Source organism: Monodelphis domestica, chromosome 4 (assembly GCF_027887165.1).
Source record: "Monodelphis domestica isolate mMonDom1 chromosome 4, mMonDom1.pri, whole genome shotgun sequence".
NCBI classification, from domain to species: Eukaryota; Metazoa; Chordata; class Mammalia; order Didelphimorphia; family Didelphidae; genus Monodelphis; species Monodelphis domestica.
In genome coordinates this window covers 438,000,505-438,063,981 of record NC_077230.1, presented here as the reverse complement: position 1 = coordinate 438,063,981, position 63,477 = coordinate 438,000,505, and the positions used below count along the sequence as shown (strand labels likewise).

The 63,477-nt window shown below is 61.3% G+C and overlaps 7 protein-coding genes across 12 annotated transcripts in view; 2 read left to right on the top strand and 5 right to left on the bottom strand.

Annotated features, from left to right (window-relative positions):
• The first annotated feature begins 3,078 nt into the window (after positions 1-3,078).
• On the top strand, positions 3,079-13,304 carry RDH13 (retinol dehydrogenase 13). Its single transcript, XM_056796619.1, has 8 exons — positions 3,079-3,208; positions 3,740-4,016; positions 9,805-9,922; positions 10,735-10,890; positions 11,428-11,532; positions 11,632-11,844; positions 11,938-12,039; positions 12,146-13,304. Exons 2-8 carry the CDS (start codon positions 3,816-3,818, stop codon positions 12,370-12,372), a joined length of 1,122 nt encoding a protein of 373 aa, XP_056652597.1. The 5' UTR covers positions 3,079-3,208; positions 3,740-3,815; the 3' UTR covers positions 12,373-13,304.
• A 3,121-nt stretch (positions 13,305-16,425) lies between these two features.
• EPS8L1 (EPS8 like 1) lies at positions 16,426-25,290 on the top strand. 2 transcript variants are annotated; one of them, XM_056796617.1, is made up of 21 exons: positions 16,426-17,161; positions 17,306-17,358; positions 17,443-17,483; positions 17,568-17,626; positions 17,703-17,864; positions 17,965-18,114; positions 18,336-18,418; positions 18,503-18,660; positions 18,897-18,949; positions 19,039-19,165; positions 20,748-20,836; positions 20,914-20,988; positions 21,067-21,215; positions 21,423-21,564; positions 21,722-21,750; positions 23,224-23,362; positions 23,777-23,905; positions 23,979-24,072; positions 24,460-24,649; positions 24,772-24,904; positions 25,029-25,290. In XM_056796617.1, exons 2-21 carry the CDS (start codon positions 17,342-17,344, stop codon positions 25,113-25,115), a joined length of 2,106 nt encoding a protein of 701 aa, XP_056652595.1. In that variant the 5' UTR covers positions 16,426-17,161; positions 17,306-17,341; the 3' UTR covers positions 25,116-25,290. The 2 variants fall into 2 exon arrangements, with proteins under 2 accessions (XP_056652595.1, XP_056652596.1); XM_056796618.1 differs by having other exon boundaries at positions 17,035-17,149.
• Positions 25,291-26,278: 988 nt separating this feature from the next.
• PPP1R12C (protein phosphatase 1 regulatory subunit 12C) lies at positions 26,279-32,728 on the bottom strand. 2 transcript variants are annotated; one of them, XM_056796610.1, is made up of 21 exons: positions 32,372-32,728; positions 30,703-30,833; positions 30,316-30,434; positions 30,062-30,221; positions 29,771-29,915; positions 29,562-29,636; positions 29,405-29,487; positions 29,191-29,318; positions 29,050-29,108; positions 28,900-28,967; positions 28,691-28,780; positions 28,503-28,593; positions 28,327-28,416; positions 28,177-28,237; positions 28,004-28,089; positions 27,788-27,843; positions 27,636-27,714; positions 27,450-27,554; positions 27,318-27,368; positions 27,142-27,192; positions 26,279-27,059 (listed from the first exon to the last, which is right to left on the bottom strand). In XM_056796610.1, the coding sequence occupies exons 1-21, from the start codon at positions 32,651-32,653 to the stop codon at positions 26,973-26,975; spliced, it is 2,097 nt and encodes a 698-aa protein (XP_056652588.1). In that variant the 5' UTR covers positions 32,654-32,728; the 3' UTR covers positions 26,279-26,972. The 2 variants fall into 2 exon arrangements, with proteins under 2 accessions (XP_056652588.1, XP_056652589.1); XM_056796611.1 differs by having other exon boundaries at positions 28,004-28,086; positions 32,372-32,727.
• Positions 32,729-35,697: 2,969 nt separating this feature from the next.
• TNNT1 (troponin T1, slow skeletal type) lies at positions 35,698-44,708 on the bottom strand. Of its 3 annotated transcripts, none has more exons than XM_056796613.1 (14): positions 44,332-44,708; positions 43,229-43,272; positions 43,132-43,145; positions 42,968-42,997; positions 42,609-42,641; positions 42,100-42,118; positions 41,716-41,776; positions 41,328-41,444; positions 40,658-40,735; positions 40,044-40,157; positions 39,846-39,955; positions 38,426-38,516; positions 38,300-38,340; positions 35,698-35,887 (listed from the first exon to the last, which is right to left on the bottom strand). In XM_056796613.1, exons 2-14 carry the CDS (start codon positions 43,258-43,260, stop codon positions 35,842-35,844), a joined length of 786 nt encoding a protein of 261 aa, XP_056652591.1. In that variant the 5' UTR covers positions 43,261-43,272; positions 44,332-44,708; the 3' UTR covers positions 35,698-35,841. The 3 variants fall into 3 exon arrangements, with proteins under 3 accessions (XP_056652591.1, XP_056652590.1, XP_056652592.1); XM_056796612.1 differs by having other exon boundaries at positions 42,100-42,121; positions 44,332-44,707; XM_056796614.1 differs by lacking the exon at positions 42,609-42,641 and having other exon boundaries at positions 42,100-42,121; positions 44,332-44,706.
• A 968-nt stretch (positions 44,709-45,676) lies between these two features.
• TNNI3 (troponin I3, cardiac type) lies at positions 45,677-49,534 on the bottom strand. Of its 2 annotated transcripts, none has more exons than XM_056796615.1 (8): positions 49,424-49,534; positions 49,254-49,266; positions 48,949-49,050; positions 48,552-48,593; positions 48,310-48,441; positions 48,107-48,196; positions 46,039-46,215; positions 45,677-45,815 (listed from the first exon to the last, which is right to left on the bottom strand). In XM_056796615.1, the coding sequence occupies exons 1-8, from the start codon at positions 49,432-49,434 to the stop codon at positions 45,732-45,734; spliced, it is 651 nt and encodes a 216-aa protein (XP_056652593.1). In that variant the 5' UTR covers positions 49,435-49,534; the 3' UTR covers positions 45,677-45,731. The 2 variants fall into 2 exon arrangements, with proteins under 2 accessions (XP_056652593.1, XP_056652594.1); XM_056796616.1 differs by having other exon boundaries at positions 48,552-48,590.
• A 753-nt stretch (positions 49,535-50,287) lies between these two features.
• DNAAF3 (dynein axonemal assembly factor 3) lies at positions 50,288-56,864 on the bottom strand. The gene is made up of 11 exons (XM_016427344.2): positions 56,328-56,864; positions 56,106-56,233; positions 55,765-55,858; positions 55,230-55,387; positions 53,591-53,770; positions 53,217-53,342; positions 52,818-52,940; positions 52,296-52,416; positions 51,811-51,925; positions 51,120-51,194; positions 50,288-51,021 (listed from the first exon to the last, which is right to left on the bottom strand). Exons 1-11 carry the CDS (start codon positions 56,410-56,412, stop codon positions 50,499-50,501), a joined length of 1,728 nt encoding a protein of 575 aa, XP_016282830.2. The 5' UTR covers positions 56,413-56,864; the 3' UTR covers positions 50,288-50,498.
• A 4,356-nt stretch (positions 56,865-61,220) lies between these two features.
• The window catches only part of PTPRH (protein tyrosine phosphatase receptor type H), a 13,063-nt gene continuing 10,806 nt past the window's right edge, over positions 61,221-63,477 (bottom strand). The window contains exons 12-15 of the mRNA XM_056826263.1: positions 63,321-63,443; positions 62,189-62,349; positions 61,948-62,083; positions 61,221-61,584 (exon numbers count right to left, since the gene is read on the bottom strand). Of these exons, the coding sequence (XP_056682241.1) occupies positions 61,459-61,584; positions 61,948-62,083; positions 62,189-62,349; positions 63,321-63,443 (546 nt within the window). The 3' untranslated portion in view covers positions 61,221-61,458. The remainder of the gene's footprint in view (positions 61,585-61,947; positions 62,084-62,188; positions 62,350-63,320; positions 63,444-63,477) is intronic.

Below are 63,477 nucleotides of genomic sequence, written 5' to 3'. Positions count from 1 at the left end.
CCTAATCTCTCCCATACTGTCCCAGTAGTTTTTATCAAATAGTGGGTTTTGGTCCCCAAAACTGAGATCTTTGGGCTTATTATAGACTGTCTTGCTGAGGTCATTTACACCAAGTCTGGTCCACTGATCCTCCTTTCTGTCTCTTAGCCAGTGCCAAAGTGTTTTGATGACTGCTGCTTTGTAATATAGTTTGAGATCTGGGACTGCTAGCCCACCTTCCTTTGCATTTTTTTTTCATGATTTCCCTGGATATCCTTGATCTTTTGTTCTTCTAAATGAACTTTGTTATGGTTTTTTCTAAATCAGTAAAAAAGTTTCTTGGTAGTTTGATGGATTTGGCACTAAATAAATTATTTTGGGTAGGATGGTCATTTTTATTAAGTTAGCTCGTCCCACCCATGCGCAATCAATGTTTTTCCAATTGTTTAGATTTAGTTTTAATTGTGTGGAGAATGTTTTGTAGTTGTGTTCATATAGTTCCTGTGTTTGTCTCAGCATATAGATTCCCGAGTATTTTATATTGTCTAGGGTGACTTTAAATGGAATTTCTCTTTCTAATTCTTGCTGCTGAGATGTGTTGGAGATATATAGGAATGCTGATGACTTATGTGGGTTTATTTTGTATTTCCAGAGGGCAGAGCACCACAAGGACTTTGGATGGACCTCCTGCCTTACCAACCACAGGGTGGATGTACCTCAGTTGAGGAAGAATCTTGAAATGGCTACAGGCTTCCCCGCAGGAAAGGGAGAGAGATGCGAGGGGCAAAGCCATTAGCTCCAGTGTGGGGACCCCCAGGGGCGGGTCAGACCCCTCAGACTGCCACCTGCTCACCTGGAAGAGGAATGATTGGTTATGGGTTTGGCTCCAGAGAGAGGACTTTCCCACAGATGTCCCAGGAGGAAGCTAGAGAGAAGCTCAATGGAGCCCCCAAGTGTTCCACAGTGCCTGCTCTCTGTGGTCTCCCTCCAGTTGGCCCCAATGAGAAAGGAAGGCACCCAATGGTCCCATGGAGAGAACTGCTGGTCTAGAGCCAGGAAGACCGAGGTCAAATCTGACTGAGTTTAATGTGAATTCAGATCTCGTAATCAGTTTGTTCAACTGGAAAATGGGGCTAATCAGAGCACCCGCGTCAGCTGGAGCTGGATGAATGCTCTTGGCAGCCATTACTCTTATTACCATGGATGTGCCTCCTTCCTGAGCTGGATCCATATCCTCTAGTCCCCTTTCTCTCCCAATCTCTGAGAGCCTACGGTGGGGAAAGGCAACGCTTAGCTCTCAAGGGCCCACCTCAGGCCGGGTGGGTACAAGCCCAGGAGCCTCATTTCAGTCGACAGGAATGAAGAGAGATGCTTGCCAAGGTAGGATGGGGCCAGTCACTGTGCACGGAATGTTTGCTCTCCCCCCCTTTCTCTGCCTCCTTCCCGCCTCTCTCTCTCTCCCCTCTCCCCTCTTCTCTTTCTCTCCCTCCCTCCTTTTCTTTCCCCTCTTTCTCTTCCCCCTCTCTCTCTCCTTCCTCCTCCCCCTCCCTCTCTCCCCATCCCTTTTCTCTCCACTCTCTCCCTCTCTTCCCCCTCTCCCCTCCTCTCTTTCTCTCTCTCCCTCCCTCCTCTTCTTTCCCCTCTTTCTCTTCCCCCTCTGACTCTCCTTCCTCATCCCCCCTCCCTCTCTCTCCCCCCTCCTCTCTTCTTTCCTCCTTTCTCTTCCCCCTCTGTCTCTTCTTCCTCATCCCCCTCCCTCTCTCTCCCTCCCTCCTCTCTTCTTTCCTCCTTTGTCTCTCCTTCCTCATCCCCCTCCCTCTCTCCCTCCCTCCCTCCTCTCTTCTTTCCCCTCTTTCTCTTCCCCTTCTGTCTCTCCTTCCTCATCCCCCCTCTCCCTCCCTCCTCTCTTCTTTCCTCCTCTTTCTCTTCCCTGTCTCTCCTTCCTCATCCCCCTCCCTCTCTCCCCATCCCCTCTTTCTCTCCGCTCTCTCCCTCTCTTCCCTCTTCTCTTTCTCTCTCTCTCTCCCTCCCTCCTCTCTTCTTTCCCTTCTTTCTCTTCCCCCTCTGTCTGTCCTTCCTCATCCCCCCTCCCTCTCTCTCTCCCTCCCATCTCTCTTCTTTCCTCCTCTTTCTCTTCCCCCTCTGTCTCTCCTTCCTCATCCCCCCTCCCTCCCTCCCTCCTCTCTTCTTTCCCCTCTTTCTCTTCCCTGTCTCTCCTTCCTCATCCCCCTCCCTCTCTCCCCATCCCCTCTTTCTCTCCGCTCTCTCCCTCTCTTCCCCCTCTCCCCTCTTCTCTTTCTCTCTCTCTCTCTCCCTCCCTCCTCTCTTCTTTCCCCTCTTTCTCTTCCCTGTCTCTCCTTCCTCATCCCCCTCCCTCTCTCCCCATCCCCTCTTTCTCTCCGCTCTCTCCCTCTCTTCCCCCTCTCCCCTCTTCTCTTTCTCTCTCTCTCCCTCCCTCCTCTCTTCTTTCCTCCTTTCTCTTCCCCCTTGTCTCTTCTTCCTCATCCCCCTCCCTCTCTCTCTCCCTCCCTCCTCTCTTCTTTCCTCCTTTGTCTCTCCTTCCTCATCCCCCTCCCTCTCTCCCCATCCCCTCTTTCTCTCCGCTCTCTCCCTCTCTTCCCCCTCTCCCCTCTTCTCTTTCTCTCTCTCTCCCTCCCTCCTCTCTTCTTTCCTCCTTTCTCTTCCCCCTTGTCTCTTCTTCCTCATCCCCCTCCCTCTCTCTCTCCCTCCCTCCTCTCTTCTTTCCTCCTTTGTCTCTCCTTCCTCATCCCCCTCCCTCTCTCCCCATCCCCTCTTTCTCTCCGCTCTCTCCCTCTCTTCCCCCTCTCCCCTCTTCTCTTTCTCTCTCTCCCTCCCTCCCTCCTCTCTTCTTTCCCCTCTTTCTCTTCCCCCTCTGACTCTCCTTCCTCATCCCCCCTCCCTCCCTCCCTCCCTCTCCCCATATTCTCCAGACGGCTCTCGCCCATCGGACAGTGCTCCCTTTGGTCCCGGGAACCTTTCCGGAGGGGCTACACCAAAGCCAGAGCAGCGCTCCCTCCCCCGCCTCTCCTAGAGCGCGCGCTCCTCCTCCTCCTCCTCCGCAGCACCCCCTGGCGGGCAGACGTCGCCATAGCGGACCCGAGACCTTTCCCACGCACCGAGGCCCGGAGGCTGGGAAAGCGGCCGAGCCAGCTGTCCAGGAGCACTGCGCCCTCCCTGGGCTTCTCGGCGGTCTCCTGGGGCCTGGGGTGTGCGTTCCGGAGGAGGGCGGCCCCCGGGTCTGGGAGCCGAGGAGCCGTGACCCCAGAGAGGGCTGCCCTCGCAGCCCCCTTCCCCCGTGGGAGGCGGAGCTTTGTGGGGAGGGCTCCGAACCCCGTCCAGACCCTCCCACGGGCCTTCGAGATTTCCCACGGGGCCACCCAGCCTCAGGCTCCAGCCCCCTGCCAACGGAGAAACCCTGCCCACTGCCTCCCCTCCCCCGGCAGCCTCGGCTCCTGCTGTCCGACTCCCCCAAGGCTTCTTCCCTTTTTTAGAAGTCGGCGGCCGTGATTTATCCGGCAGCTGCTGCGGAATGGGAGGGGGGGGGGGAGAGAAGGGGGAGGGGAAGGGAGAAGAGGAGAAGGAAAGGAGGGGAGGGGGAGGAAGGTAAGCGGGAGGAGGGGAGGAGAGGAGGAGAGGAGGATCCCTGGGTCACCGGTGTTAGGGGCTGTTCTTTGGGTCTGCATCCCCGTCCCCGGTCCATGGCCCCCAGCAGCCTGGGGCCGAGTCTCCTCGCCTTTAGCCCTTATTAGGCGCCTCCTGGATGCCTGCACTCGACTGGAGGAACCCACTTTCAACTGCGGGTGAACTAGACGTACATGCGGGGAGGGGGCAGGGAGTCCACCATCTCGGAGCAGACTACAAGTCCCAGCAGTCTCCGCGGCGGCGGCGGCGGGGAGGGGCACTTACCACATGACGCCCTGCCACGTGCCGTGATGTGTGCGGGCGGGCCCGATGAGCCGCTACGTGCTGCCTCTGTCTGTAGCCGGGAGCCTCCTGGGGGCCGCTGTGCTTCTCCGGTGAGTGGGGGGTGGCACCCAAGACCCCTGGCGGGAGGGCAGGGAGGCTGTTTGACATCACTGACCCACCTCCCCGCCTCAGTTTCCTTCTCTGCCTCAGCCTCTGTTTCTTGCTCTGTGAAATGGGCGCCGTTCTACACGTGGATACTAGGGTGTTGGGGGCGTGGCTTCCTCTTTCCTTACCTTAGTCCTGCCCTAGCTTCCAGTACCCTAGACCTCGGAGAGTGCCCACGCCCATTTCACAAATAAGCCAGCAGAGGCTCGGGAAAGTTAAAGCCAGCTCTCTTTGGCCCCTCTATTGTACAATAACATGGTGGAACACTGGATTGTATTACCCTGGTGCAGTAAGTGGTGTATAAAACTGTTGTACCCGACTATGGGAATACTGTACTACCTTGGTGCTGTTAGCATTGTTCATGCTGCTGCGCTGCACCATTGCACTATAGTACTTCCATGGTCACGTAAATATGGTACAGTGCTATTGAATTGTACTTTTGGAATTCTGGACTCCTCTGGAGTAGCCTTCTGCTTGAAGAACGATGAAGGAGATGATTTCAGAGAAACTAAGGAAGAGATGAGCAGGACCAGGAGACAATTTTCCACCACCTCAATGATGCCATCAAGATAGCGGATGCCCTTTGAAAGCCTAGGGAGCTCTGGTCTGTTCTTTAATGATCCACCCCGGGGGCTCCAGAGGCCTGGAGGAGGAGGCAGGCTGCCTACTCCCCAACAGAGAAGTATGGTCCAAGGCACAGGTGGAGTCTCCATTTCTGGACAGGGCCATTGTCAGGAGGTTTTGGTTTCCTTCTTTGGAATTGAAGATGGAGGTGCAAGAGAGAAAGAAAATCATTGCCGAGTTCATCGAAGAATCAAACAAAGTTGCTGAGAGCTGTAAACCTCAAAATTTCTCAGACTTATGAATGTTAGGGGTTTCCCCCATTGGGGAATCTCGTACTTAAAAAAAATTCCCTAGCAGATGGTGAGAACTCTACTTGAGTGTGGGGGCTCTTTGCCTTGGGAATATCCCTGCTCCACCCTACTTAGGACTGCTTTAGGACAGAGAGCTCCTTGAGAACAATGAAAAGTACTTTGATCCATGCTTATGGAAGGGACAGGAAGTTCTTTGAGTCATGACTGTTTTAGAATTCATACAATGGGATACTAAGTACCTATAAAGGTGGGGCAACTTGTAAACTATTTAAATCTAAAAGGGTGATAACTTATTCAGAGGTTTTTTTCTTAAAGAAATTTGTCGACACAGCAGCATTTTTTTCTGACTTACTAAAGAGATGAAAACTACTCAGCTGTGAATTCAAAATGGGCGGTCCTTTAGAAACATCTACAGTGATTGGTAGATGTAAGAACTTAGGGGAGGTGACATAGGAGATTTTGCCCTTAAAAATAAGAGCTCAGAGAAGAGCAAGGGAGCTCGATTTCAGACTCTCATTCTGAAGGAGAGTTCCTTGAGGAGCTCCTCTGAGGGACTCTGTCCCTCTGGGGTAGGAGCTCTGGAGGCTCTTGAGAGAGAGGCCTTTTGAAACAATCTCTGGCTGGAAGACTCTTTGAGGAAGGACACTGGCCTGGTGTCACTAGTATCCTTATTTAGTCAGACCTTGTGGTGAGTGTTAAAAAACTGACTGATTTCTTTTTTAAGACTCAGGTCTAGGCCATATTGGCTTGAGGCCCTTCATACTTATTTCTTTCTTACTCTCTCTATCTTTCTTTGATTACTCATTGTATTGTTAATTAAAAATCTCTATAAAACCCAATTGACTTGGGTATTTGAATAATTGGGAATATTTCCCTGGCAACCACCTTATATTTGATTTTAAAACCCAAGACACTGTAGTGAAACATATTTCTGCGGTCAAATTTACTCACCCTCTCTTATATCTATCACAATTTATATCTTCCACTATTTTAATCACTACAGTTTAAGACCTCAACCATTTTAAATCTCACAGAGCACTCCCTTGTGTCAAATTCAAATAGAAAGGAGGCCACTGGTGCATAATTTCCTCAGAAACCATATTTTACCATTATCTGTGGCATATTATATTATTATTCACTTTGTTCAGCATCCCCCAATTACATTTCAGTCTGACTAGCTAGCACCACCATACCCCTGCTTGACAACTCTGGACTGTGTACTAGGAGGGTTGCACCCATCTAGAATGAGTCAGAGGTAGGACTTGAATTCAAGTCTCCCTGATACCTTGCTGCCTCTCATTCTCATTCTCATTGTTATTGATGAAGAGAAGCAGCATGTCTTTGCAGCAGAGAGGGCTGGCTTTGGTACCAGGAAGATCTGAGTTCAAGTAGTCTTGATCCTGAGTGGTCACTTCCCCCCACAGTGGTCCAGGTAACATTCTAAGACTAGAAGTTAGAACAGAGGTTCTGGCCTATGTCAGAACTCTCCTTGGAGTTCCTCTGTCTAAGCATAATGTTATTAATCAGTGAACAGAAGAGGCAGCCAAGGTAGCAGAGGGGTAGGAACGGTTTGACTCCCCTCAGGACAGTTCTAGAGAATGAACCAGACTGAATTCTGATGGAGAAATATGGAAAAGTCACAGTGAGTCATTTGTCCAGCCCAGCTCAGCCCAGGATGACATACTAAGGACAAGGTCAGACCAGGAGTATATAGCATACTATGGAGGGAATGTGCACAAGGGCAAGAGGGGGTTCCAGGACACCTCTCGACTCACACTGGGACAGGTGCCAGCCAGCAGTTTTGTCACATATAACCTGCTGTGTTTCAGCAGGGCAGAGTGAGGAGGGGACCAAACAGTGGTTGGGAGGCGCTATGTTGTATCCTGAGAGAATCGTGAGTTCAGGAGCAGAGCAGAGTCTCAGTTCCACCTTCTAGTCCAGTATGAATCCTGCAATGAAATAATGAGGGCAGGAATCCCAGGACCTAGGGAAACCACTAGCTGCAGCTCCCCAGGTGGCTGATGGGTGGATTCGAGTACCACCTGCTCCTTATCTGACCAAAACTGAGGTGAAGAACTTAGTCCTCAGCCCAGGGGGCAGTGATCAGCCTTTGCCTTGGACTGGACCAGACCTCCTCGGGATCTCTGACAACTGGAAGGTCTCCATGTGCCCCTGAGTATCTCCTGGCAAAAACAACAGAATCGTTGGACTTTCTGGATGCCACAACCCACCCCCAAAAAGAAAAAAGCCTAGATGTCTCATTTCAAAAACTTTTTAGACTGCTCAGCTCTCTTAGAACAGAGGGCTAGTAGAACTGGAAAGCATTGATTGATCACCTCCTCAAAGAAATCTCAAAAAGAGAATTCCCAGAAGCATTCTAGTCAAAATCCAGAGCCTCCAGGTCAAAAGAAAAAGCTTCAAGCATCCTGAAAAAAATTATTCAAGTACAGTAGGGCCCCCCCTTATGTGTGGTTTTGATTTCCAAGGTTTCACAGAGGCAAGGAGGTCCAAGGGGAGTTCTGCCCTGGGGTGATCTCTTCTGCTTTCATTTCCATTTTTTGTGGAAAAATAGAAGCACCATCCATAGTAAGTCTTGGAAGAAATTCCCTGAGGATTCAGGGCCCTACTGCACCAAAAAGCCACAGTCAGGATCAAACAGAATTTAGCAGCCACAACTGTTAAGGAGCGGAGAGCTTGGAACATGATATTCCAGAAAAGAAAAGGTTGGTCTTACAGCCAAGAACAAGTTAGCCAGTAAAGCTGTGGGGGCTGAAGGGGGGCACAAAATGGGGATAGAAACTTTGAGGTATAAAGAAAACCATAAAAAGGTCAACATGGATGAACAGTGATAACGGTCTTAACGAGGATAAACTGCTTATATTCAGGTCTAGGAAGATAATACCTGTCCCATTTGAACCTTGTCATTATCTGGGGTTGGTGAAGGAATCTAATTAGACAAGATCTTGGAGTGCTTAGTGTTCTTCCTTTTTTCTTTTTCCTAATTACCTTTTTTAACTTTTTAAATTTTGAGTTCTAATTCTCTCCCTTCCTCCAGCCTGCCCCTGACCCATTAAGAAGGCAAACAAGGGGATATCAATTATACTTGGGAAATGATACAAAATGTTTCCATCTTGGCCATGATACAACAACGAAGCCAGAAGAACACTTTATGCTTCCGGCTGCTCTTGGAGGCCATCAGGCCCCTCTCCGGAGCCCAGTGCCATGTTTTCTAAATGGCTTCCATCACTGTTTTATCAGCGTTAACTGACATCCTCACAGTTAATCATCCTACCGTATTGCTGTTGCCGTGTAGAATGATCTGGCCCTGCTCACTCAACGTTTTAAGGAATCCATCTCCCTCATCGTTTCTTATGGTGCAGTAATATTTCTTCCACCGCAGTCACATACCCCAGCTTGTCTGGCCATTCCCTGATTAATGGGCATCCCTCGGGTTCTGGTTCTTTGTCACCACAAAGAGAGATGCTGGAAACGTTTATGTGGTCCTTTTGCCCCCTCCCTGATCTCTTCGGGATATAGACCTAGTAGTGCTATTGCTGGGTCAAAGGGTATAGATAGTTTGATCCGTTTGGGGGCGTAGTTCTGTAACAAGGGAATCACTTTAAAAGACTGATATATATTAATTTAAGGTCGCCAAGGAATCAGCTATGTAATTCCTAAATGAAAACTCAAGTCAGCCGTCAGCCTTTTTTGGAGTTTAATTACAATAGGAGCAAGAAAGGAATTAGAGATATATATAGAGAGAGAGAAAGGGGAGAGAAGGGAATAGGGCTTAAATACCCCTTCTGTTTAGGCTGGGCCAAAAGGCCCAAGCCCTTAGATAGCTGGGGCAAAGAAAAGAGATCAGTCCCTTTCACTCACGTGTCCAAAATGGAGAAACAGTCTCAGAGGCCCCCACCTTCAGCTTCCTTCAGAGCAAGCTTCCTCAGAGCCCACGAACCACCGACCAAAAACTCAACCCTCCCCCCAGTCTCCAGACCCTCCTATCTTTAAGGACACCATCCAAGTTGCCTCCCCTCAGTCCTCACATCTACCAATCACTCTTCATCAATTTCCCTGTCAATGGAGGCTCTCGTTTAACCCAGGACCGCCCAGAGGTTTCTGGCTTTTGCACATGTCTGTTGAAGGTCATATTTTTCAAATGATTAAATCTTTACTCTTTTGTTACAGCCCTTTCTAAATCCTGTTAACTTGAGTATGGTAGAGATTGGAATAATTAAATTTTGATCTAGGCTGCAGCCCTTACTCAATCCTATTAGGACTGAATAGGGTGGAGATTTATTCCAAGTATCTCCATTGTATCAATTCTAAAATCAATCAAGACTCAAAGAAATTCCTGTTCTATGCTTAAGCATAGGTCAAAGTCCTTTCCATTGTTCAGCAAAAGGTTTTCTGTCCTAAAGTAATCTTAAGAAGGGAAGAGAAGGAACCTCCCATGCCAATGGAGTTCCCATTCCAATAGACTATCAGTAAGAAATTTTCCAAGTATGAAATATCCCAATGGTGAAATTTTCAACAATTATAAGTCTAAGGAAATTTGAGGTTTACAGTTCCAAATCATTCTCCACTATGGTTGAGTCAGATCAACTCCACCAACAATGCATCAGCATTCCAATCTTCCCCCAACCCCTCCAGCATTCATCATTTTCCTTTTCTGGCAATTAGTCAATCTGACAGGTGTGAGGTGGCACCTCGGGGTTGTTTTCAGTGGTGTTTCTCTAATCAACGGTGACTTGGAGCATTTCTTCACTCGGACTATCGAGAGCTTTCATTTCTTGGAAAACTGCCTGGTCATATCGTTCAGGAAGGACTGAAGGTCCTTGTGGCTTCTTTCCTGCAGGGACTCGGTCGTGGAGGGCGCTGCCCCAGCAAGGCCACCATCCATGGGAAGACGGTCATCATCACGGGGGCCAATACTGGCATTGGGAAGGAGACTGCCCGCGAGTTGGCCCGGAGGGGTAAAGTCTCAGCCCCAAGGGCTCAATCTTTCCATCCCCTCCTAGAGAGGGAACCCTGAATTTGGAACCCGGGAGGCCTAGGTTCAAATCCTGCCTCAGACACTTCCTGGCAATGGGCCTTTGGGCACGTCTGCAAAAACTCAGGGGCCTCCAGGACCCTTCCAGCTCCAGGTCTAAGACGGTCTGATCCAGGGGGGTGGCGAGGAAGGGCAGGGTAGCTGTGTGGGGTGCGCCTCGCTTTGACCTTCAGGTTCTCTTTCATTCAGCAAATACCAGGATTTCAGGGTTGGAAGTGGCCTTGGAGGCTCCTCATTCCTCTGGTACCTGAAAAACCAGTCCTTGAGAGGAGTCAGGCAGCATGGCTCAAGCCCTCTCATGACGGGGGAGCTCACTACGCCACAAGCCTTTGCACCCATTCCACCGGGCCCAGATCTATGGGCGGATCTCGCAGGACCGGCTTTGGAGGCAGAAGGGGCCTCAGAGGCTGCCAAATCCCCCAGCCTTCCATCTCCTGAGTTCAGGACTTCGGTGGCAGGGCCTCCCTCCAGGGCCCCTCCGACGGGCCTCCTGGGAGGGCAGCTGGAGTGCTGGGTGACCTGGGTCGGCCTCAGTTTCCCCACCTTGAGTGTGGAAGGGGCCATTGGCTTTGGTGTCTTGAGTCCCATCCCCAGCGTGCGCTTCATGGTCTCCGTGGCTCCTTCCTGGTCTTCCTCTCGGAGCCCACGTCCTGGCCAGCCTTGGGCTCCCCAGCAGGCTCAGGCCCGGGTGCCCGAGCCAGCTCTGGGCCTCAGTTTCCCTTTTTTGGCTTCCAGGAGGCCGAGTCATCCTGGCCTGTCGGGACTTAGCTAAGTGTGAGGCGGCTGCCAGGGAGATCCGGGGGGACACTCTGAACCACCGCGTGGACGCCCGGCCCTTGGACCTGGCCTCTCTGAGCTCCGTCCGGGCCTTCGCCAAGCAGATTGTGGAGGGTAGGAGGCCGGGGCGGCGGCGGCGCAGGGGGGCTGGCCCAGACCCGCCGCGGCCCTGGGAGCTCGCTGGGCCCCGTGACCCTCGGCCAGAAGGGGACGTTCTGAGGTCCGGCAGACTCTGGGCCGGCCTGGCCTCCTCTCGCTCGGAAAAGGGAGAGGCGGAGAGCCAGCTGGGCAGGGGCCGTCCCAGAGGGAGTTCAGGCCAGCGTTGGTGGGGGAGGGGGGGGGCCAGGGGCTGAGGCGGGGGCGCCTGGGGGGGGCCGGGGCGGGGGCTGTCCAAGAGGGAGTTCAGGCCAGCGTTGGCGGGGGGGGGGGGGGGGGGGGGGGACGGGGCAGGGGCTGAGGCGGGAGGGGCCGGGGGGGGCGGGGGGCTGGGGGGGCAGGGGGGGCTGGAGAGGGGGGCCGGGGCGGGGGCCGGGGGGGGGGGCTGGGGCGGGGGGGGTCAGGGTGGGGGCCGGGGCGGGGGCTCCTGGGGGGGGCCGGGGCGGGGGCGCCTGGGGGGGCCGGTCCCCAGCCAGGCCCTGGGCCCTTTTCCAGAGGAGGAGCGTGTGGACATTCTTATCAATAATGCCGCCGTGATGCGGTGCCCCCACTGGACCACCGAGGATGGCTTTGAGATGCAGCTGGGCGTCAACCATCTGGGTGAGTGCCAGCCCGGGGGGGGGGGGGGGGGGGGGGGGGGGGCGAGGCCGCCGCCCCGAGCCCGGCCGCCTTCTCCTCGCTCGTCCCCGCCCCCTGCAGGCCACTTCCTGCTGACCAACCTGCTGCTGGAGAAGCTCCGGGCCTCGGGGGCCTCGCGGGTCATCAGCGTGTCCTCGCTGGCCCACGCGGCCGGCCACGTGGACTTTGAGGACCTGAACTGGGAGCGGCGGCCCTACGAGCCCCGGGCCGCGTACTGCCAGAGCAAGCTGGCCCAGCTGCTGTTCACCCGCGAGCTGAGCCGGCGGCTGCAAGGTGAGCGCGGGGCGCCCCCCCCCCTCCACGGCGCGGCAGGCGGCCGGCCCTGCCTCGGTCCCAGCCTCTGCCTCCGGCCTCCTCCTCTGACAGGGACGCGGGTCACCGCGAACTCGCTGCACCCCGGGGTGGCCAGCACCGAGCTGGGCAGACACACGGCCCTGCGGAACTCCGCCTTCTCCAGCACGGTCCTGGGTAAGTCGCTCCTCCTCGGGCCGGCCCCGGAGGCGGCAGAAACCTGCCCCCCCCCCCCCCCCCCCCCGCGACGCCCCTCTGACCGCGCCCCCCGTGCCCCGCCCAGGCCCCTTCTTCTGGCTGCTGGTGAAGACGCCCAGCCTGGCCGCGCAGCCCAGCGTCTACCTGGCCGTGGCGCCGGAGCTCAGCGACGTCTCGGGCAAGTACTTCGACGCCTTCCGGGAGAAGCCGCCGGCCGCCCAGGCCCAGGACGACGAGGCGGCCCGGAAGCTCTGGGCCCACAGCGCCCGCCTGGTGGGGCTGGAGGAGGCCGCGGGGAGCAGCGGCGCTTAGAGATCCCCCCGCCGCCCCCTCCTCACCTCAGCGGGCCCCGCCGTCCCCAGGGAAAGCCCAGAGGAAAGGCCACCCCAGTGTACATCGCGGCCTGCTCCGGCCTCGGGACTCAGCCAGACCAGGGAGGCCTGGCCCCCCAATCTCTGAGCCCCTCCTACCAGGACCCCCAATCTCTGAGCCCCTCCGTCCAGACCCCCCAATCTCTGAGCCCCTCCGTCCAGGCCCCCCAATCTCTGAGCCCCTCCGTCCAGGCCCCCCAATCTCTGAGCCCCTCCTACCAGGACCCCCAATCTCTGAGCCCCTCCGTCCAGACCCCCCAATCTCTGAGCCCCTCCGTCCAGGCCCCCCAATCTCTGAGCCCCTCCGTCCAGGCCCCCCAATCTCTGAGCCCCTCCTACCAGGACCCCCAATCTCTGAGCCCCTCCATCCAGGCCCCCCAATCTCTGAGCCCCTCCGTCCAGGCCCCCCAATCTCTGAGCCCCTCCGTCCAGACCCCCCAATCTCTGAGCCCCTCCGTCCAGGCCCCCCAATCTCTGAGCCCCTCCGTCCAGGCCCCCCAATCTCTGAGCCCCTCCTACCAGGACCCCCAATCTCTGAGCCCCTCCATCCAGGCCCCCCAATCTCTGAGCCCCTCCTACCAGGACCCCCAATCTCTGAGCCCCTCCTACCAGGACCCCCAATCTCTGAGCCCCTCCGTCCAGACCCCCCAATCTCTGAGCCCCTCCGTCCAGGCCCCCCAATCTCTGAGCCCCTCCGTCCAGACCCCCCAATCTCTGAGCCCCTCCTACCAGGACCCCCAATCTCTGAGCCCCTCCATCCAGGCCCCCCAATCTCTGAGCCCCTCCTGCAGGGCCCCTGGAACCCCAGTGTGTATGTTCACAAGGAAAAGGCTGTGCTCAGCAAGGATGGGAAAGTAAAGGGCTCGAGCCTGACACCAGACTCCTGACGTTTCTCCCTGAAGCCCCACACGGGCCCCTCGGGCTGGGCTAGGGGGGCCCCTCGGGCTCAGCTCCTCGGTCCTCCCGCCCCTGATCATTCAGCCATGCGCCCCTCCCCCACAGTGGAGGAGCCCCCCACAGACCCCGCCTTTGGAGGCGGCCTCGGGCACAGCCTCGTGGACGAGAGTGGAGCCGTGCCAGGCACGGGGCTGATCGCCTTAGTTATTCCCCCCCAGATCCCCCAACAGCCCTCGGAGGGGGCTGCCGTTGTCCCCATTTTACAGAGGAGGAAACCGAGGCAGGCAGTCTCACAGCTGGGAAGCGTCTGACTGCCCCCGGGCACCCCGAAGGAGCCGGAGAAGGGGGGGCCGGGCCAGGCACGAAAGGAACGCGGCCGTGTCCTCATCTGGGCCAGCCCTGCCCTTGCTGCCGCCCCGGCTCCCTCCCTGTGAACAAACAGGGCAGACCTTGGCAGTCCCTGCCCACGGCCTCTCCTGAGCCGGCCCGGCCGGTTCCTCTGATCTCCACCCTGAGCCTGGCCTTCCCCGCCCCGCCTCGGCTTCCCCCGGGGACGGAGGAGGGCCCTCGAAGACCTCTGGGAGGGGGCGCCCGGCCAGAGCAGGAGGGAGGCGGGGCAGCTGCCCCTGGGAAGCCCGTGTGCCCAGCGGAGGCACTGGGGGCTTGTCCAAAGGCGAGAGAGCCATCAAAGGTTCTTGAACGGGAGAAGAGAAAACACAAAGTCCAGTAGTGAGGAGGCCGCGGTTGAGGTGGTGGCCTTGGGGATGGGGGGGCAGGGTGAGCCCGTGTGAGCTGTGAGGTGTCTGTGCCCCCAAGAATGGAGGGAGGCAGGGTGAGCCCGTATGAGCTGTGGGGTGTCTGTGCCCCCAAGAATGGAGGGAGGCAGGGTGAGCCCGTATGAGCTGTGGGGTGTCTGTGCCCCCAAGAATGGAGGGGGACATAGGGTGAGCCCATGTGAGCTGTGGGGTGTCTGTGCCCCCAAGAATGGAGGGAGGCAGGGTGAGCCCGTATGAGCTGTGAGGTGTCTGTCCCCCAAGAATGGAGGGGGGCAGGGTGAACCCATGTGAGCTGTGGGGTGTCTGTGCCCCCAAGAATGGAGGGGGCAGGGTGAGCCCGTGTGAGCTGTGGGTGTCTGTGCCCCCAAGAATGGAGGGGGGCAGGGTGAGCCCGTGTGAGCTGTGGGTGTCTGTGCCCCCAAGAATGGAGGGAGGCAGGGTGAGCCCGTGTGAGCTGTGGGGTGTCTGTGCCCCCAAGAATGGAGGGGGCAGGGTGAGCCCGTATGATCTGTGGGGTGTCTGCCCCCCAAGAATGGAGGGAGGCAGGGTGAGCCCATATGAGCTGTGGGTGTCTGTGCCCCCAAGAATGGAGGGGGGCAGTGGGGTGTCTGTGCCCCAAGAATGGAGGGGGACATAGGGTGAACCCATGTGAGCTGTGGGGTGTCTGTGCCCCCCAAGAATGGAGGGGGGCAGGGTGAGCCCGTATGAGCTGTGAGGTGTCTGTGCCCCCCAAGAATGGAGGGGGCAGGGTGAGCATCTGTGCCCCCCAAGAATGGAAGGGTACATAGGGTGAGCCCGTGGGAGCCATAAGGCTGGAAGGAGGTCTGTGCCCCCAAGAATGGAGGGGGCAGGATGAGCCCATATGAGCTGTGAGGTGTCTGTCCCCCAAGAATGGAGGGGGCAGGGTGAGCCCATATGAGCTGTGGGGTGTCTGCCCCCCAAGAATGGAGGGGGGCAGGGTGAGCCCATATGAGCTGTGAGGTGTCTGTGCCCCCAAGAATGGAGGGGGACATAGGGTGAACCCATGTGAGCTGTGGGGTGTCTGTGCCCCCCAAGAATGGAGGGGGGCAGGGTGAGCCCATATGAGCTGTGAGGTGTCTGTCCCCCAAGAATGGAGGGGGCAGGGTGAGCCCGTATGAGCTGTGAGGTGTCTGTGCCCCCAAGAATGGAGGGGGACATAGGGTGAACCCATGTGAGCTGTGAGGTGTCTGTGCCCCCAAGAATGGAGGGAGGCAGGGTGAGCCATGGGGCGCCTGTGCCCCCTGACAGCAGTGAGAGACGTGGCAGAGCCAGCCCCAGGGCACCCTCCCAGAGGCCAGGAAGGAGGGATGGGCATGCTGGATGGCCCGATGCAGAGCTTGGGGGGCCAACCATCAGAGAGAGATGGTCCTGGCCCTTGGAGAGAGGAGAGAGGGGGGCTGTGGGACGCCTGAGTGAGTGGAAGGGCCCAGGACCAACTCTGAGCCGTGGGTATTGGGGGTGGGGGTCAGCCCAGTGCTTACAGCACCTCCTAATGCTCCCAAGGCCCACAGAGCCCTCCTGCACACAATCGTTCCTCTGCTTCCCACTTGTCTTCCCATCGTTTCCAGCCAACCTGGCAGGCGGGCTGTCCCTCAAGTACTTCCCCTCTCCCTCCTTGGTGCCTCTACCCAGGCTGTGCCCCCTCCCTGAGGTGCCATCCCTGTCACCTTGGCCCCCTGAAATGCCCCAGCCCTCCCCTGGGCCTGTGGTCCACTTTCCTTCTCTGGGTCACTCTTGCCCCACTGCCGCCCCTCCTGTGGAAGAAAGGGCAGGAGCTGTGCCGGGGCACCCAGCACGGAGCCTGGCACAGGGAAGGCCAGTCCTCCCTGCTGGCCGAACTGTTGAGGACTAGAGGAGGAAAGGAACAGGCCCGAGGCCCCACAGCAGGAGACAGGCAGAGCTCTGAAAGATTCTCGAGTAGGGGAGAGGCAGCCCACAGAAGTCTCCTCCCCTCTCGGGACCTCAGTTTCCCCCTCTGTAAAACAATGCTCCCGCCCATGTCCTCACACCAGACATCCGGAGGGGGCACAGAGGCTGGGCTTGTGCCCTCTGCCCAGACAAGGGAACAAGAGGTGCCAAAGCTGGCCCTGGCTCACGGTGCCCGCAGGCAGCTCCCCCAGGCCCTAACGGGCCTCGGGGACCCCAGCGCTCCCCCCTCAGCTACCTGCTCTTGAGAGGCGGGGTGTGCCTGGCAGGGAGGAGGAGGAGGAGGAGGAAACAGTGACTGGCGGAGGGAGGGAACGCTGGGTTTCGGTCACACCCAGGGCCAACCACAGGCTTTGGGGCCCGGGGTGGCCCTCCCTTCCGCCATTCCCAAGGACCTCGGCGTCTGGCCCGAACCATTGGAGCTCCTCCGTGCAGGGACCCGGGCGCCCTACTCGTCCAGCCCCTCCTCCGGGGACCCAGGAGTCCTGCTCGTCCAGCCCCTCCTCCGGGGACCCAGGAGTCCTGCTCGTCCAGCCCCTCCTCCGGGGACCCAGGCGTCCTGCTCGTCCAGCCCCTCCGGGGACCCGGGCGTCCTGCTCGTCCAGCCCCTCCTCCGGGGACCCGGGCGTCCTGCTCCTCCACCCCTCCCCCGGGGACCCAGGCGTCCTGCTCATCCAGCCTTCCTCCGGGACCCAGGCGTCCTGCTCGTCCATCCTTCCTCCGGGGACCCAGGAGCCCTGCTCATCCAGCCCCTCCTCTGGGGACCCAGGAGTCCTGTTCGCCCAGCCTTCCTCCGGGGACCCAGGAGCCCTGCTCGTCCAGCCCCTCCTCTGGGGACCCAGGAGTCCTGCTCGCCCAGCCTTCCTCCGGGACCCGGGCGTCCTGCTCGTCCAGCCCCTCCTCCGGGACCCGGGCGTCCTGCTCGTCCAGCCCCTCCGGGACCCGGGCGTCCTGCTCGTCCAGCCCCCTCCTCCGGGACCCGGGCGTCCTGCTCGTCCAGCCCCTCCTCCGGGACCCGGGCGTCCTGCTCGCCCAGCCTTCCTCCGGGACCCGGGATCCTGAACTCGGGCTCCTCCTCCCGGGGCCACACCCCGCCAGGTGAAGGCTTAGGTATGTGGGGGGAGGTGGGGCTCCTGGGTTCTCTCTCGGCGGGCGCCTCCTGCTCCTGGACGGGCTGCTTCTGCCCAGGCGGGAGGATCCCGGCCCCCAGCTGCCCCCCAGAGGGCTCCCCCCTAAGGCGTCTCCCCTCCCCAGGGACTGCCGGGAGCCGGCGGCGGGATTGCTGGCGAGATGAGCGGCCCAGCAAGGTGAGTGGGGGCCGGGCCGGCTCCGCTGCGGGTTGGGGGCGGCTGGCGGGCTTCGCCCACTGACCCTCTGGCCCTTCTCCGCAGGCCCTCGGCGGCCCCCAAGCCCAGCGCCAAGTCCATCTATGGTGAGTGCGGGCCCCTCCCCCTCCCCCGGGGCTCGGGCCCCTGTGGGGGCGGCTCTTCCTCAGTGTCCCTCTTTCCGGCCGCAGAGCAGAGGAAGAGGTACTCCACCGTGGTCATGGCCGACGTGTCCCAGTACGCCGTCAATGTGAGTGCGGGGCGGGGCGGGGCGGGGGGGGAGGGGAGGGGGCGCCGACCCCCGGCCTTACGGCCTCTCCGCCCAGCACCTGGTCACCTTCTGCCTGGGCGAGGAGGACGGAGTGCACACCGTGGAGGACGCCTCCAGGAAGCTCGCGGCCATGGACGCCCAGGCTCGCATCTGGGCCCAGGAGATGCTGCTGCAGGTGTCGGCCGGCCACGTCAAGCTGCTGGACGGGGATTCCAAGGTCAGGAGCTGGGCGGGGCGGCCGGGAGCGGCGGGACGTCCCCCGGGCTGCCGGGGCCCCTCCACTCAGCAGCCGCGCCTGCCTGCCTCCCCTCCCCCAGGAGGAGCTGGAGTCCTACGGCCTCAACTCCATCGTGCGCTGCGAGGCCGTGCGGCCCCCCGGCCAGACGCGCTCCCTCCTCCTCCTGGTGTGCCAGGAGCCGGACCGGCCCCAGCCCGACGTCCACTACTTCCAGGGCCTGCGGGTCGGGGTAGGCCCCGAGTCTAGGGGAGATCCAAGCGGGCCGGCGGGAGAGGGGAGATGGGGGGGGCGGGGAAGGGTCCAGAGAGCGGGGCGGCCAGAGGAGGCGAGGGAGGGGCCCTGCCCTTGGAGCTGGCTGGAGCGGGACCCGGCAGGCCGTCCCAGAAGGAAGCGGGAAATGGGGGGACTGGGCGGGGGGGGGGGCGCCCCCAAGCTGCCTTCCCTCGGCAGGCGGAGCTGATCCGCGAGGACGTTCACGGAGCCCTGCAGGCCCATCGATCTGGCAGCGGAGATCGGCGGGCGGCTGCCCTGAGGTGCTGGGGGGGGGGGGGCGGGCTGGGGCTGGGGAGGCACTCTGAGGCCTGGAGCCTCACTGACCGGCCGCCGCTGTCCCTCAGGGCCACCCAGGAGGAGCTGAAGCGCACGCCCAGCCCAGGGCCCGCGGACCCCCCCTTCCAGCGCCGGCCTTCCACCCGAGTGGCCATCGCCCCCCGCGAGCGGCTGCTGGGGCCCAGGGGCCAAGAAGAGGCAGCCGTCCCTGAGGAGGAGGACGGAGGTGAAGGCTGGGGCACCGTCGGAAGGACGAGGGGAGGGCGCACCCCCTTCCCGCAGGGAGCCCTCTCCTACCCGGCTCCTGGGGGGGGGGCAGGACCGACTGACCAGGGAGACACCCAAAGGTGCCCAAGAGGCTTAGGAAGGGAGGCGCCCGTGCCTGGGTGTCCCCGAGGGCGGGAAGGAGGGTACCCTGGCGAGCTCCAGGCTCCCGGCTCCAAGGCCTCCCTCCCTCCCCAGTGACCCAGACGCCCGCCCCGGACCTGGCCAGCCTGGAGGCCGAGCGGAACGTGGTGAGCCAGCAGCTCCGGGAGAAGAGGGCGCTGGGGGCTGCGGGGTGGCGGGGAGGCCCCGAGACTCACCCTCTCCCTGGGGCTCTCAGGGCATCCTGAACCACATCCTGGACGATGTGGAGAGCTTTGTGGCCAAGCTGCAGAAGTCCGCGGAGGCCACCCGCGTCCTGGAGCACCGGGAGCGGGGCCGAAGGGCCCGGCGGAGAGCGCCAGGCGGTGAGTGAGGGCAGCCCCGACCCCTTCAAGGCCTTTCCCCCATTTTCGTGTGAGACCGCCCCTGGGCACCCCCAAAGGCTAGTGCCATCCCTGGGGTGGGACTGTGCAGTCACCCCGAGTCAGGGACTCCCCCGGCCCGTTTTGGGGTCCCAAAGAAGGGGGCTGTGCTGGGGCCAGGCATGTGGGATGCTGGCCTGGCCAACCCGCCCCCCTTAGCTATTCAAAGGCTCCACCCACTTCTTTCCCCCCTCCCTCTGTCTGTCTCTCTCCCTCTTTGTCTCTCCCTTTCCCCCTTTCCCTCCCTCTCTCTCCCTCCTCCCTTTCCCTCTCTCTCTCCTTCCCTCCTCCTTCCCTTCCCTCCCTCCCCCCTTTCCCCTCTCCCTCTCTCTCCCTCCCTCCCCCTTTCCCTCTCTCTCCCTCCCCCTTTCCCTCTCTCCCTCCTTCCCCTTCCCCTCTCTCCTTCCCTTCCCTTCCCTCCCCCTTCCCCTCCCTCCCTTTCTCCCTCCCCTTCTCCTCCCTCCCTCTCTCCCTCCCTCTCTCCTTCCCTCCTCCCTCTCTCCCTCTCTCTACCCTTTCCTCCCTCCCTCTCTCTCCCTCCTCCCTTTCCCTCTCTCTCCCTCCCTCCTCCTGCCTCTCTCCCTCCTTCCCCTTCCTCTCTCTCCTTCCCTCCCCCTTCCCCTCCCTCCCTTTCTCCCTCCCTCTCTCCTTCCCTCCTCCCTCTCTCCCTCTCTCTACCCTTTCCTCCCTCCCTCCCTCTCTCTCCCTCCTCCCTTTCCCTCTCTGTCTCTCCTTCCCCTCTCCCTCTCTCTCCCTCTCTCTCCCTCCCTCCCCCTTTCCCTCTCTCTCCCTCCCCCTTTCCCTCTCTCTCCCTCCCTCCTCCTGCCTCTCTCCCTCCTTCCCTTTCCCCTCTCTCCTTCCCTTCCCTCCCCCTTCCCCTCCCTCCCTTTCTCCCTTCCCTTCTCCTCCCTCCCTCTCTCCCTCCCTCTCTCTCCCTCCTCCCTTTCCCTCTCTGTCTCTCCTTCCCCTCTCCCTCTCTCTACCCTTTCCCTCACTTCCTCCCTCCCCCTCTCCCTCCCTCTCTCCTTCCCTCCTCCCTTTTTCCCTCTCTCTACCCTTTCCCTCTCTCCCTCTCTCTCTCCCTCCTTCCTTTCCTTCTGTCTCCCCTTCCCTCCCTCTTCCCCTTCCCCTCTCCCTCCCTCCTCCCTCTCTATTTCCCTCTCTCCACCCTTTCCCTCCCTCCCTCACCCTTCCTTTCTCCATCTCTCTCCCTGCCTCCCCCCTTTCCCTCTCTGTCTCTCCCTCCTTCCCTCCTCCTCCCTCCTTCCCCCTTCCACTCTCCCTCTTTCCCTCCCCCTTCCCCTCCCTCTCTCTCCCTCCCCCTTTCTCCTTCCTCTCCTCTCCTGAAAGTCTCTGATCAGGGGCCACATCTCTCACCATGTATAGGCCTCCTGAGCCCACCTGGGCAGGGTGGCTTTGAGTTTACATTCACAGATGGGGAAACTGAGGTCCAGAAAGGGGCCTTTTCTGCCCCTCTAAGGCTGTCCCCCTCCTGTCCCTGCCGGGCCCCCCATCTCTCCCCCAGAGGGCCTCCTGACCCTTCGGGCAAAGCCCCCCACGGAGGAAGAGTACACAGACATCCTGCAGAAGATCAAGTACTCCTTCAGCCTGCTGGTAAGCTGGTGGGCACTCTGGGGCGGGCACAGTGCCCAAAGGGAGGGCGGCTGACCAGAACCTCCTCTGCCCCCCAGGCCCGCCTGCGCTCCAACATCACGGATCCCTCAGCACCCGAGCTGCTGCACTTCCTGCTCGGCCCCCTGCAGATGGTGAGGGACCCTGCCCTGGGGGGGGGGCTTCTGGAAGGGACGCCAACAGGCCAACCCACCCCCCTGATCCCGTGCCAGGTGGTGGACACGTCTGGTGGCCCCAGCTTTGCCCAGGCCGTGCAGCAGCCTCACCTGACTGCGGAGGCTGTAGCCCTGCTCAAAGAGACCTTGACTGCCCGAGAGGCCGAGCTCTGGACTTCTCTGGGAGACGCTTGGACCAAGGCCAGGTACCAGGGTGCTGGGTGGGAGGCCCTTCACTAGTCCCAGCCAGCCTTGTAGCTCCCCCAGGGCTTCAGTAATATCTCATTTGGACCTGACCACCACCCTGGGAGGGAAGCCATGTTCATGACACCCATTTTACAGGTGAGGAAACTGAGGCAGGCAGTGCTTCAGTGGCTCATGGGACCCTCCGACCTCTTCTCTCTGCTCCACAGGCTAGAGCTTCCCCCTGAGGAAGGCACCCCCTACTCCCCAGTCTTTTACAGTGGCTGGGAACCGGCCCCCACCAGCCCTGGGGGCCAGGCCTGGGAGGATCCTGTGGAGGGGCAACACCGACATGAGAGGCGTCGGTGGCAGGTGAGTGCCCCCCATCCTCTTGGAGTCGTGAGAGAGCTCGGCCTGGGGCTCCCACATTCTGGGCTCCTCCAAAGGGTTCTGGGGAGGCCCCCAGTAGGGAGGGCTGAGGAGGAGCCTCGATTGCCCCCCCATCACCCTTCTCTTCCCTCCCTCCCAGCAATCGGCCCCACAGATTGAGGTCAATGGGTGAGTGTGAGGACAGAGCCTGGCTGGGGCTGGGGAGGAGGCCCCCAGGGGTGGGCTCTGGGATGGGGAGAGGCACCCCAAAGGCCCTAAACAGCCGTCTCTGTCTCTCTCTGTCTCTCTGTCTCTGGGGGGTGCAGGTGGGTGAGGTGGTGAGGGGCCGGGGAGAGGGGATAGGCTGGGGGGGTGGGAAGGGCACAGGCACAGGAGGCAGGGGGGCAATGGACAGCGGGCACATGGGCACAGCTGGATTGGGTGGCAGGGACAGAAGTAAACACAGGCTGTCAGAGCCCGACTCACAGAGAGACACAACACACACACATACACAGGGACTGGGAGAGGGGCACACAGAAAGGGAAGAGAGGGCGAGAGAGGGCACCAGGGATGCCAGGCTGCCAGGGAGAAGGCTGGGTCACTGAGGAAGCACAGTGGGAGCGAAAGTCAAGAGGCCAGGATGAGGGGGCCCATTTCTCTGGGCTCCTGAGGGGGCTTCTGGGGCAAGGGAAACAAGGACATCAAAGATGGGGGACAACTAAGCAATGGAGGGGCAGAAAGGGGGCTCTGCAGGGACTGGACCCCGGAGCTGTCAGCCCCGAACAGGGAGGGGCAGAGGCCCTGAAGATCCCCTCCCTTGCACAGGTAGGATTGGGTGGACCCTAGGCCCTCCACCTTCCCCCATCCCCCCAGACCTTGGGAATACAGACCCACCCAGCTTCCTCCTCTGGCTCTGGCTCCTTTCTCTTCCTCCCTCTCCATTTCTCTGCCTTCTTTCTCCTTTTCTTTCTCTCTTCCCTCCTCTCTCTTCCTTTCCTTTTCTCTTTTCTCTCTCTCCTCCCTTCTCTCTCTTCCTTTCCTTTTCTCTCTCCTCCCTCCTCTCTCTTCCTTTCCTTTTCTCTTTTCTCTCTGTCTCTCCTTTTCTTTCTCTCCTCCCTTCTCGGTCTTCCTTTCCTTTTCTCTCTCTCCTCCCTTCTCTCTTTTCCTTTCCTTTTCTCTTTTCTCTCTGTCTCTCCTTTTCTTTCTCTCCTCCCTTCTTGGTCTTCCTTTCCTTTTCTCTCTCTCCTCCCTTCTCTCTTTTCCTTTCCTTTTCTCTTTTCTCTCTGTCTCTCCTTTTCTTTCTCTCCTCCCTTCTCACTCTTCCTTTCCTTTTCTCTCTCTCCTCCCTTCTCTCTTTTCCTTTCCTTTTCTCTTTTCTCTCTCTGTCTCTCCTTTTCTCTCTCTCCTCCCTTCTCTCTCTGTCTCTCCTTTTCTCTCTTTCCTCCCTCCTCTCTCTTCCTTTCCTTTTCTCTTTTCTCTCTGTCTCTCCTTTTCTTTCTCTCCTCCTTTCTCCTCCTTGTCTCTGTCTCTCCCCTTGTGGGGGGGGGGTCGCTGTCAGCCTGGCTTTCCCTCTCCTGCCCCTTCCCCCCACACACCACTCGGGCCCCCTGTCCCTTTGGGGCAGCAGCCTCCCCCTGACCCCTTCCCCCAAACCCCTCTCAGTCATACAGAACCAGACTCGGAGCTGGAGCCGGGGCCGGGGCCGGAGCCCAGGGTTCCTGGGAAGTGGGTTCTCTGTAACTACGATTTCCAGGCCCGGAATGGCAGTGAGCTCTCAGTCCATCGAGGGGACCTGCTGGAGGTGACCAAAATCTGAGGCGTGGAGGATGGGGAATGGGGGAGGCTCCTGGGCCCCAGACCTTGCTCCTTGGGCATCCTGCAGTCTTCCCCTTTCTCCTGGTCCTCTCTCCCTCCCTGGAAGGTCCAGCTGGGAATAGCCCCCCCCCCGGCCCCCCACTGCTCAGTCCGTGCCCAGGACTCCATCTGGCCGCCTGCGCTCTTCGTGCCCTGGCCAGGGGCCCATAAGACATTAAGGGCCCAAGGGGGGGCTGTCCTCAGCAGATCACCAGGGACCCCTCTGCTGAGTAGAGAAGGTGCTCTCAGGGAAGGCTTCTCAGAGGAGGTGGCCCTAAAAGGAGTTCCTAAATGAGTTCAGAGAAGGAGGAAAGCCTAAGGGGCTCCGCCAGGACTGAGCCTCTTCATGCCCAATCTGCAGGTGCTAGATGATGCCCGGAAGTGGTGGAAGGTTCAGGACCCTCAGGGCCAGCAGGGGTATGTCCCCTACAACATTCTCACCTCGCACCCAGGACCCCGCAGCAGAAAGGCCAGCCCTGCCAGGGAGCTGGTGAGAAGGGCACTGTGGGGGGGGAGGGGGACAGGAGCCCAGGGGCCCCCACTGAACCTCCTTGTCCCTCCAGGAACAGAGGACTCCTCCCCCACCCCTGGCCCCAGCCCCCCCCAGGCCCCGATGGGGCAGCACAGACAGCCTGGACCTGGATGCAGGGGAGAAGGGTAGGTGGGGGCAGTGCTTCCCCAGGGAGGTGTGAAAGACCCTGTCCCAGTCCTTTCCAGCTTCTGATCGCTGGCCCAAGTCAGGTCTTTGCCTCTGGGTCTGGGACTCTCTCTGTAGGTCTCCCAGCGCTGAGCCCTGGCATGGAGAGCCTTGGCTTGGAATCCTCCTAATCCAGGGACCCCGGATAAGGGCCTCAGTTTGCTCCTCTGTAAAATGGCCGCAATAATCCTTGTGCACCCTCCCTGCACGCACACCCTGCCCCCCTCCATTAGGGAGCTGGAGGCTAAAGCTGCCAGAGTGATGGGGCGCCTTGGAGGGGGAGGGGGCTGCGGGCCGGGCCCCTGGGGGTCTCCCAGCCCCGCCCTCCTCTGCCCCGCACCCTGCAGAGAAGTTCGCTCACATGCTGAGCGTCAACGAGGAGCTGCAGGCCCGGCTGGCCCAGGGCCCCCGGAGTCCCCGGAGCTCCAGTCGCGGGGCCGTCACGGCGCGACTGGCGCCCCCTGAACCCCCGCTCAGCCCCGGCTCCCCGGCCCCCGAAGTCCGTGCCTGGCTGCTGGCCAAGGGTTTCAGCCCCGGGTGAGTGAGTGGCTGGGGGCGGGGGGGGGGGGGGCGGCGGGGAGGAGAGGCTGGGAGCTCCGGACACCGGGGTCCGCGGGGGCGGGGACGGCCTGCCCTGACCAGCCTCATCCCTGGGGCAGGACCGTGATCGCCCTGGGGGACCTCACCGGCGCCCAGCTCTTCTCCCTGAAGAAGGACGAGCTGCGGGCCGTGAGCCCGGAGGAGGGCGCCCGCCTCTACAGCCAGGTCACCGGCCACCGCGCACTGCAGCAGGTCAGGAGGCCGGGACGCCGGGGTCCCCTGGGGCACGGGGCTCCAGATTTCGGGAGTCTCCCGGTGGGGGAGGGGCCAGGGCTCTTGAGGCGGGGGTTCCTCAGCCGCCCCTTTCTCGGCCCAGGATTCGGAAAAGCTGTCGGAGCTGGAGGCGGTGATGGAGAAGCAGAAACGGAAGGTGGAGGGGGAGACGGGCGGGGACGCGCTGTGAGCCGCCCCCAGCCCCACCTCCCTCCTTCGGGGGCTCGCGGGCCCCGGTAAGCAGCCGAGAGCCTGGAGCCTCGCTCCGCCCCTACTCCCGCGCAGGCTCCGCCCAGCGCGCTCCTCATTGGCTGAGGGCAGGGACGGCCCCCAGTCGGGCACTGGGAATAAAAGGCGTTGTGTCTCCAGCCTGTGGCCTCCGGCTCCATCCCCGCCTCGCTCTGCACCCCTTCCCGCCCGCCCCCGCGCCCGGGGTCTCCGACGCCTACTTCCCAGGGCCCCATCCGAGCTCGGAAAGTGTGAGCGTGACTGACCACCGGGAGCACCTCCCCCAGGGGAGAGCCCTCAGGCCAGGCGCCCCTCGCATCCGGCTGAGCCAAGCCCCAGATTTCAGGCGTAGGAGCCCGGCGGAGGCCACAGGCGCTGGGTTCAGATTCACTGCGCTTGTGCCCGCATCTGCGTGGCCCTCGCTTCCGCAGGTTTCTGTGCCACCTCGTCCCTCCTCCCCCTCTCCCCGGGACTCCCCAGCCCCCGCAGGGTCTCCTCTCTCCGTCCTCCAGAGGCTCCTCTGGTGGTCCTCGTCCCGCCCCGCACGCTGGGGTGTCCCGAGGCCCCGCCATGACTTCCCTGGACATGGCAGCGGGACTCCTAACTCTCCTTCTCGAGCCCTAACCCCTAGGCAGCCCACCCGCCTCCTCCAAGCGCGGGGCCCACAGCACAGGCAGCTCAGGCAGAGTCCAAAACGGAATTCGTGAATCTCCCCCAACCCTCCTCCCTTCTACATGGCCGGTGGTGCCCAGGGAACACTGGCTTCTCCCGGACTCCTCTCCTAGGGCCCACAGCCCCTCACACTCAGCGTCTGGGTCTGGGATCCCAGGTGGGCAAAGATCCTGGAGGGGTTGGCCATTGCCTTCGCCAATAAGGAAAAGAAGGCCAACAGGGCCAAGTGACTAGGCCAGGGTCACACAGCTGGGAATCATCTGAGACCAGATTTGAGATGAAGAGGAGGCTCCTTCCTCCGGCTGCCAAGGCCAAGTTCCTCCAGCATAGGTGGGGGCATTTTCACAGCCCTCCCCCCGCCAAGGTAGCGGGCAGAGGCGCTTTGCAGCCTCCCTCCTTCAGGGCCAGCCCATTTGCCCCTCAACCCCACCTCGAGTCAGACGGAGACCGGCAGCAAATTCACACCTTTATTCGCGGTGCCCCGTGGCCACGGCAGCTCTCAGGAAAATACTTTCTCCCAGCATGGGTGCCCTCCCCCCACCCGACCCAGGCGGCGGGGCGACCCCGGCCACAAAAATAAAAGCCTCCTTCCCCTATTGCACATCATGAGTGGGCGTGGGCCCCCCAGAAACCCACGCCCCTATATACACGGCCCCGCGGGCCATTGGCACATTCTTTGCTCCCTGGAGGGGGAGGAGAGGAGGGGGTGGCATCACACGTGATGGGGCGGAGGCGGGGAGGGTCTCTCTCGGGCAGGCGCCCTGGTCCCCAAAGTCTGCGTCTTCTGGCTCCCCTGGTCCTTGGCCTTCAGCCCCGGCGGCTCCCAGCCGGGAGCTTCTCCTCCGAGTCACTCGTCCTGCTGGCCCTCAGCGACATACAGTCCTCCTCCTCGGCTCTAGCCGGCTATCCCGCCGGCCCTGCTCCGCCCTCTCCCCGCGGCCTCCACTGGGCCCGGCTCCCCCCATCCCAGGGGTGCCGGGGAGTGTGGGGGTGATTATGGCTTTGTTAGGGGGTGATGGGGGCCCAGACGTCCCCTCCGGGGTCCCCGAGTTTCACACAAAGGAATGATCTGTGGCAGAAGCAGCTGCATAAATAGGGGTGAGGGAGGGGGCAGGGCCAGGCCCCGCCTCCCGGGGTGGGGGAGGGGTCACTTGGAGAGTTTGCTGATGACCCGGATCAGGGCCGAGTTCTCATCCTTCAGACGCTGGTTGTCGGCCCGCAGGTCGGACAGGGCCTGAGGAAAGGGGGGGTCACAGAGAGGAAGGAGGGCCAGGGCCCCCCCAGCCCCCACCCCCCACCAGGGCCGCTCTCCTCACCTTCAGCTCCTCCTCCAGCTGGGCTGCCTTCCTTTCTAGGGCCCGCCGTTCCTGGGGGGAGGGGGATAGTCAGAGGAGCCCAAGAGACTGACACCTCCAGCCCCCCTCCATTACTAAACCAGGAAACGGAGTGGGAGGGGCTACGGGCCCAGGGCCCGCCCCCATCCCCCACTCACAAATCTCTCCAGCTCCAGCAGCGCTGGCCTGTCAGCATCCTGCTCCTGTTTCTGTTGGGGGAGAAGAGCCGTGAGGGGGGAGGGGAAGAGCCGCCACCGCCACCGCCACCCCCACCCCGGCCCGTAGCTGACCTGCGTGGCCCTCTCCAGCTCCACCTTGAGCTGCGCCAGCCGCAAGGTGGTCTCCTGTAGGCTCTCCCTGAGCCGCTCGTTCTCCCCCTCCAGGCTCAGGTACAGCTGCAGGGCAGAGCGGAGAGGGCGGGGCTCGACAGAGCTCCTCCCCCTCCCCAGGGGACCTTGGGAAGGGGCGGGGCGTACCTTGCGGAAGTTGCTGCTGTCAGGCGGGTGGTCTCTGGGGTCCGCCGGGGGCCGGGGGCGCTTGGAGCCGTCCACCAGGCTGTGAACCCAAGAGAGCCGTCAGTGGGGCTGGGCTCCCCACCCCACCTCCCTCCCCGGCCCGGGCAATATACCTGGAGGCCGGGCTCTCCTCACTGGCCTGGGGGTCCCCGGACTCCGCCTCCTCGCCCTGGAAGCACAGCAGGATGGGGGTGGGGACCCAAGTGCCCCCTCCCTCCCGCACAGCAGGGTGCCCTGGCCGGGGCTCTCCTCCGGACCGCATCAGCCCACAGGGAGACAGAGCTGGCCAGCCCCCAGCCCAGCGCCATCTGCCCCCTGCCCCCCCTCACCTCCGCCGGCCCCCGCCGCTCCTTCCTGACTTTCCGCCGGTCCCGGGCTGCTGAGCGGCCGAGGCCGTCCCCCTCGGGCTCCTCTGCTGAAGCGAGATGGGGTCAGACCCGGGCGGCCTCGGTGTCCAGCCGCCCGCCGTGCCGCACCCAGTGGCCACCCCGCCCTCACCTACCTCTCTGGACTGGCCCGTCAGAGTGGTCCAGCCCCGGCACTCGGGGCCTGGGTGCAGGGTCCTGGGGAGAGGGAGGGGTCAGCAAGGCGCCCCGCCCGCCCGCCCCGCCCCGCCCCCTCCAGGCAGCCGGCCCCGCCCCCTCCGGCTCACCGGGCCCTTGGAGAGCTCCGCCTCCTTCTCAGGCTCCCAGGCTCGGCAGGCGCTCTTCTCAGCCTCCTTCAGGTCTGTCAGCGTCACCCCCTGAGCAGGGAGCAGGCCGTGAGGGCGGGTGGGGGCACGCTCCCCCCACAACGGCCCCGGCCCCCTCCCCCGCAGCCGGGCCTCACCTGGGTGGATCTCCGGGACTGGCGCATGAGGCGAGACCGGGCCTTGCGCTGAGACTCGGATTCCTCGTCTCTCACCGGCATCTGGTAGGATCTGGGGGGGGAGATGGGAGAGGCAGTGGCAGGGCTTCAGCTCCAGCTCTCTGGCCAGGGCCCCTCCCTGGGGGCAGCCCAGCTCCCTGCACCCTCACCTCCTGCGGTCCCGGGAATCGGTGGGGGCAGAAGCGGCTGGCCCCGGGGCAGCTGGCATGGCTGGCAGTGGCGTAGGGGGCTCCGAGGTCCTGGGGTTCGGGAGGGGAGACGACAGTGACGAGGCCTGCAGGTGGGGGCACCCCAGGGAGACGTGGGTCGTGGGGACACTGAGGCCTGGTGCCACCCCTCCCCCCAGGGCCACACTCACAGGTCTGGGGCCAGGCCAGTCTTCTGGGAAAGCGTTGGGGGCACCCGGGCCAGGCGGAGCTCCTTGGTCTGGGGGAGAGAGGATGGGGGTGGTGCGGGGCCCTGAAGGGCCCCCCAGGGACATCTCCGGGCCCCAGCACAGGACACTCACCTTGGGGCCCGGGGCCTCCGGGCTCTGAGGGGTCGCCAGTCCGTTGAAGGCGCCGGGCTCTGGGGGAGAGGAGGGGAGAGGTCAGCGTGGGGCTCCCGGAGGCCTGGGCCCCAGCCCTCCCAGGCCCCAGGACCTCCTCACCGGGGGGCCCCTCCTCGCTCTCCTCGTCGTCCCGCAGTGGGGGCGCCCCGGCACCCCCCGGCTTCCTCTCCTTGGACAGGTCCTGGAGGCTGATCTTCTCCCGGCTGCTCAGGCGGCACACAGAACTCCTGGAGGGACACCGAGGCTGGGGTAAGGGATGTCGGGGAGCCCCGCCTCCATCCCCCCACCGAGCCAGGCCCAGGCCCGGCCCTACCTCCGGTGTTTGCTGCCTGCCACTGGCTGGGGCTCCGAGCTGGGCTCCGTCCCTCGGTTCTGGGCCTCCTTTTGGTTTCGAAGCTGGGGAGGAAGGGCTGGTGAGGGGAGGGGCGGGGGATGGGGACCCCCTCCCCCACCCTCCTGGGGGGCCTCACATCTTCCTGCTTCCTGGTCAGCTCCTCCAGGAGGCTCAGCACGTCCTCGTCTGCCAGGTCGCAGGGCCGCTGCCCCTGGAGGGACAGGAGGGAGGCTGCGCTGAGCCGTGGGCCTTCCCCCTCCGGGCCCAGCCCCAGAACCCCACCGGGTGGAGGGCAGAGTGGCCACCCCACCCCCATGGGCAGGCCAGGGGCTGTCCGGCCCCTACCGCGTGAGTCAGGGAGTCCATGCCGCCCCCGTGCTCGGCCAGCAGGCGGCAGGCGTCCTCCACACCCCAGTGAGCGGCGGCATGCAGAGGAGTCCAGCCATCGCCATCCCGTAGCTCTGGGTCGTAGCCCGCCTGGAGGAGCAGCCTGCGGGGTAGGGGGGCAGTGAGGGGCGGCCCGGCGGGGCAGCGCCATGGCCGGTCAGGCCGGGGGCCCAGACCAGCTGGCCTCCCGCCGCGCGCGCCCGCCCCGCCCCACCCGGCCCGGTGTTGACATAATGGGCCAGGGCGCACCTCATCACCTCCATGTAGCCCTTGGCAGCGGCCACGTGCAGGGCCGAGGCGCCAGTGCGGGGGTGGCGGGCCTCGGGCATGGCGCCCCCGTTCAGCCAGCAGCGGGTGTCCCGCAGCAGGAGCTCCTCTTCCGCCCTCTTGGCAGCCTCCACGTCCACGCCTGGGGGAGGAAGAGGCGGAGGCGGAGTCGTTGGTGTGGGAAGGAAAGGGGCGGGGCTGGCCGTGCCCCCCCCCCGTGCCCGCCCCCCCCCCACCTCGGCGGGCCACCTCGGCCCTCAGCAGACTCTCCATGGCATCAGCCTCGGCCAGGTCCAGGGGCAGGTCCCCGTCGCTGTTGACAGCCGCGATGTCCGCCCCGTGGCTCAGGAGGTACCTGCGGGGGAGGGGGCAGGGTTACACCCCCACTGGTCATAGCTGCCCCCACCCCCTCCGTGCGCCTTGGTTTCCCCATCTATAAAGAGTTGCGGGCCGGGGCGGGTGGGAAAGAGGAGGGAGGAGCAGCAGAGCCCAGGAACTGGCTGGGGGAAAGTGAGGGGGCGGGGCGGGATAGTCACGTGGGCGCTTCTGAACCCGGCCCCAGGGAGGGAGGCGGGGCCGGGGGCTTGGCTGTCAGCCTGCCCACCCATCCAGCCAGGCCTTACTGGGCGATGTCCAGGTATCCGCAGGACGCCGCCACGTGCAGGGGGGTCCAGCCTTCGTTGTCCGCCTGGTTGACCGAGGCCCCCTCCTCCACCAGAAAGCGGACCACCTCCGGGTTCTCGTCGATGCAAGCCTGGCATCGGAGGGGAGGGGAGGAGGAGGAGGAGGCTGGATGACCCTGGGCGAGTCCCTCCCCCCTGTCCCGCCCCTGAGGTTAAAAAAAAAAAAGCCTAGGGGTGGATGGAGGGGAGAACTCCGGCTCTTCTCCCCCCTTCCCCTGGGGACCCGGGGTTAAAAAATAGCCCCTCAGTCCAGGCACCTTGTTCCCGAAGGGGTTAGAGAGCCCCGCTGCAAGCCCCTCCCCACCCCCACCCCCCAGCACCAGGGCCCAGAGGAGGCACCGAGGCCGGGAGGGAGGATGAAGTCATGGAAACTGACGGCCAGAGGGGGGGCGGGGCCCACCGGCCTGGGAATGGCCTTGTCTGTTTCCTCCCGATGTCATGGAGACCCGACGGGGGGAGGGGAGAAGGGAGGTCTCGGAGAGGGCTCCCCTACAAGGACCTGGGGACCGAGAGGGCTCCTGCCTGGGCAGCCTCAGTCTCTGCCCACCCCCGCCCCACACTGGGGTCTCTGAGGAAGCTGGGAGCTGGAGGCCGCGGGGAACCCTAAAAAGAATCCCGAGGGTTCTTTGCACTGAGGGAAGGGGATGCCCAGGGAGGCCGGAGGCTCCCAGTGGCAGTGCTGCAGGGGCTGCGGCTCTAGGAGGGAATGAGGCCGACCCTGGAGCAGTCTCGGGGTGGGGCAGCTCTGCAGGGTCCCTGGAAGTCTGGGGAAAAGAGTGGGGTAAGAACCCCTGGAGGAAGAGGCCTGGGGAGGAGCCCAGGGAAGGCTGGGCTGAGCATGGGGAGAGGTGGGCCAGGGGCTACAAAACAGGAGGGGCCTCCTGGGGTAACCCTGAGGCCACGGAAACCGGGGGGGGGGGGTCGCTGAGGTGGGAGGGGTCTCGGGCCGGGGTCCTTCCTCTGCAATGGAGGAAAAGGCAGGGCTGGGAAGAGGGGAAGAGACAGAGGCCGGCTGGCGCCCCCGGACTCAGAACCCTCCATTGACAACGGAGGCAGAGGAGGCCCAAGCAAAGGTGGTGGGATTGGGGACGGGGGCACCCCGGAAGGCAGGGAATCCCCTCTTCTGACAGAGGAGGAAATGACTCGCCTAGGGTCACATGGCCTACCAGAACAGAGGAAGCCCGCTAAGGAGGGGGAGAGGCAGGGGCCGCTTCCTTGGGATCCCCACTTCTAGACATCGCCCACCCGGCACACAGCAGGCACTCAAGGACCCCTCAGACCCCGCTTGCTAAATCAGAGCTAAGGCGGGACCCCGGGGAGGAAGAGATCTGGGGGGGGCAACGCGGAGCTGCCCAGAGAGGCGGGGGGGGGGGGGGAGGGAAGGAGGAGTGGGGGGCGCCGCCGCAGACACGGGGCCGCCAGGGGAGGGGGCTCCCCTCAGACCCCGCTTGCTAAATCAGAGCTAAGGCGGGACCCCGGGGAGGAAGAGATCTGGGGGGGGCAACGCGGAGCTGCCCAGAGAGGCGGGGGGGGGGGGGAGGGAAGGAGGAGTGGGGGGCGCCGCCGCAGACACGGGGCCGCCAGGGGAGGGGGCTCCCGCCCCCCGCACCTGGTGCAGCGCGCTGATGCCGTCCGCGTTAGTGCTGTCCAGGAGCCCCGGGCCCGGCCCGCCGCGCACCATAGCCCGTGCCTCCTCTAGGTCACCGCCGGCGCAAGCAGCCAGGAACTCCGCGGCGCGCTCGAAGCGGACAGTGCGGGCCCGAGCCCGGCCCCCGCCGCCGCCAGCCAGCTCCCCGGCCCCCGCCGCCCGCGCCCACTGCCGCAGCTGTTCCTGCCGCCGCTCTCGGGCCGCGCCCGCCCCCGCCGCCGACTCCGGCACGGAGCCCGACATTGCGGTGCGGCGTGGCCCGAGCGCGGAGCCCGCGCGGGGATCCCCGGCCGCCGCCGCCGCTCCCAACCCGCCCCGATCCCCCAGATCCCTGGATCCCCGGCGCGGGGGCCGCCGGGAAGGCGTCGCCGCCACTGCCGCCGAGCCCCGCCCGCCGCAGGTCCCGCCGGGAATTGTAGTCCGCGCCCAAGTACTGCGCGCCTCAACCCCGGAGCACGCAGGGAAGTGTAGTCCCTCCGAAAGACTCCTCTGATGGTGACTTTGTCCTCTGGGGAAATTCGGAAACTGTAGTCTTGCGCCTGCGCGTCCTTCGTCTTAGCCCTGGGGCACGCCGGGAAGTGCAGTCCTAGGCCTAGAATCGGCCGAGCCTGAGCAGGGAGAGCAGAGCCATACCGCCGTGACGTCGGCGCGTCTCGCGGAACGCCGGGAAATGGAATCTGGGCGGCTAGTAGAAGGTGATGCCATAGGAGTCCAAAATCGATCTCGAGGCCCCGCCCTCCCCTGGGCTCCTCACTCTCCCTCATCCCTCCCCTCCATCGTTGCTAATTTCAGCACGTCTAGCACACACCTCCCTCCTGTCCAAGTATTTATTAAGCGCCTACTGTTGTGCCAAGCATCAAATACTAGGCACAAGGCAGTCCCTGCCCTTCCTTCAGATGCTCACAGTCTGTCTAGTGGGGGAGACAACGTACTACCAACTATGCACAAGCAAGCTTTAGGCGGGATAAAGAAGAATGAGAGGGCAGGAATCGGGAGGGAAGGGTGGGAAGCGACCCAAGGAAAGAGCCCTTGTAGAAGATGGGAGCGGGCGCCTTTCCTCTGGCTGACACGGTGCCTGGAGTCGCCCCGGGAAGACCGGCGCCTGGAAGACACCCAAAGTGTCCAGGTTAGCAGCACGAAAGGAGTCGGTGTCCCACGATGAGGCCCGGGGTGGGTCCAGAGCCAGAGCAGAGGGTGCGGAAAAGCTGGTACGGGGGAGACAGGGGGAGACAGGGGGCCGTACCAGGGACAGCTACCAGCAAGAAATATTAGGGGAAACCTCCTGGACTGCTGGCTTTGCCTGTGCAAGCAACCAAGAGGGGAGGACGGCGCAGAAGGGAAGCCGAGAGGAAGAGAGGCGCGGCCTGAAGGGCCTCTCCCAGATCCACCTCAGCCTCCTCACACCTCCTGTGGCTCCCCCTTTCCCCGCCCCTGCCCAGCCTTCCTCCTTTACCTGTGCCTCCCTCACCTGAGGAGGCGGCTCGGCTTCACTCCTTGGGGAGGCGGGCCCAGCCCTCTCCTTGCCCAGCGGCCCCTGGCAGCCTCCGCAGCCTTCCTGCAGCCCCACCATCCCACCCGGCTTAAAGAGGCGTCTCAATGACCGAGAAGAGCAACAGCTGGCGGTAATGGAGCTCCCCTAGGCGGCAGCTGCGGTTACAGACTGGCCAGGGGGAGGCCCCCTATTGGATGTTCCGGGCCTCTCCTCTCTCCCCCACCCCACCTACTCCGGGCTGGGACTCCATTGCTCAGCTCTAGCCATGCCCTCTGACGCTTCCCCAGGCCTGGAAGCTCTCCCTCCTCATTCCCATCCCCTGCCTTCAAGGCCGCCTCCTACAGGAAGCCTTCCCCCAATCCTGTCTGCCGCTTGTCCCTGCCTCTCCCCCATTAGACCAGGCGCTCCTGGAGGGCAGGGACTAGCTTTAGCCCCTCGGGCCCCCAGGCTCAGCAGAGTGCATGTCCACGGATGGAGCCTTGCTGGGCTCCCCTGCTCTTCCTCTCCTCCCAGCTACTAGAAGGATTTCCCTAAAGCGATGGCCCCATCACTCCCCTCCTCAACAAGCCCCGATGGCTCCCTAGTACTGCTAGGATCAGCCATGACTCTTCTCTTTGGCACTTGGAGGTCTACAGGAGCTGGCTGGGGCTGTCTGTACACACGACCCTAGTCTACTCGCTTAGAGCGCCCCCTCGTGCCGGAAATGCTCTCCTCCCCCAGCTCATCACATGCCCTGCAGCTGGCCCCGGAGCCCATCACCTCCACGCGCCGGGTCAGTCCATCACCCACAGGCCTGTATGGTGCTATAAGAATAGTGTCTCCTTTTATCCTCACAGTACTGCAGAGGAGGAAACCGAGGCAGGCAGCCTCGAGGCATCTCTCCAGCATCTCGGGGCTCAGCTCTTCCCAAGGCCCGGTCCAGAGTGCTATCTAATGCCCCGTCGGCCCCCACTTCCCAGCGAGTGCCCCCTTTCCTGTCCAGGGGCACCTCCTTGAGGGCAGGGAGTCATCTTGGCTTTGGCATTTGTATGTCAGTGCCTGGCACAGAGTGAACACTAAGTCCTTTGGCTCCTTTCTGGAAGAAACTTTGCTGAATTCGCCCCCACACTTTTGGAATCCGTTCTGCCCAGCCTTCAGGACCCCAGAGCGCTTGCCCTGGCCCAGGCTCCTCACTGGCACTCCCCTGAGTAGATGGTAAAAGGATGGCCTCGCCTCGCACTCGGCTCCCGCTCAGCCAGGGCCGCACCACTTAGCCAGCCAGGTTTCCACCCACCTTCAGCCTGGCTCCCTCTTGAGAGGAGGAGGATGAGCCGAGCCCTGGCCCGGCCTGGAGGCTTTTGTTTGGACAGTGCAAAGGCTGGGGAGACAGAAGCCTGGAAGCATTTCCTTCGTACAGAGGGAAAATAGCTGTCCCATCTACGCCGGCTCCGGCTCGCCTGCTCCTCTGGGGGAGAGGGTGGACATGGGCCCAAACTAAGCTGTCCGGGCTTTTCCGGGGGCCAGAAACAAGCCGCACTTGGCCATCCCAGCCACGTCGCTTGCCCGGCACCCAGTAGGTGCTAACTGAAGGCCAGGGGGCCGACTTGTTAGAGGGCCTGCGGAGAGGCCGCCCTCCCCGGGGCCCTGAGCCCCAGCCTACGCCAGGCCGTGTCCTCTGGGGCAACCTGAGCTCTCCGAAGGCAGCCCTTTGGCTTCTCTGGCTCCAAACCCAGCACTCCTTCCCCAAAGTACTCCCTGCCAGCCTGCAGGACCGGCAGGGCCGCTGAGCGCGCAGAAGAACCAGACAGGCCTTGGCTGACTGCTCAGAAGCGACTCGCTTTATTCCAGGTTTCAGGCAAGGGCAGCGGCTGCTTGCGGGCTCCCAGGCCCCCGGAGCATCTCCGGGAGGGGCACCAAATGGGCGCCGGGATCCCCTCCAGGTCCCTCCTCCGCCGCAGGCTCACTTCCAGCGCCCTCCGACTCGGCCCTTGCCGGCCCCCTTCCTGCTGCTCAGGGAAATGAAGAGAGTTAGAGCCAAGGTTGAGCTGGGACTCCGGGAAGCCACGGGCGCTCAGGGGCGGCTGGCGGGGTTAGTGGACCCCGAGAGGGGCCCGCTTCTCACGGATCGATGGAGTCCGCTCCGAGGGCAGGGGAGGCAAGGGAAGGCCACAGGGTGGAGTGACGGTCATGGCAAGATGGGGAGACTGAGGCTAAGGCAGACACCCCCCCCCCAAGGAAGACAAGGTAAAAGCAGGACAGGCAGCCTCAGCCTGGGAGCGGGGGGACAGACAGACGGGACGCGGGGAGAGGAGGAGGAGGATGGGGGAGGGAGAGAGCTGGAAAGTTCACATACAGGGACATGCCAAGATCATACATGTCCACGGACTCTCAGAGCTGGCAGAGACCTGAGTCAGCTAGTCCGATCCATGCTGACCCCCCCCCCACGCCTGCCAAGTGACTGTGTCCCTTCGGCTGGAAGACCTCCAAGGAGGGGAGGCATCTCGGCTGTCTTCCCAGGTGGCTGGCCCCATCCCACGGACTTCCCACCTGCGGTGCCCGGAGGTTGCCAGGGCAGCCAGGAGCCCGCTCTGGCCAGAGCCGTGTTTCTAGGCCATCCCTCCTGGGCACAGGCACCTCTGAGCGCCTCTGGAGACTGAGTGACTTTGGGGGGCAGGCGGGGGGCCTCCACGTTACATTCTGGCCTCCCTCTGAGCTTCCAGATGGGCCGAATGTCTCGGGCCCGTGACTGTCTTCCCTAAGGTGTGTGGGCGCCCAGGGTCTGTGCCCACACATTGTCTCGGACACGGGCCTCCTCCTCATCCAAGGAGGCTCTTACCCAGATTCCTCCACCCTGGAAGCCCAGTCCTAGCCACTAGGGACTCTGGGTACCAACAGGGCATGGGACACCCTTGCTCTCCCCACATGGCCAGACCACTCTGCCATTCTCAATTTCCTTTAAAGCCCTTATTGTCTATCTTGGTCATAACTCTGAGGCAGAAGAGCAGCCAGCTCCAGGCAGTCAGGGTTAAATGACTTGCCCAGGGTCACACAGTTAGGAAATGCCTGAGGCCAGATTTGAACCCAGTTCCTCCTGACCGCTGGCCTGGGGCTCTATCCACCATGCCACCTAGGGCAGTACCTCTACCGTGTTGGCCTTCACACCTCACCTCATTGGGGGCCCCCCTGACCCACCACCTATTTCTCTATCGCCCCTTTACACCCTCTTCCAGCTCATTAGGAGATTCCATGGCTTCCAGCCAGAAAGTGAAGAACATGAGAGCTGGTCATTGAGTCCAACCAACCTCCTCATTTTACTCCTTGAAGAAGCTGTGGCCCAGAGTGACTGTAATGACCCAGCTAGTAAGTGTATGAGGCTGGATTTGAACACAGACCTTGACTCACTAGTGGCACCACTACTTCTGCATGACCAAAGTAATGCTCTGTGCCTTGTCTTCAGAGAACGGTTCAGGATTACTGGGAGCACAGCCCAGTCTCCCGAAGGCCATGTAGTCTGCTCCCCTCTCCTCCTGCTCAGTTCCCAGTTAAGAAACCCTCTGAGTCAGTCTCTGTACAAAGGACCCCCTTCATCCCCTTGACTAAATTCCTGTGAGTTGTGTTGGTGAGACCTTGGATAAGTCACTTGCCTTCTTTGAGAGTTTCTTCACATGTAAAATGATGACTGATGCTCCTTCCAGCTGCACCTCCATGTCCCCCTGACCCCCTTATCATGGACTAAAGTGTAAGCTATTTCTTCCCATAGATAGCCATAGATAGGCATCTTACTAGATCCTGCCTAGTAGTATAGCCCTTTGAGATCTTTTGGATTCCGGCACCCAACATGGCAGCTATACTTCCCATCTGCAGATAGGAGAAGTTGGCCAGGGACTGAGGACAAGGTTCTATTCACAGGATGGAGGAAGGGCAGATCCCAGGAATCCCTGGGGCATTCCACTGGAGATTTCTTTCCAAGATGATGCAGAGAGATTAGTGATCGTTCTTTAAATTGGGCCCCTCCACTTAATTATACTATTTCTAGCCTACATCTTCCCATCCTTTTCATAGGAATGACACAAGACATTCCCTGATCTGCCAGGCTTGTAGTCCTGCCAAAAAAGGAAATGAGGTTAGTCTGGCATTGACGAACTGCCAAGCGTGCTGGGCTCTCTGAGATCGGAGCCTGCTTTTCTTCCATCTTCATCATGCCTTTAAGAGTAAGTCTGAGAATCCTGATCATGATTGAAATGAAGCTCGAGGAAGAGAAGGAAAGACACACACACACACACACACACACACACACACACACACCCCAGGATAGAAACTGGGGGGAAAGGAAGAAACAGTAGGAGATGAGGGATAAAAGCAGGCTGCCAGGGGCTTGTGGACAAGAACAGGAGAGGGAGGAGCGGAGACCAACTTACAATTTCTGGGCATGGCTGATTCGGTTATACAGAACATTGATCTAGGGATGGAGGACAGAGAAGTCAGTTCTGGAATGAACGATGGACACCCCAATCCACCTGATCCCAGGCCTCCCCTGGCCTCACCTCATATTTCTGCTGCCGAAGTTTCTCTGTCAGGTCAAACTTCTCAGACTCTAGCTGGTGAATCCAGTCAGACAGCTCACGAGCTTTCTCCCTGCAGGAGTGGGACCAAGAAGCATGGGCCCAATGGCCACCACCCAGGCACAGAACCCTATCCAGGGACAGTGTCCCTGGACTTCTTCTGCCCCCAGCTCCATCTCCTTTGGGCCACAACTCAGTTTGGTTTCTTTGTGTCTCTTTAGCTCTGAGCTCCCCATTCTGACTTGATCTAGTTTGTGTGTGTGTGTCTTTAGCTCCGAGCCCCCCCATTCTGACTTGATCTCCGAGGATTCTTTGTCTTCTTTCTTTCCTTAATTTGTCCCCCTTAGTGCTGCAATCATCTCTCACCTCCTCTACCCTGCAGCCACCTCTCAGTTTCTCCACCTCATTTTCCTCCTCTGCCCCTCTTGAGCTCTCCATGTCTATAGGGCCATTGGTGCTAGCTTCTCCATAGACCCACTCTTCCCCTGGGGGGGGGGGGCGAGGGCCTCCAGCTTTGTCCTAATACTGGCTCTTCTCTCTTGCCAAAGCAGTTTTCCTAAATCGAGGATGTGCCCTCAGTATCCCCAACTCAGTGGTTGCCTCTTGTCTCCAGCAAGAACTATAAACTGGATTCGGTATTGGAGATGCTTCTCCACCTAGTATCACCCTCATCTTCCATCCTCATTGAGGAGGCTTCCTCTCCCACCCTCTGAGAGCCACTTTGGCTCCCTCTGTCCTAGGCCTGGAATGGGCTCCTTCCTGTCCCCTGCCTCGAAGAAGGGCTCTCCTCCCTCATGGAAAACGCCTCCAGCACCTCCTCCCCTCTCCAGGAAGCCTTCCTGATTGCCTCTAGTTCAATGCCATGCCTGAGGACCTTGCATTTAACTCCCTGGTATTCAGTGGCATGTGCCTAGACCTGGCAAAGCTCTGTGCTCACGTTACCTCCTTTGATCCTCACACCAGCCCGAGAGGTTAGTACTCATGTTGGCTCCATTTTCCAGAACACTGAGGCTCAGAACGCTTTAGTCCTTTCTCGGGGGTTAGTGGAACTGACGTGCCCAGGTCGCCCCCTCGTGGAAGCTGGGCATCATTACTGTTGGCATTTTTTCTTTCTGTCTTCCCTATTAAGGTTTGAGTTCCTTTCCAGCAGGGGTGGCTTTATTCTTTGTGCTTCCATCCCCAGTGCCGGGCCCAGAGGAAGTGCTTGCCAAGTTCTCATTGACTGGCTGACTGATCTCAGTCTCGCTGTGCCCCTCCATTGCCTTTTCTGGCTCTTAGGCTAATAATTGTCTCCATCTGCTTCCATATCGCCTCCCCTTGCCTCTGCCTTGCCTCTCTGAACCTCCTCACCCCAGTCTGTCTGTCTTTCCCCCTCCCTCTCCCCCTTCCCTTCTAGCCCCACCTGAGCTGCTCCTCCCCCATGTGATCAATGTTCAGGGGTTTCTTCCGCTCCGACAGAATCCTCTGTTTCATCTCTCGTCCAGTCTGGCGTTTCCCACGCTTCTGTTCAGCCTGTTGGGGAGAGAGATTAACTGAGGACCCAGGCGCCCCAATCTCCAGCCCCGAGCCCCAACTTCCTTAGATGGCCGGCCAGCCTCACCTTGACCAGGTAGCCCCCAAAGTGGGCCCCCATGTTGGACAAGACCTTCTTTTTTTTGGCATCATCTTCAGCTCGTTTCTTGGCCTCTTCCTCCTCCTTCCTCATCTTCTCCTCCTGGGGTGGGGGTGTGCAGAAAGAGATTATACCACACCCAGGGGCCAGGTTAGGGTGGGGAAGGGGGGCCTTTGTCGGCCATTTCAGCTATTTGTCACAGACGCATAGCACACTGGAGCTCTTAGAGGCCACCCTCTCGCTTTTTAGCTGGTGCTTTGCCACCTGCCCTGCAGCTGCGCCCTCCTCTAATAGAATGCACACTCCTTGGGGGAAGTATTGAGATTGCCTATCTTCAGGGTTCAGCACAGGGCTTGGCACAGAATAAGCACCTTTTCATTTATGAAGGAACCGAGGCCCAAACCTGTACACTTTGCCTAGACAGGAGCCTGCTTAACTAACCTCTTTTCCCTGGGAGAAGTCATTGTTCAGTGACCCAACAGGGAGGATCTTTTAGACCCCAGAATCCAGGCCCCCCAATTTAGAGATTAGGGAACTGGAGCGCCCACCACACAGCAGAAAACAAAGGTCAGTGATTAGCAGAGGAAGAAGGGGAGCCTCACGGCCAGCTTGGCTTGGCGTTCTCTCTCCTTCTCAGTCCGGACTCTCTGCTGTTCTGCTCTCTCAGCTCTGCGACGTTCCTGCACAGAGAGGATTGCCCCCCACCAAGGCTCTTTCCCTGGTCCCCCATTTCCCCACGACACCACATAACTCCTGCTAGAGTCAGGAAAGGAAGACAGAACCTCTGACCCAGATTCCTAGACTTAGGGGCATCCCTTCTGTCTCTTGGGGTCCCAGTCATCCCCACTCCTAATAAGAATAATAAGTGTTTCTGTAGTATTTTAAGGTTTGCAAAGCACTTTACAATTATCTCATTGAATCCTCACATCAACCTTGGGAGATGCTATTATTATCCTCATTTTGCAGTTGAGGAAACTGAGGCAAGCAAAGGTGAAATGACTTGCCCAGAGTCACACAGCTGCCTCTAAAATAAGAGATGTATTCAATGCTTTCTAGACTTTGGCCTCTGCACAAAAGTCACTGTATTCCTCTGGACCTCGGTTTCCTCATCTGTAAAATGGAAAGCTGGATCTCTAAAAGCTCTTAAAGCTCAGACCTTGGAGTCCCCTTCCAGGTCGTAGAATCATGGACCTGAGGGAGAGCTGGTCAGATTCCTTTGCCAGAGACCCTCCTCCATCCCCTGGGATGAGCTCGGGAGCCAGTGCCACTCACAATCCGATCCTTCAGCCCCACGAGCTCTTCCTCCTCTTTCTTCCTCTGCTCGAAGTGCACGTCGATGAGGGTCTGCAGCTCCAGAAGGTCCTTCTCCATGCGTTTCCGGTGAATGTCCTGAGGGCAGGATTGGGGGCGCCGGGGTTGGGGAGGATCTTGTTTCCGAGGTCTTTTCAAGCTCCAAGCTTAGGGGGTGCAGGCTGCTTAGCGCCCGGATCTCCCAGTGCGCAGGCTCAGGGCTTCAGGGGGCAGACAGACCTCTGCACCTTCTCAAGACCCCAGCTCCACCCAGCCAGCCGGCGCCAGGTGCATGCTTAAGAGTCGAGCGCGCCAACATGAAGCCTTAGGAGAGCCCCGCCCCGCCCCCCAAACCCCCACAGTGACTCACATCGAAGTCAACTCTCTCGCCCTCGGGGATCTTTGGTGGGATCAGTGGCGGCACCACGGGCCTGGGGGGCAGCGAAGGGGAACAGAGGTGGGGTCCCTCGGCAGAGCAGCTGGGAGAATGAAGCCTCTTCACCCCGGAATCCCCCTCCCCTCAGACCTCTTGGGGAAGGACTAAAGCGGGGCGGGGTGGGGGTGGGGGGGTCGGAGAGTTCCTATTCTTCCAGTGACCTGGCCCTAGCACCGCGCCTGGGTCCAGTTCTGCGGCAAAGGCCCTCTTCTGTTTCGGAGCCCCGCCCCGCCGCCCTCTGGGAAAGGGGGAGGCCCCATCGGCGTGGTCCTTTGGGGAGTGTCGCCGGGTGCCCCGCCTCCTGAGACAAACGCTCACCTGGGTTTGGGTCTCTCCTCTTCTGTAAGACAGAGAAGGGGCATTAGAACAGGAAGCTGGGGTGGGGGGGAGGCTGGAGAGGGCCCAGGCTTCTGGGCACCGATTCCTCCGGGTAGAGAGGGGAAGGGGCAGAGCTGGGATCACACAGCGGCCATATACATTCACAACTTGGTGGGGAGCAGCCTGGTTTCCTGTCCCCCGTCTCTTCCAGCTGAGGGCCCCAGATATGCCCTCACCCGGCACCGAGACTCCCTCCTCCACCCGCTCCAGGACCCAGGCGCCCCCATCCCCAGGATCTCCCAGGTGCCCTCCCTCCCGTCCCCCGACCCCAAACCTTTGAATGTATATCGAGGAAAGAAGAGGGCAGGTGTGGGGAAAGGAGTGGTTGCGGCCCCTTTAAGGGGTACGGGGGAGGGGGGCATCGTTATTGCTTAGAGGGCGCCCCAGGGGCGCTTAAAGGGGCCGCGGCCTGGATGTTCCCGGAGACGGAAGCGAAGCGACCATCATACCTCGCTCTGCGACCGGCTCCGACTCCTCAGGGGCTGGGGTGGGGGGAGAGGGAGAAGCGAGAAATTGGGGGAGGGGCGCGGCCACGCCAGCGGTGCAGGGGGGAGAGGGTGGGGAGGGCAGAGAGAGGAGAGGCTGTTAAGGGGAGAATCAGGTGCCCAGGGGAGAAGTCCCACCCACTGGGTGACCTCGGCAGCCCCGCGCCGCTACCGCCCAGCCCCCAGCGGTAAAATGGGCACGTTTGGACTCCAGGATCTCTAAGCTCCTCTCGGCCTTTACCCGGCCACAGAAATCCGGCTTCCAGCCACCTCCCCTGACTCAGGGACCCAGGCATCCCTCTTCCCCGCCCCTTTGGGCTCACCTTCCTCCTCCTCCTCGGCAGCCTCCTCTTCTGACCCGAATGGGTGGGCGGGATAGAGAGGGGGGAAAAAGACTGAGGTGGGCGGGTGGACAGCGCCGTGGTGCTGAAAGAGTTAACGCGTCCCCTCCTCCGCCAGAGACCCAGGGGCCCCAAAGCCAACTCACCTTCTTGTTGTTCCCTGCAGGTTGGGGCAGGAGAGAGGAAGAAGTTAGATTCAGAGAGCAGAGTGGCCCCGTCCGCATCCCCCCGCCCCACACTTACTCCTCATAATCCTGCTCCTCCGTGTCCGACATGGTCGGGGTGACCTGCAGGGAGGGAGAAGGCCAGGAATGCCCAACGCCTGAGGGTGGGAGCTGCGATCCCTGGGGTGGGGGCGGGCCCTCCCCCCTCCCCCCTCCCCCCTCCCCCCTCCCCCCCAGCCCCACCACCTGTCTTCTGGTCTCAGGGCACTGGGGGATGGGAAGGAACCTGATCGGGGAGATTATCTCAGGGCATTCTTGGGCCAGACAATAGCCGCCCCCGTTCCCTCTCCTGACCTGTCAGAAGCTATTTCTGGGGGTCTCGGGCCGGGGCCAAGGCCAGGGAGATGTCCCAATAAGGGCAGAGCGGCCGGCCCTGACTCAGACCCTGACTGTCTCCTACCGGAGCACTGCCCACCCGCCCCTGGCTCGGACTCTTGGCCCTGGCCTGGGGTTTGGGCTTCCCCTACTCAGTTTTACAGATGGAGAAACTGAGACCTACAGAGGGAGCCGAACTTTCCGAGGGGAAAGGTGGGGGCCATCCTCTTGCTATGGGGAGATCAGTAAGTGTCCTCTCAACACATAAACAGCCGCCCCCCCCAATAAAGTGTATCTCAGGATTTCCTGACTCTCCTTGGGTCTGTCTGTCTGTCTGCCTGCCTCTGTCTCTCCCTCTCTCCCTCCATCTCTGCCTCTCCCTTCTCTCTCTTCCTTCCTTTCTCCCTCCTCCCCCTTCTCTGTCGTCTCTGTCTCTCTGTCTCCTACTGTCTCTTCTCTCTTCCTCCCTCCATCTGTCTCTTCCTCCTTTTCTCTCTGTCCCTCTGCCTGTCTCTCACTCTCTCCTCCTCCCCTTTCTCTGTCCCTCCATCTCCGTCTCCCTCTTTCTCCCACCCTCCTCTCGTGTCTGTCTCTGTCTCTCCCTTCTCTACTCTGTCTCTGTCTCACCCATAGAATCTCCGAATTGGCGGGGACCCTCGAGGCCCATAACTCGGGCCTAAACCAGGCTAAAGAACCCCATTGGGTCAGATCCTGGGGGATGAGGAGCTCCCTCCGCCCAGGGCAGGCTTTCCCTCTCCCTTCCTTCCTGGGTGACTGGCCTGGGGGCAGGCTTGGGCTGGCTGTTACCTGGCGCTGAAGCTTCAGCAAAGGGCGGGTGAGCAAAGGAGGGAAGCTGCTCCTGGGCTCTGAGTCCCGGCAGCGAGGTGGGGGCTTTATAGCTGCAGGGGAGGGGGGGGAGCCTCCACACAAGGGCAGACCGGGGGCTGCTCCTCCTCCTCCCCCTCCTCTTCCCCCTTCAAACTGGCTGGCTCGCCCTCTCTGTCTGCCTCTTGGGACCAGGGTCTCTCCCAGCCCTGCTGTGCACCCGAGGATTTGCCGGGCTCCGGCTGGCTCCAAAATCCTCTCCTTTTGGTGTCTTTGGGTCCCCACTGTCCCTTCCCGTTGTCCGGCCTTTCCTCTCTCATTACCTTCTGCTCACTCTGAACCATCCAATGCAATGTTTCTGAAAAATGTTTCTGAAATGCCTCCCCTCTCCCTCCCTCTCCCTCTTCCTATGACTCCCTATTACCCCTGGGATCAAATATAAAAGGACAATGGCACTCCCAGAGGGGATGCTCTCCCTGCTCCACTCTGTGTCCCAGGATCCTGGTTCCCTCTGGGCTGGGGGGCTGCTCCATCCCTCGGCCCCTTTGGTCCTGGAGGGAAGGGCCTGGTTTGCCCTCTCTTTCTGGGCGATTGGCACAGGCCTGGCCCAAAGTAAGTGCTTGATGCTCCTTTTTGTCTTTTTCTTCTCTTCCCTTCCCAAGGCAGAAGAGGGGTGAAGGCTGGACAGTGGGGCTTCAGGGACTTGCCCAAGGTCACAAAGCTCACCAGTGTCTCAGGGCAGATTGGAACCTGCATCCCCTGAGCCCCCCCCACACACACACACACACTTTCCCCTCTCCCTCTCTGGCATCTCTGGCTGCTTCTCTCATTTCCTCTGTCTCCAGGACTTCTAAAGGTAGAAGGAGGCCTCTCCAGGCTTCTCCCCACCCCCAGCTCATCATCCAGCCTCCACTTGAGGCTTTGCCCCTGCCAGCCTTGGGTTCCCTCCCCCCCTTGCTTCTGTCATTGTTTCCCTCTCCTCCCCCCTGCTTTGTCTCTCATTGGTGACATCAGGTCCTAAATGGGGACAACAGGTGTGTGGCCCGGGCGGGGAGGGCATCCTGGCATGCCGGGAGCAGGCTGATGGGTGCCAGGACAGGCTCCAGCCTTAGAGCTGGGCTCATGGGGAGGGGTGGCAGGCAAGGGGCCTCCCCTGGAAGGAAGAGGCCCTCCTTGGGTTTCAGGCCCCACTCTATAGCATCCATCAAGGAGCCCTCCTGCCCCCGTGCATCAGAGCTTGGGGTCCTGGGTTTGCGCTCATTTCATAGAGGAGATGGCGGCTCAGAGAGGCCTCCCCCCCCAAGGCCCCCAGAGAAGCTCTCAGTAACCCTGTCTCAGAGAGAACTTTATTGGGGCCCCATGGGCCGGCTGCTGGGCTGCCGTCAGCCCTCGAACTTCTTCTTGCGCCCTTCCATCCCGCTCAGGGCATCGATGTTCTTTCTCCAGTCTCCCACCTCTCGGTTTTCCTGCAGGGAGGGACAAAGGTCCGGAGCTGGCTTCCCCCAGCGACTGTGGCTCCCTTCCTCTCCTGTCCTTCACCTCCTCTGGTCTCCCACATGCCCTCTTCCATCCTTCAAGGCTCCCTCGAGCCACCTTCACAGGGAGCCCTCCTGGACCAGCCCAATTCCATCCCCCAGCATTCAGGCAGAGGCTCAGGGGAGCCCGGGAGGGCCCAGTGTTGGAGCTCACCTTCTCAGTGTCGTCCTTCTTCACCTGCTTCAGGTGAGCCCTGAGGTCCAAGGACTCCTTGGCCCGGGCCCCCAGCAGGGCCTGCATCATGGCATCTGCTGAGATCCGGACCCTGCGCAGGGCTGGCCGCTTAAACTTGCCCCGAAGGTCAAAGATTTTCTGGGTCAGATCAGCAATCTGGGGAGCAGACAGGACAATTCCTCAGCCTGCCTCTCCAACAATAATGAGCAGGTGGGAAGAGCCCCAACCCCCCCCCCCCCAACCCTCCCAGGGTAGTCGAGACACAAGCATGTTTATAGGCAGAAAGAAATGAGTCCGTAGGGAGAGAGATTGAAAAGAAATCAGAGTGGGGATGAGAGAAGGGGCACCTGTTGGAGAAGATGGAAGGCCATGGTAACCCCTCAGCTGGCAGAGGGTTAGCCTTGGTGAGGAAGAGGGGCACTTCATGGGAAATGAGGAAGAGGGAGCTCATGGCAAGGATCTCCTCTGAGGGAGTGGGGACAGAGGGAGCCATGGAAGGCTGGAGGAGGGATGGAAAGGATTAGAGAGCCATGGAAGGCTGGAGGAGGAATGGAAAGGATTAGAATTGCAGCTGTGGAGAATGAATGAACAAGGCAAGGAGGCTGGGTAAGCAGTCTGTGGGGGCCCCAGTCACAAGGGTTGCATGGCTTTCCCCACCTTCATCCAATAAGTAGCATGGGTGTAGGAGTGAATGGTGGCAGTGATCCAAAATTGAGGCTCGTCTGGGCACAACGGGCAAAACGCTAATGCCACTGGTGATCCGAGAGGAAAGGGGAGAATTGGTTCACCAAGGAGTGAGAATTGAGACCAGGGTTGCATGGGGGAAAGTGGAGGGAGAGGTGAGCCAATCAGGTGCTTCAGAAACCTTGGATGTGGACGTCCTACGTTCTTGTTCATGGATGATGGCAAGATCAAGGGTGTGGGCATCTTTGGTGTCACTGAGGCGAGGGGAGGAGGATCTCATGGGACGAGAGTACATGGAGAAAGTGGGTGGTTGGGGTGCTTGAGGGAGAATTAGTGTGTGTGTAGTAAGTCCCTTAGTGTGGTGGCAGGAGGTGGAGGAGAAGTACTGTGGGCAGGGTGCCCAATTCATTGAGGAAGCAAGAGAGCGACTGAGGTCTGTGACAACAGCAGGATGGTGACTGGGGGGAGATGCAAGCAGAGGAGAACCTGGAAGCAGTGTTGGGGGCAGACTGAGTGAAGGGAAGGGCGCCAGGGAAGCTGTGCCTTCGGGGGAGCCGGGTTTCAGTAAGAGCTAGTAGATGGAAGGAGCAAGAGGAATCCATTTAAGATGAAGTGACGCTTGCTGCATGCAGGAACATTTCAGAAGGCACAACGGAAAGGCTGGCGGGGTCACTTTGGATCTCTGGGAAAGCTGAGGAGGACGGGTGGTAGTCTACAGGAGCTGAGAGGCCCTGGGATGTGCAGGGATGAGAATGGTCATCTCTGAGTGGAGGGCACCATCCTCTACCCTCAAAGGCCAGGGATGGGAGGCTGGAGCCTGGGAGCCGGGCTTTTCTTTGCCTCCAACGTTCCCCACATCCCAGTTTGGAGACTGGCTGGAGCAGGAGGGGAAGATCCCTTGGGCTGGCCCGGATGGAAGTGACTGCTTTGGGGCAGATGGAAGATGCCTGGCCTGCCCGTGCCCCTTGCTGCCTCCCCCAGCAGAAGATGGAAGGCACCAGGCAATCCATTTGAGGAGCAGTCAGCCCACTTCTCCCCCGAGAGGACTGGCTCTGAGGGGGAGCACAAAGCCCTGACCTCCCTGTGCAGGGGGCCCCTCCGTGCCTTTCTCCCAGGGCTGGGAGGCTGGAGGTCTGGCACCCTGCACTGGACTCAGTTTCCGCAGCTCTGAGATGTGGTGAGCGATCTTCAAGCACATTCCTGGCTCCCACCCCGGGTGGTTTGGGGATTAGAGGAGGGATGAGCAGCCCTCGAACAGACTCGGCCTGGGACGGGCACAGGAGGCTCCCTTCTCCAGCTGGGGCCCCGGGAGGCCTCCAAGCGCCCTCCTTTTGCCGACTCTCCAGCCCCCTCTGCCCCCTACCTCAGTGACGTTCTTCGTCACTTTGGCCTCCAGATCGTAGCGCTCTTCGTCCACTTTGTCCACTCTGGCATGGAGCTCCCGACACAGCTCCTGAGGGAAGAGGAGGACTTCCCTGGGGGGCCGTCTGCGGACCTCATGCAGGGACCTCCGTGGGGACGGTGGAGCCCGGCCCCAGCCATCCTGGGTCCCCGATCTCTCGGTACCTGCAGCTCGGCAACCCCGAGCCCGGCCAGCTCCACGGGAACGCAGCGGTCCCCGAGCACGCGGCCCTTCTCCCCACGCCGGTCATCCCCCTCGCGCTCCAGCTCCTGCTTGGCAATCTGCAGCATCAGGGTCTGGGGAGGAAGGAGCGGCGGCTGGGAGGCAGGGAAGCCTCGGCCCCTTCCCCCTCCCCATCCCGCAGGCCGGGTCCCCGGACCTCCCCTGCCGGGGCCCCGCCCCTCACCTTCAGCTGCAGCTTGCGAGAAGCCGAGATCTTGGACTTCTTCTGAGGAAAGGAAAGGCTGGGGTTAGGCTGGGGAGGGCTGGGAAGGACTGCCATCCAGGGGGCCGGATAGCCAGAATTCGCGGAGCCAGTACCCCCGCGTAGTTAGAATTCGGGGCAGGGCTAGCATGCTGGGGGCGGAGCCAGAACCCAATGGGTGGGGCTTTGGTTTGGGGGCGGAGCCAGAGCCAAGTGGGCGGGGCCCTGCTCAGGGACCGACCAGAATCCCGGGGGCCCTAGTTCAATGTCACCACAGTATTCGCCCTTGGGAAGGCGGGGTTACGAGGGACCAGGAGAGGCCTGGTTCCCCCCACCAGCACCAGTGCCCAGGCCCCGCGCACGGGTGCTGGCTTCTCACCTTGGCATGGGGCTCGGTGGCATAAGCGCGGTAGTTGACAGAAGAGCGGCGTCGAACTGGGGGTGCCGCGGGGCTGGGCGCGGGTGGCGACCCCGCCGGGAACTGGGGGAGACTCCGTTCAGCCGGGCTCAGAAGCCCCACGCCCAAAGGGTCATCTCTCCTGGGAACCCTAAAGCCCCGCCCGGCCCGGCCCGGCCTCCGTCCCACATTCCCGAGGACTTCGGGGTCCTCTTCCCATCCCGCTCCCTCCTCAGGAGTCCCCATCCCCCACGTCCGAGGCCCCCTTCCCCTTTCCCCCTTCTCACCGTGTCGCTGCCCCTGCAGAGAGAAGGAGGGGGGGTTATTGCAGTGGGGCGCGCACCTGCCTTGACTCCTCCCTACCCTCTCAGGCCAGATTTATCCCCACACCAGGACCTGAGTTGTTCCCCCCTGCCTCCAGGGACCCGAGCGCCCGTGCCCCCGAGACAGCACTCACTCCTCTGCCATGTTGCGAGGGCACTGGCCCAGTCTCCGCGTTGACCTTGGGGCGCTGGGGTCCGCGAGCCTCTGATCTGCTCGGGCTCCTCTGGGGACACTGGCTGATAAGAACCGAGCCTGAGGCTAAATATACTATCCGCCAGGGAGATAAGGGGCTTGGAGCGGGTGGGAGATGCTCTACGTCCCGCTGTTCCCTCCCTCCCTCCCTCGGGACCCACCTCTAAAGCCGATATTGCCAGTCCCGCCTCCCAGCGAGGAGGAGGAGGAGGAGGAGGAGGAGGAGGAGGAGGAGGAGGAGGAGGAGGAGGAGGAGGAGGAGGAGGAGGAGGAGGAGGAGGAGGAGGAGGAGGAGGAGGAGGAGGAGGAGGAGGAGGAGGAGGAGGAGGAGGAGGAGGAGGAGGAGGAGGAGGAGAGGTCCTGATCATCTGAGCGGCACATTCTCATTCACAGCCTCGGGGTACTTCCTCGGGGATGCCGTCACCTGGAGCCCCATCCCGCCCTCTGGGTACCAGGGACTCTCAATCCTTAGCCCCTGTCCCTTGGCCACCTACATTTCCCATTCGCCAGTCACTGCCCCCTTGGGATGCCAGGTATCTGATCCTGCAGACCCTCTTCTCTCCAGGACCAAAACCCCTTGAGCCCCAGCCCATTCCGCCCTAGAACCCAGGAGTCCTGGTTCTCTAGTCCACTCCGCTCTTGGACTGAAGTCGTGAGGCCCAGATCCTCCTCCAGCCGGGACTAAGACATCTTTGAGGCCCGGACTCCTTTTTCTTAGGGGCTCAGGAGTTCCAAGGCCTGTCCTCAGCCCTTCCCGAAGGCAGGGGAGATGGGACGCACTCGCTCCCAGATCACAGGCTGCTAATAGGGTCCGATTCTTTATTCTAACAGCTCCTGTCTCCCTGGGAGGCCAAGGACTCCCTGGGGGCTGGGCGTGTATGGTGGGGTCAAGGGCGGGGCTTTGAAGAAAATCGGGGGCCAGGGCAGCGAAGGCAAGACCCTATGAGTCTCAGGATCCCAGGCCCAAACGCAGAATTGTCGAAGGCCTGGGACAAGCTGAGGCTGGGGTCAGATTCTCATGGAACACGGTTGGCTGGGCCCCCCGGGGGTGGGCTCAGCATTCCAGAATCTTCGGGACCCGGAGCTGGTCTCGAATTGCCGTAGGGGGCGGGAGTGGGGTCCCCAGGGGGCGGAGTCAGCATTCCAAGAGGGTCTATCTCAGCATCAATAAGCTGGCTCAGATCCTCTGGGGGCGGAGTCACAGAGTCAAGGGGCGGGGTCAGCATTCCAGCAGCGTCTGGAGGCAAAGCTGGTCTCAGAAGGCCAGAGGGGGCGGGCTCGGAGGCTTCAGAGGGCGGGGTCAGACTCTCTGAGGGAGGGATCAGGTTGTCAAGGGGCGGGGCTTTGGCCTTCTGACATAAATCAGGGCCATCCTGGGGCTGCAGTTCGTCGCTGACCGGCTGGGGCTTTTTCGAGAAGCGGGCGAAGGTTTCCGGGGGGCCCTCGTGAGGCTCTGCCACGAAGCCCGCAGCCTCAGCCAGCTCCCGGACCCGATCGGAGAAACTGTCTAGCTGCTTAGCCCGCAAGTCCACAAGGTACCTAAGGATGGATGGGAGAGTGTCAGGGAACAGAGGAGTCTGGGAGCCCAGGATGCGCCCTTGCTCCCTCAGCACCCCAGGCTCTCGGACAGCGCTTACCTCGCCAATTCCACAACCAGGCGTCCTCCAGGAGCCACGCAGGCCCCGAGCTCCGGGCTCAGCTGGTGGACCATCCTGCAGAAAGATGAGAGGGAGGAATCAGGACGCCAGGGTCCCCAATCCACGGGAGGAGAGGGCTGGAGAATAATGCTCTTGGGTCCCTAAGGTAGGAGGGGCAGGAAGGCAACGCTCCAGTCACTACTGGAGCAGGACTCCTGGGTCCCAGAAGGAAGAGGGGACAAGGTGCTCCTAGAACTGAGAGGAGGGACTAGAAAATCAGAATGATTGGGTTCCCCCCTTCTGAGAGTAGAGGGCTAGGGGTCTGCGCTCCTGGGTCCCTGAGGCAGGAGGAGGATAGGCAATCAGGACGCCAGAGTCCATGAGCTGAGAACTGGGGGCTCAGAATTCCCGAGGAGAGCTGGAGGAGTCAGATCTCCCGGGACCAAGGCAGGAGAGGGCCGGGAGATCAGTACTCGATTCACTGCGGTGAGGCCTAAGGGATCTGGACGTGTGTTAGAGAGAGGGAGGGGAAGGCCGCTGGCGGCTCAGCACGCCTTAGTCTCCGAAGGAAGGAAAGAAGCCACTCGGGACGCTTGGGGCGGAGAGAGATGGGGCTTAGGGGCTCAGGACAGATTCCTGGACCCTTGACGCCGCATGCGCTAGGGGCGCTGTGGATTCAGGCCGCAGTTACCCGCACGACACGTAGAGAAGGTGGAATCGGCTGCAGAAGTGACTTCGATGGTGCAGGGTCGGGGCGGCCCCCAAGGGCAAGAAGTGGACTCGGAAAGGTCTGGAGCCCGCGGGGTCTGAAGCCGAAGGAGACCGGGAGAGTCAGGCACTCGGTGCCAGGAAGAAGGGGAGGAGGAGGATGGAGTCGAGTAGAGGACTCCTCCCTCTCGTTGGAGTCCTCTCACAGTCTTGACCGCGGGCACACCTTCTCTCTCCTCCTAGAGATGCCCAAGTCCCATCCCCAACTCCCCCCCCCCCCCCGGGTGAGGAAGACGTCCTGGACTCGGATCTTCCCTCCAACTAGTCCACACGTTGTCCTTGACCCTTCACATATCTTTGGAGTCCTAACCCTCCTCTTGGCCTCAGTTTCCCCTCTGGGGATCTGGATCATCTGTAAGAGCCTGAAGGACCGGAAGAAAAGTTGGGTGCCCTCCTATCTTTCCTCACCAGATCCCGGGGTCCCGCCCTCGGCCTCGGCCTCAGGTTCAGCCTCAGACGCCTCCTCTCGGGCAGCCAGTAGGGCTCGAAACAAGGAGGACACGTTGTGCTGGGAGATCTCACCAGCGCACTGTGGAAGGGAAGGGAAGGGTAGGCGGTGTGGGCGGGGCCTCGGGAAGGGGGCGTGTCCACGGAGTGGCGCTGGAAGACTGGGGGAGGGTGCGCCGGCTGGACCCCGCTGAGAGAAGGGCGAGATGTCGTTGGGGGTGGGGCCCTAAGTCTTTCCAGGAGGGCGAGGGAGCGATTCCGCGACCGTTAACCCGGAAGCCGAGAGAGACAGTGACAGAGAACCAGAGACTCCCGAGTGTGAGAGCCAGAAGCACCCAGAGGGGGAGACACAAGAAGGCCGAGAAGTCATGGCGAGCCAGGAGGCCGAGGGAGAGGGGGTGAGGGAGGGAGCCCAGAGGGTCTGCCTGGAGGCCCCGCTGCCGGCCAAGACCGAAGGCCTCGAGGCAGAGCCGGGGGGAGCACCTTAACCGGCATTCCGTTTCGGGTCTGCAGGAGACTCTGATCGTCGGACTCGATGCCGAAAGCCACGAAGGGTCCCGTAGCCACGTCCCCCCAGTAGCCTCGCACAGCCACGCGCTCCCCGCGCTGCGTCGGGAAGAGACATTGCTCAGTCCTTGGACATCCGATTTCCCTTGGGGCTCCCCAGGGGTCTGGGAGGACCTGGAATGAAGGCGGGGGCGGGGCCTGGCCCTTTGCGACCTCTTTAGGGGGCGGACGGGGTTAGGGTTAGGGGCGCGGGGGTCAAGGCTCTCGGGCCTGGAGCGACCTGGGGCCACGGGGGCCCTTTGGGGCTGGGAGGTTGGGAGAGGAAGTTTGGGGTCCGCAGCCTGAGAGAGGGGGAAGCGGGCCCAGAGCACGCACGTGGCTCATCAGGCGCCCAGATGCCAGGGTTCGGTTAGGGAGCTGATAGGCGGAAGCATCGCGAATCTCAAAGGCCACGCTGGTTTCCCGCCAGCGCCGAAATTCTCGGCTGTTGATGACCCGGGCCTGAGGAGCCGAAGAAGGGAGGAGGGGTCAAGGGCCCAGGAATCCTCCCTACCCACCCCGCATCCTCCCACCTCTTCAAGAACCCAGGAGCCCAGGCTCCCCCCAACGCCAGGGTTCCTGAAACTACGTTTCCCAGAAGTCTCCGGGAGGAGAAGCATAGGCTACCTCCCAGCGGCGTTCTCTCACTGCCTGCTGGGAATGGTAGTTCTCTCCCTCCCGACCCAGACAGCCAAACGCCCTGCCCTCACCCCCCGGTCATGTAGCTTCATGTGCAAATCCCAGTCGCTGACGCCGGACCGGGCGTCGTAGCGGGAACCCAGGTAGCTCCGGAGCCGAGAGTCCCACAAGCGGCTCAGCGGGAAAGAGGCCTCGACCTCGGAGGCCGCCCAGAAGGTGAACACAGCCTCCAGGGAATCCCGCTCCCGGAACTGAATGCAGAGAAAGGGGAGGAAGGGAGACTTGACACCGAGAGATGCTAGAGGGCAGGGACCCAGAAGAGAAAGAATGGAGGGCGGGACTAGTGATCCTCCGAGCCCAGCCCGGGGCCTGGCGCCCAAGAGGCGCTCCATAAATGCCTCCTCTCCATCCACCCAACCATTGCATGGAGGGCAAATACGATTGTTCAGGCGGTGCCCTTGGATTCCCAGTGCCCGTGCCTATGCCTAGTCCATAAGAGGAGCTTGCTCCATGCATCCATTTGTCTATCCGTCCATCCATTCCGTGGGGGGCAAATACAACTGATCATGTTGTCTTTGGATGACCAGGGCCTGCTGGATAAGCCCGCTGGTGGAGTTGAGCGGATAGAATTGAAATTAACTGAGGTGGCCGGACAAAGGGATAGCCACAGAGCAGGCTAGTGAAGAGAGATCCAGGCAGAGCTTTCCCCTGGGTCTGGCCACAAACTAAGAGCAATGAATGGGTTGGAGTTCCTTTCAGCTGGATGGAAGTGTGGTTTCCCAATAAGGAGGACCATCCCAGAGTAGAGCCGACTGCCTAGGTGGCTGCTGGGGCCCCTCCCTGAAGTGGGGGTTCCTCAGCTCCCCTCCAACTCTATGAATATTGTGTGTGTGCCATTTGGAGGCGAAGTGACAGGGAGGTAGAGAGCTAAAAGACAGAAGGTAGAGATTAGCACCGAGTCAAAGAAAAGTGACCCGAGGAAAGGAGACAAAGGGCAGGGAGAGAGCGGAAAAGAGGGTGCAGGTGGAGGCAGAGATGAGAGGGCAGAAGCATGCAGATGAGGAGAGCAGCAAGCCCGCTCTGGGGAGGCACCCCATCCGACTGGACCATGCCTGGAAGCAAAGCCGGGCAGCAGACAATTCAGGGTATTTGGGAAAGAGAACACTGGTAGGAAAGGCCGAGTTCATTCAGGCTGTGGGGCTCAGCTGGCTTCTGGGAACCCCGGGATTCCCCAGGGAGAGGGCAGAGGCAGGGAGGCAGGGGATGTAGCGGTGTGTTCGAGGAAAAGCAAAAAGGCCGGACCCCTGGGGGGAGGGCGGCTATAATGAAAAATAAAACTGAACTGGTGGGCTGGGGCCAGGTTGTGAAGGGCTTTAACTGCCCAGTAGGAGTTTAAATTTGATCTCGGAGGTAAGAGGGAGCCACAGCATTCTGTAGAAGAGAGGAGTGGCGCCCTGCGCCTGCGCCGTTTGGAGGATGAACAGGAGAGGGAAGAGACCTGAGTCGGGGGGACAGGGGGCCATTGCCGGGGTCTGAGTGAGGGGTGCTGAGGGCCGGCTCTTGAGAGGAAGGGAGAGAGACGGGACCGGAGAACTCTGGGGAGGTATATACCAGATCTGGGAAGTGATTGGATGAGAAACAGAAAGGATGAGCCCCGCCCCAGCCCGCCCTGTCACCAGGGTCCTCGGCTCCTCCCCGCGGACTTCGAACCTTGAGCGCTTCCAGGCTGAGCTGGGGCAGCTCAGCCGCCAGGTCATCAGGCTCAGGCAAGAGGCGGCGCATGCGCTGGGACTGAGCTCGGATGTACTCGGCCACCTGGGTCCGTACCAGCCCGTTCCCCCAGAGCTCCAGGAACGTCTCGCTCTTCTCTGCAGGGAGGCGGGGGAGGGCAGCTGGGAGCCGGCGCGGTGGATTCCCCGACGGAACGGGGAGGGGTCAAGAAGCAGGATGGCCCGGGGCCCCGATGGGATTGGGGCTGGGAGCAGGGACGTCTGGGTCCTTGAAGGGGAGGGGGAAGGAGCCGGGAGGCCCGGGGGCCCGAAAGCTCAAAGATGCCGCAGGAACTCGAGCCCTCGACTGTGAGGGAACCAGGGACGGGGATTTCTGGCAGGGCCTGGGTTGGGAGCTGAGGCACCTCGGTCCTGGAAGGGGCAGGCGAGGGGAGCACGAACCCCTGCGTCCCCGACGGAACATCAGGACCTGTCTGCTGGCCGGGGGTCTCGGACTGCAGCGTCCATGGGCTCACCTTGAAGGCCCATCTTCTCGGGGGGCTCGAAGGCCAGGTTGAGGATCAGAATCTGGCGGGCCACCGCCTCCAGGTTGTTCTCCAGTACGAAGAACTGGAGGAAGCATGAGGAAGCCCAGGATCAGGGATGGCAGCGTCTGAGGGGAGTCCCCAGCCCCCACTCCCTCCTATGCTCAGGTCCCCAGGCCCCCCCTCCTCCCGGGGGTCTCCTGCACCCCAATCCACCTGGCATCCCGCAAGAAGTCTTTAAGGATCTGAGGGTGGGCCCCGTGTTCAGCGCTGAGAGAAGAAGCCCAAGGAGGGGTTCCCCCCCTCCCGGCCTCTCCCGGAACCCTGCTCACGTTGAACCTTCGAAGGGGCCAGCGGGGAGCCTGGGCCAGGGTCCGAAGGACATGCCGGGCGTCCACGGAGCCCAGCAGAAGGATGTCGAGTTCTGGGGGGTCCCCACGGCTGGGGGCATCGGGAGGGCCTGGGGTGGCGACAGGGAGGGCCTCATAACCCATGCCCCGCCCTCGGTCAGGCTCCCCTGCCTCCCGCTCCGCGGGCCCAAACCAGGGGCTCACATTCGGCCTGCAGATCCAGCGCTGGGGACAGGCCCCACCAGGCCACCAAGCCGAAGCCCTCACCCGAGCCGGTTGCAGTCGTCATCGTCCTTTTGGAGGCAGCGCCCTAGCTAACCCAGGAGCTCGAAGCCCAACCGCGGATTCCCCTTACCCCCCCCCCCTTCTCTTCTGCACTCCTGGAGGGCTGGAGGAGGGACGGTAAACCGAGGCACAGAGCTCGAATTCTCGTAAACCGGGGTGCAGACCCTGGGCCCCTCCCCTGTAGATCTACCCCTCCGCCCTCCCCGATCCCTGGCGAAGGGTTCCCGGGACTCCGAGGGCCCCCAAACCCCCACCTCTCCCCTTCTCCCTGGAGTACTCAAACCAGTCTTTCCCTCTTCTTGGCCCCCACCAAAAGGCTTTTCCTCGCCGGACCCGCCCCTTTCAGCCAACGGGCCAATAGAAGCGCGCGGTGCCCGTCCTGTCGGCCAATGGGAACACGCGGTAGGGGCCACCCGACTCCCCAAGCTTCAGTGGAGACGCGGTTGCTCCTGGCAACATAAGAGCCAATGATAGCGCGTGCTTAGGCCACGGGTCCAAAGGCAGACCCCCGGCTGGTAGTGATCACCCTTGAAAACCATCCGACCAATGGCAGCCAGGATTCGGAGAACTCGAACCCGTTGCCCGGACAACTCCCGGGCTCAGGCGGGCGCGCGGCGGGCACGTAGTCGCACCCAGATACGTCCTTCATCCCTTCTTAATGAGGGTGAGGGCCGGGCCAGTGGCCTCCTCCCTGGCTCTGGGACTCCAGGCTCTCTCCGTTCATCCTGCTCAGCCCAGAACCTGTCCCCATCCTGCTCAAGTAGCTCCCAGTGATGCGGGTGCCAGGCCGGCCTCCTTCCTCGCCCTGTCCGTCCTTAGCCGTGCCTGGCGGGGGAGGGGGAGGAGGTCAGAGAGAGGAGAGAGGGAGAGAGAGAGAAAGGAAGGGACAGAGAGAGGGGGGAGGGAGGGAGGGAGGGAGGGAGAGACAGAGAGAGGGAGGGAGGGAGAGAGAGAGAAAGGGAGGGACAGAGAGAGGGGGGAGGGAGGGAGAGAGAGAGGGAGGGAGGGAGGGAGGGAGGGAGAGACAGAGAGAGGGAGGGAGGGAGAGAGAGAGAAAGGGAGGGACAGAGAGAGGGGGGAGGGAGGGAGAGAGAGAGGGAGGGAGGGAGGGAGGGAGGGAGAGAGAGAGAGAGAGGGAGAGAGGGAAAGAGAGAGGGAGGGAGGGAGGGAGGGAGGGAGAGAGAGAAGGAGAGGGAGAGAGGGGAGAGGGAGGGAAAGAGGATAGGGAGAGAGGGGAGAGGGAGAGGGAAAAAGAGAGGGAGAGAGAAAGGAAGGGACAGAGAGGGAGGGAGAGACAGAGAGAGGGAAGGAGGGAGGGAGGGAGGGAGAGAGAGAAGGAGGAGAGAGGGGGAGGGAGGGAAAGAGAGGATAGGGAGAGGGGAGAGGGAGAGGGAAAAAGAGAGGGAGAGAGAGAGAGAGAAAGGAAGGGACAGAGAGAGGGAGGGAGGGAGAGAGAGAGGGAGGGAGGGAGGGAGAGAGGGAGAGAAGGAGAGGGAGAGAGAGAAGGAGAGGGAGAGAGGGGAGAGGGAGGGAAAGAGGATAGGGAGAGAGGGGAGAGGGAGAGGGAAAAAGAGAGGGAGAGAGAAAGGAAGGGACAGAGAGGGAGGGAGGGAGGGAGAGAAGGAGAGGGGGGGAGGGAGGGAAAGAGAGAGGGAGGGAGGGAGGGAGGGAGGGAGAGAGAGGAGAGGGAGAGAGGGGAGAGGGAGGGAAAGAGGATAGGGAGAGAGGGGAGAGGGAGAGGGAAAAAGAGAGGGAGAGAGAAAGGAAGGGACAGAGAGAGGGGGGAGAGAGAGAGAGGGAGGGAGGGAGAGAGAGAAGGAGGGAGGGAGGGAGAGAGAGAAGGAGAGGGAGAGAGAGGGGGAGGGAGGGAAAGAGGATAGGGAGAGAGGGGAGAGGGAGAGGGAAAAAGAGAGGGGGAGAGAGAGAGAGAAAGGAAGGGACAGAGAGAGGGGGGAGGGAGAGAGAAAGGAAGGGACAGGGAGAGGGAGGGAGGGAGGGAGAGAAGGAGAGGGGGGGGAGGGAGGGAAAGAGAGAGGGAGGGAGGGAGGGAGGGAGGGAGAGAGAGGAGAGGGAGAGAGGGGAGAGGGAGGGAAAGAGGATAGGGAGAGAGGGGAGAGGGAGAGGGAAAAAGAGGGAGAGAGAAAGGAAGGGACAGAGAGAGGGGGGAGAGAGAGAGAGGGAGGGAGGGAGAGAGAGAAGGAGGGAGGGAGGGAGAGAGAGGGGGAGGGAGGGAAAGAGGATAGGGAGAGAGGGGAGGGGGAGAGGGAAAAAGAGAGGGAGAGAGAGAGAGAGAGAAAGGAAGGGACAGAGAGAGGGGGGAGGGAGAGACAGAGAGAGGGAGGGAGAGAGGGAGGGAGGAGGGAGGGAGGGAGAGACAGAGAGAACCCCTTGGGAGTCCAAGCAAACCATCTAATGACATGCTGCTGCAACAACTACACATACAGAGCTGCCTGGTTCCTGCCCGGCCCCTTCCACGGGGGGTTTCCTGGGTGGGCTAAAAGCGTCCTCCCCGCCGCCTCCCCTGAGGATCCCTGGCTAGCTCCGAAGCCCAGCTGGGGGCCACCAGCGGCTTCCTCGATTCTCTCCAAGGGTCCGTATTCATAGCGCCTAAGGCGGTGCCTGGCTCTGGCCCCTCCCTCTGCTCCCGGAATGGAACGAGTCCCGAGCCCTGATACCGGCAAACCCAGTGGAGTTGCCCATGAGGAGGGGGGAGGGAAGGAGCCTGGATCGCCGAACCATGGGAAAAGATTCCAAATTAATTCATGAAAAGCCAAGGCCAGGAGACCTTTCCACAACAAGAAGGAGCGATGGGAGAGGGCCGTGTCCTCCCTCCAAAGGAAGCTGCTTTCCTGGGCATCACAGAGATTATCTGAGGGAGCAGCCAGTCCAACCCCTCCCCTGAGGGACGAGGCAGGCAAAAGGGAAATGACTTGTCCAGGGGAAGTAGGTAGCTGCGGCAAGGTTTGGACTCGGGTCTTTCTGTCTTCTGGTCCAGTGTCCCGTCTACTACGCAAACCCTCCACATGTCTAATGGTCATTTCTGAAGGGGGAGAGAGAGCACGGAGACCTTAGGGGAGAAGGAAAGGCTCCCCGTAGACCCTAGCCCGTGAGCTGAGCCTCAGAGGAAGCCAGGAACTCTAAGCAGTGGGAGGGCAGAGACAGAGCAGTGCAGGAAGGGGAGAAAGTGGACAAAGGGCTGGAGGTGGGAAATAGAACGTCCCTAGGGAGAAGACCAAGTAAAATGGGGTGACCAAAATGGAGACAATGTGGAGGAGAACAATGGAAAGAGGCAGGAAGAGTCAAGGTAAAGCTATCTAAATGCTGAACACCAGAGACCTTGAGCCAGTGGGGATGTGGTCACTTTGGCACTAAGAGGACTTTCACCTGGGCCCTCTGCTCTTGGTGTCATTTCATCTCATCAGCTCCCATGATGCCACTTATCTTCTCCATGCAGCCGACACTTGGAGGATCCAGCCCTCACCTCTCTCTAATCCCCCAGGTTCTCCAGTGGCCTAGTACTCGGAGCCCTCTCTGTGGGCAGGCCACCGTGGCCAGAGGGATGTGGGGCAGGGCTGCTCCCCCGCTCCACGGGCCATCACTGGCCTAGTGGATAGCCCAGACTGGAACTCGTTCTCCATCTTTCCTCCCAAACCTCCCCCTTCCTCACTTTCCTATAACTGTTGGGGGCGCCACGGTACCCCCAGGCTCCCCGGCTCACCCCGCTCTGTATTCCCTCAGCCAGTGCCATGATGGAGCTCCTCTCCTGATTGACCACTTCTCTCTTGTCTCTTCCACCACCCTTGAGCGGCTCCTCATGCCCCAACTATTGCCGCAGCCCTTGGGGAAGGGGCTGCCCAGTCCCTCTCTCCCTCCTCCAGTGCCCCCTCCACTTGGCTGTCAAAGTGATCTCCCTAAAATGCAGGGCTGACTGCCTGCCTGCTCCCCGACTACTTCCAGGATCCGTCTCAGTCGATACTGTTGGTTCTAAGGCAGCAGAGAGGTACCGGGCCACCCTGAGGTCAGATTTGAACCCAGGACCTCCCGTCTGTGGGCCTGACTCCCAGTCTGCTGCCCCCCTTTGTTTGCCTCTTAAAGCCTTTCATAAGCTGGTCCCTTCCACCTTTCAAAGCCTGCCCTTCCTTGCTCCCTTCTGGGGGATTCTGGGATCCAGTGATACCCAGGCATCTTCTCTGGGCGTCCCTCCCGCCTGCCCTTCTCTCTTCTCATCTCTGCCCCTTGGCTTCCCCGGCTCCCTTCGAGAGTCTTCCTGACACCCCTTCATCCCAGGGCTTCCCCTCTGGGGGCCCCAATTCTTCACAACATAGAGGAGTTGGTGGAGGGGGCTTAAGGCGGGATGTGGGGGAAGAGTATCAAGTTATTGTCCCATCGCTGATCATGGAGGCAGGACTCGGGGGACTCTGCGAGGTCCCGGAGTGTGGCCTGGGCTCCCCCTTCTGCAGACCCAGCCCTCTCTCTCCCCTCTCCTCCGCTCTGCACCCTCCCAGGCTCCCAGGAGTCCAGTTCTTCCCCAGACCCATCTCTCGGCCTCTTCCTCTCCCTCCATCTCAGTCTCTGAGGCTGGCTTTGGCTCCCTCCCTCCCTCCTTCCTCAGCTTCTCCATCGCTGCTCAGCTCAGAATGGGATGTGTCTCCTGCCAGGGGACCCAGGACCCCACACTCTCCTCCTGACTCTGGAGCCTGGGGAGGCCAGGGAACCCAGAGGGAGCAGGGGCTTGTCGGTGCTTTTTGAGGTTCTGAACGTAGGGCAGCCACACCGGCCCTGAGTCCCAAGAGAAAAGAGGAGCACCCCTTCTGCCTCGGTGCTCTGGCCAGAGTGCCAATTTAATAAGTTAAAGGCTTGGTATTATGTACAGGCTGTACCAGAGGATGGGGAGGAGGCAGGGCTCAGCCCCCCAGAGGTCTCCCCAAATCCCTGTCACATGATCTGACATCCTGAAGGACCCAGAGATCTGGAGCCTCCCCATCAAGAACCCAGGTGTCCCTCCTCCCAGTGGGGAGCACCCTGAATTTGGAACCCCAGGAAGTGGGGCTCAGGTGGCACAGAGCTCCTGCTCATAGGCCTTGGTGGCATCCACGTTCTCATAGAAGCTGCCCTCTTGGTCCTCTGACTGCTGCATATGCCTCAGGAGTGTTTGGTACAGAAATATGTACTGGACCTGCAGGGGTCAGAACAGGGCATGGGGTTGGGGCTCAGGCCTAGACACTTGCCTGGGCTATCCCCTCCCCAGCTTATGGAGAGGGAACCAGAGGCCCATTCTGGGAAATGCCTAGTCCAAAGTCAGCCAGCCAGTAAGTGGCCTTCGGGATTTGAACCCAGGTCACAAGACTCCACATCCCTCTTCTACCAACTAGCCTTTTCCTAGGACAGTGATGGTGAACCTATGGCACGGGTACCAAAGATAGCATGCCGAGCTCCCCTCCCCCTCTCTACACCAAGAACCTTCTTCACCTCCCCCAATGGGAGTGCCCCCCCTCAGTCTGGGGGGGGGGGAGATGAAGCTCCAGACCCCAAGCCTGACCTCTGTCTGCACCATCAGTGGGCGGCTCCTCCTCATGCGGCGGACGAAGGACTGGACCCCAACATGCCCGTGCTTCTGCAGCTGCCTCAGCAGGACGTCCAGGGCGATGAAGGTCCCTGTGCGGCCAACACCCGCGCTGGAGAGAGTGACATAGCAGATGGCATGGGGATCAGCGAGTGAAGGAGACAAGGTTGTTGGGGGTACCCTGGGGAGACTCTGGGGGCCAGGGCCAGGGGTTTACCTGCAGTGGACAATGGGAGGGCCCCCCTCCGGGCTCTGCTCCAGCCACTGGCGCAGGAGAGCTTGGAAGGCCAGCAGCGGGTCCGGAGAGTGGGGAACGCCATGGTCTGGCCAGACGGTGTAGTGGAACTGGCGAACACAGAGGGTCTGCTTCAGGTCCATCTGGGGGAGGAAAGAAGGAGGCCCTGAGGGGGAAGGAAGGGGCCAGAAGCAGGATTCAGAGCTGGAGGGGCCCTGGGCAAGGCCCTGACGGAGCCAGGAGCTGCCCCAGGCCTCTCGGGGAAGAGGAGCCGAGGCAAGATTTGAACCTCGGGCCTCGGACTCCCAAGTTAGGGAAGCTGTGAGGAGAGCCTAGGGAAGAAGTCGTGGGAGGGAGTTTCTGGAGAATGGGGACATTCTGGGGCTGAGGAGGCTGGCCTGCTGAGAGGTTGCATTAGTCTGGAGGGGGGCTGTTGGGACTGCCCAAAGGCAGCCAGGTGGCTAGGGTACTGAACCTGGAGGCAGAAAGACCCGAGTTCAAATCCAGCCTCAGACCCTCCCCAAATGGGTGCCTGGGCAAGTTACTGACTGCTCCCTGCCTTTGGCATGTCAGAATAAGAATCTGAGGAGCTCCTCCCTTCCATGGCTGCTGGGAAAGCCCACGAGAACATTTGTATAGCACAAGGCAGGCACTTCCTGAATGCTGCTTCCCTCCTCCTCCTCCCCAAGAGATCTGCTCTCAGGGTCCCCGCCAGGTCTAGGAGGGCCCATCCGGGATGCTGAAGGGGATCTGTGGTCAGAAATCAGATCCCAGGGCAGCAGGTGGTATGTGGGGTCACCAGGCAGCTCTCTGGAGATCCCGGGGCCCCAGAGGACCCCAGTCCAGAGGTCTTGACGACCTAGAAAGCTGCCAACTGTCCAGGGCTGGGATTCTGTCTTGGGGGGATTCCCGGCCTTCCCTAAATTGCTGCTGGACATTTCAGGGGACAGAGTTGGTCTGGAAGGTAACTGAGTCACTACTGGGAGCTCCAGGGTACTCTGGTGCGGGGAAAGGGGTATAGATTAGGGATGGGAGAAGTTGGGGGGCTGTGCTGGGCTTCAGGAGCCTTTGGGGTCCCGAGAGCAGACAGGGCAGGGGGCCTCTGAGGCCGTACGTGAAACAGGTGCAGGTCTCGAACTGTCCAGTGCTCTGCCACAGTCTCCCCTCTCAGAGTCACCCGGAGGCGTCCATGGTTGCAAGGCTGGGCATCCAGGGGCCAGTAGTGTTCACACTTGACCTGGGAGAGGGGAGTGCCCAGAGGAGGGTCACAC

What these genes read in the sequence shown, in the direction of transcription:
- RDH13 (XM_056796619.1), top strand. Translation starts at nt 3,816, where the DNA reads ATGCGGGGAGGGGGCAGGGAGTCCACCATCTCGGAGCAGACTACAAGT. An exon ending in GGGGCCGCTGTGCTTCTCCG is followed by an intron (nt 4,017 to 9,804) that starts GTGAGTGGGGGG and finishes TCTTTCCTGCAG; the next exon opens with GGACTCGGTCGTGGAGGGCG. An exon ending in GCTGAGCCGGCGGCTGCAAG is followed by an intron (nt 11,845 to 11,937) that starts GTGAGCGCGGGG and finishes CTCCTCTGACAG; the next exon opens with GGACGCGGGTCACCGCGAAC.
- TNNT1 (XM_056796612.1), bottom strand. Translation starts at nt 43,260, where the DNA reads ATGTCGGACACGGAGGAGCAGGATTATGAGGA. An exon ending in GGAGCCGGTCGCAGAGCGAG is followed by an intron (nt 42,122 to 42,608) that starts GTATGATGGTCG and finishes TCTGTCTTACAG; the next exon opens with AAGAGGAGAGACCCAAACCC. An exon ending in TTCGGCAGCAGAAATATGAG is followed by an intron (nt 38,341 to 38,425) that starts GTGAGGCCAGGG and finishes CTCCATCCCTAG; the next exon opens with ATCAATGTTCTGTATAACCG.
- DNAAF3 (XM_016427344.2), bottom strand. Translation starts at nt 56,412, where the DNA reads ATGACGACTGCAACCGGCTCGGGTGAGGGCTTCGGCTTGGTGGCCTGG. An exon ending in TGAAGCTACATGACCGGGGG is followed by an intron (nt 53,343 to 53,590) that starts GTGAGGGCAGGG and finishes TCGGCTCCTCAG; the next exon opens with GCCCGGGTCATCAACAGCCG. An exon ending in GAAACGGAATGCCGGTTAAG is followed by an intron (nt 52,417 to 52,817) that starts GTGCTCCCCCCG and finishes TCCCTTCCACAG; the next exon opens with TGCGCTGGTGAGATCTCCCA.
- TNNI3 (XM_056796615.1), bottom strand. An exon ending in CCACCGAGCCCCATGCCAAG is followed by an intron (nt 48,594 to 48,948) that starts GTGAGAAGCCAG and finishes TCCTTTCCTCAG; the next exon opens with AAGAAGTCCAAGATCTCGGC. An exon ending in TCGGGGTTGCCGAGCTGCAG is followed by an intron (nt 48,197 to 48,309) that starts GTACCGAGAGAT and finishes CTCTTCCCTCAG; the next exon opens with GAGCTGTGTCGGGAGCTCCA.
- EPS8L1 (XM_056796617.1), top strand. An exon ending in GACGCTTGGACCAAGGCCAG is followed by an intron (nt 21,216 to 21,422) that starts GTACCAGGGTGC and finishes TCTGCTCCACAG; the next exon opens with GCTAGAGCTTCCCCCTGAGG. An exon ending in CCAGCCCTGCCAGGGAGCTG is followed by an intron (nt 23,906 to 23,978) that starts GTGAGAAGGGCA and finishes TTGTCCCTCCAG; the next exon opens with GAACAGAGGACTCCTCCCCC.
- PPP1R12C (XM_056796610.1), bottom strand. Translation starts at nt 32,653, where the DNA reads ATGTCGGGCTCCGTGCCGGAGTCGGCGGCGGGGGCGGGCGCGGCCCGA. An exon ending in TGACGGGCCAGTCCAGAGAG is followed by an intron (nt 28,090 to 28,176) that starts GTAGGTGAGGGC and finishes ATCTCGCTTCAG; the next exon opens with CAGAGGAGCCCGAGGGGGAC. An exon ending in GAGGAGAGCCCGGCCTCCAG is followed by an intron (nt 27,715 to 27,787) that starts GTATATTGCCCG and finishes TTGGGTTCACAG; the next exon opens with CCTGGTGGACGGCTCCAAGC.